This window comes from Triticum urartu, chromosome 1 (assembly GCF_003073215.2).
Source record: "Triticum urartu cultivar G1812 chromosome 1, Tu2.1, whole genome shotgun sequence".
Classification (NCBI taxonomy): Eukaryota; Viridiplantae; Streptophyta; class Magnoliopsida; order Poales; family Poaceae; genus Triticum; species Triticum urartu.
In genome coordinates this window covers 540,207,117-540,277,982 of record NC_053022.1, presented here as the reverse complement: position 1 = coordinate 540,277,982, position 70,866 = coordinate 540,207,117, and the positions used below count along the sequence as shown (strand labels likewise).

The 70,866-nt window shown below is 45.3% G+C and overlaps 5 protein-coding genes and 1 pseudogene across 8 annotated transcripts in view; 1 reads left to right on the top strand and 5 right to left on the bottom strand.

The window, feature by feature from the left end:
• Positions 1–2,652, top strand: part of LOC125527765 — a 4,511-nt gene extending 1,859 nt beyond the window's left edge. The window contains exons 3-5 of one of the 2 annotated variants that reach the window (XM_048692291.1): positions 1–1,413; positions 1,549–1,669; positions 1,898–2,652. The exon at positions 1–1,413 is cut by the window's left edge and continues 339 nt beyond it. In XM_048692291.1, the coding sequence (XP_048548248.1) occupies positions 1–1,413; positions 1,549–1,669; positions 1,898–2,574 (2,211 nt within the window). In that variant the 3' untranslated portion in view covers positions 2,575–2,652. Of the gene's footprint in view, positions 1,414–1,524; positions 1,670–1,897 lie in introns of both variants that reach the window. The other variant, XM_048692285.1, reaches the window with a different exon arrangement.
• A 6,134-nt stretch (positions 2,653–8,786) lies between these two features.
• On the bottom strand, positions 8,787–20,436 carry LOC125527749 (zinc finger protein BRUTUS-like). Of its 2 annotated transcripts, none has more exons than XM_048692269.1 (14): positions 20,047–20,436; positions 19,032–19,241; positions 17,861–18,055; positions 17,434–17,780; positions 13,937–14,189; positions 13,661–13,829; positions 12,342–13,577; positions 11,418–11,583; positions 11,068–11,289; positions 10,439–10,576; positions 9,538–9,772; positions 9,401–9,460; positions 9,133–9,204; positions 8,787–9,050 (listed from the first exon to the last, which is right to left on the bottom strand). In XM_048692269.1, the coding sequence occupies exons 1-14, from the start codon at positions 20,359–20,361 to the stop codon at positions 8,916–8,918; spliced, it is 3,753 nt and encodes a 1,250-aa protein (XP_048548226.1). In that variant the 5' UTR covers positions 20,362–20,436; the 3' UTR covers positions 8,787–8,915. The 2 variants fall into 2 exon arrangements, with proteins under 2 accessions (XP_048548226.1, XP_048548236.1); XM_048692279.1 differs by having other exon boundaries at positions 13,937–14,162; positions 20,047–20,435.
• A 25,562-nt stretch (positions 20,437–45,998) lies between these two features.
• Positions 45,999–46,534, bottom strand: LOC125533079 (60S ribosomal protein L35a-1-like). The gene is made up of 3 exons (XM_048696861.1): positions 46,467–46,534; positions 46,137–46,365; positions 45,999–46,040 (listed from the first exon to the last, which is right to left on the bottom strand). Exons 1-3 carry the CDS (start codon positions 46,532–46,534, stop codon positions 45,999–46,001), a joined length of 339 nt encoding a protein of 112 aa, XP_048552818.1.
• A 5,696-nt stretch (positions 46,535–52,230) lies between these two features.
• LOC125527738 (LEAF RUST 10 DISEASE-RESISTANCE LOCUS RECEPTOR-LIKE PROTEIN KINASE-like 1.2) lies at positions 52,231–56,962 on the bottom strand. 2 transcript variants are annotated; one of them, XM_048692262.1, is made up of 4 exons: positions 56,263–56,962; positions 54,563–55,359; positions 53,790–53,828; positions 52,231–53,671 (listed from the first exon to the last, which is right to left on the bottom strand). In XM_048692262.1, exons 1-4 carry the CDS (start codon positions 56,808–56,810, stop codon positions 52,491–52,493), a joined length of 2,565 nt encoding a protein of 854 aa, XP_048548219.1. In that variant the 5' UTR covers positions 56,811–56,962; the 3' UTR covers positions 52,231–52,490. The 2 variants fall into 2 exon arrangements, with proteins under 2 accessions (XP_048548219.1, XP_048548211.1); XM_048692254.1 differs by lacking the exon at positions 54,563–55,359 and having other exon boundaries at positions 55,967–56,962.
• Positions 56,963–60,328: 3,366 nt separating this feature from the next.
• On the bottom strand, positions 60,329–63,145 carry LOC125538182 (annotated as a pseudogene).
• Positions 63,146–69,269: 6,124 nt separating this feature from the next.
• LOC125538173 (non-specific lipid-transfer protein 2-like) lies at positions 69,270–69,971 on the bottom strand. Its single transcript, XM_048701459.1, has one exon. The coding sequence runs from the start codon at positions 69,885–69,887 to the stop codon at positions 69,594–69,596; it is 294 nt and encodes a 97-aa protein (XP_048557416.1). The 5' UTR covers positions 69,888–69,971; the 3' UTR covers positions 69,270–69,593.
• Between the last annotated feature and the right edge of the window lie 895 nt (positions 69,972–70,866).

The following is a 70,866-nucleotide window of genomic DNA, read 5'->3' as shown; positions in this document are numbered from 1 at the left end:
GGAAGGCACCACAATCACAAGGTTGCTTCACCTCTGAAGAGCCCAAGGTCAATTTCAAGCAGGAACAAGGCCCGGTTGATCGAAGCAGCAGTCAGGGTTCTCGAACCCGGTCTGCAGTCCAGAAATCGCCACCGACAGCGACATGCACGCTTGGAGTATCCATGTAACGGCGATGGTGTGGCGACTACTTCTGCTCCTGCTGCTGCCATACATAATTCGCCGGATCAATTCTCAAGGGAAATGGGGAATGTTGGTGCATCAATGTCTGGTGCTGGCAACGTAGGAGCTGCCTCTCTGCACAATCCTGCTCCCAGACAGTGGTCTGAAGAGAACTGCAAGAAGGTTGCTGCTGATAGGAAGCCAAACCAGCATGTACCATGGCAAGGGCAACCTGGAGGAAACATTAAGGCTTTGCCTGTAAGCAACTCGAGTGAGAAGGCTAGGTTTAAGGAAAGTGATGCGATGATCCTCAATGCTGCCGCTGATACATATCAAGATGTCCGAAAAGTTCAGCCGAGGAGCGCATCCCGTGGGAATGTTGCTTCTGGCCCTCTCAAGCAGAACAACCTGAAGCAGAACGCATTGCCTACAGCTTCTAGAACAGAAGATCCACATCATATGATTCAGAGGCAGAAGCATAGAAATGGGGAGCAATATGTGGCGAGCACAGGGAAGGATTTTGTTTCTTTGAACAAAAGTGTGAACAGCAGTACATCTTTGAGGTCCAAAGGAAAAGTAATGGATGAAATTCGCCTGCCACGTAGCAATGCGCAGAACAAGAACCTGAGCACAAAAGGCCATCGAACCGGTGGCCTAAGGAGCGATAGCTCTAACAAACCGAAGCCAAGGACTGCATCACCAAAAACTATGGAGAAAGATATGATAATTGCAAAAGGCGCAGGGTTGGTTAGCGAGAAGCCGAAGACTGCCAGCCCAAACTATGTTAGGAATGACTTGCTGAGACCGGTAGAGCCGCGGAATGCTTCCAGGTGTAACGACTCGGACATTGTTTCTTTCACTTTCAGCTCACCGATGAAGGCTACCCCTGCTTCTATGCTCGGCAAAAACACTAGTGCTGTTCTGGGATCTGCAAATGGTCCTAAAAGAAACTCTCATAGGGACTGTCAAAATATTTCTTCAGAAAGGGAATTGGTTTTCAGGGAAAAATTACGAGGCACATCAAGCATGGACGATGCAGAATCAGTCTGGTTTAATCGAGATGAGTTGAAGAACAGAGATATTCCTGGAAGCAGAGTAAGAGTAACCTCTTCATGGTCTGAGGAGGCTAGTGATGTGCCCGTCCTTCGAAGATCGTCAAGCGAGGAACTTCTGCGGGAGCTAGACAGTCTGATGCATGTCTTCGGGGAGCTTCCTAATTCCGTCGAGTTGTGTGAAACTCATAAAAAGCTTGAGGTTGGTAAATTTTGCTCTTCCCTGTCCTCCACCATGTATGTTAATATTGCTGAGATTACTGTTCCTATATAGATCACCATAACATCAAGCACTCTGTTTATCTGATGACAGCTCCTTGGCCGCTGCCATCTGCAGGCCAACGGGAAAGCTAATGATACATCTCGATCTGTGCCTGGAGGCAACCGACAACGAGGAAGACTCCGGCCTACATATGCAGATGAGAACTGCACTTCTGGGAACTCAAACTACACTAAAGGTAATCAACACAAGTTATTATTTTGAGCATGTTCTAGTTTCTTTCTGCACTTCGTTTGTACAGTTTGGGCCAACTGACAAATTTTTTGGCCAACAAACTGTAAACCTACTATCTTACTCCCTCTGTCAGCATATTTTCGGAAAATGCATAGTTCAAATAGTAGACTGAGTAGCACTATCTTGGCTTGCATGCTGACTCTTTTCATTCATGTTCCCACCCATTGAACAGAGGCTCAACTCGAAGACAGACGCCTGTCAGAGACTTGTGCGCCGCCATCTAGCGCGCGAGACGCGGCCACCGAGAGAAACGCCAGGCGAGCCGAGCCTAACTCTGGCCAGCATGGCGCGTGCCATCTTGCGCCAGCGGTGCAGGGCAGCAAGTCGGCGCGCCTTGGGCATGCCGAGGTCACATCGACCGTCGATCTGCTGCTAGCAAACGTCTGCTCCTCCGGCCTACACCATTCCAAGGGGACCTTCCTCCTGAGAACATCCGAGTCTGTGCTCGCCACCCTGACCCCGAGAGGCTCCACCACCACCAACAGCAGACCCAAGGCCTCGGGAGCGAGCCCGCTGCGGAGCCTCGCGTCCGACCTGGTCACGGAGTGCCTGGACTCGATGTGCGCCGAGCTCTGCGACTCTGGCTACACGCCGTTCGCGAGGCTCGCCGCGATGGTCCGCTCAGAGCAGCGGCTGGCCGCAGAGGTGCGGAAGGAGGCGGCTAGGCACGGTGACATGGCGGGGCAGGACCTGGGCGACCTCGCCGCCGGCGACGTGGAGCGCGCGGTAGCGGCCGGCGTGGCGCGCGAGGCGTTCCGGATCGGCGCGCTGATCGAGCGGGACCTGGTGCAGGAGCTGGCGCACGAGCTCGGGCTCGACATGCTCAGAGCGGCGGCCGTAAACTTGTAACAGAGAAGGAATGTTCTTTCGTGGTAGTGGTATTGGTACGGGTATAGGAGGAGTTGTGATGAAGAGGTTTCGTTTCGATGTTTGCGGTGACATTTGCAGAGGTGGCCGGCGCTCTGCCACCGCCGGCGACTCTGCCGGCGGCGACGCAGGCGGGTTTAGGAATCCGGACCCTAATACGCTTCCATTAAAGGAAAGGAATCCAGTTCCAGCCCCTCTACCCGTCTTAATCGGAGTCCCCCGAATCCTTTTTTTCTGCTGAAATAAATTGAACCCAGCCCCGTCCGGTGCGTGCATAGCATAGATCCGTCCGCCTCTCCTCGACTCGATTGCCGATCCATCTCCGTCTTTTGCGATGCCGAGGCGTATGATGATGCCGTCGATACTTTCGGTGCTGAGGACCGCCGGCTTCATCGGTGTCGTCACGACCGTGTACGTGGCCACCAAGTATCAGCTGCGCGAGATGGCGGAGGAAGGCCAGAGGCGCCACCTGCAGATGCTGGAGGATAGGAAGAAGGAGCGGGAGATGCAGCAGTTGCAAGCCGCCGCCGCCGAGGACCACGAGACCTAGACATTGTTAATTTCTTTTTTTGTTCTTTCTCAAACGTGTATTCTTAGTTTTCTAGATTGTCCGATCAGCTATGTTTTGTGAATTGTGATACTTATATTTTGTTTTCAGTTTGCCTAATTCACATCTAGATGTTTTTTTAAGGATATTACATCTAAGCTCTCACAAATACACAACAACAAGGAATTAAAGAAAAACTGGGACAAGAAAAAAATATACCACAAACATAGTCCCTTTTGTTTTTTTAAAGGATACTTATATTTTGTTGGACAGAGAAACTTTCACAACAATAAACTAGCGTGATCAGGAGACTGCAATTATCAGGAAACTGTGTGTGTCTAGGGCACATCTAGATATGCTCTAGTTATTGCATATATAAGTGGGTGAATCAAGTATAAAGAAAAAAAGAAAATATCCACACGAATCTCAACATAAGATCAATGACATAGGACTTAAATATGCAATACTTATGGTACATCTAGATATGCTTTAGCAAAACTGTTACTCTAAATTATTGAACAGTATGCATGCAACTTTCATATTTGTAAGAGACATAAATTTAGATGCTTTTTGTTTGGTTTGATCAGAAAATAAATTGTGTTATCTAGACCTTGTAGCTTGAGTGCAACACTTGATACTCTTAATTAATGACATATTACTTAGATGAGCACGGATGTGCTTTAGCAAAACCGTTTTTTTATATAATAACATAGAAGACTTGATAGACACCCTGACACACCAAAAACCCTCTCCTAGGCTCCCCCTTCTCTGCCTCAGCATCTTCTTCGGCCACCGCCTAAACATTGCCGGATATCTACAACCCCCACCCACGCGCCAACCTGCCTTGGAATACGCCGCCGCTGTACCACTCCACCGTCGCCCAGGCATTGCCATACATCCGCAGCCCCCACTCACATGCATGCCCGCCTTGGCCTACGTTGTCGTCCACCCCGGATCCGTCCGCATCTACGTACCCTCCGCCCCTTGCTGATGTCGTCCATGGCAGACAGCACACCCGGCAGGTGTTCGATCAAATGACATTGAGTTTTTTTTCCACCTTCTCGTTGTTTCCTAGAGTTAGCATGATAACAGGGTACTCGGTGATGAACGATGAGTTGTTGTGCGATGCATGCATGAAAGGTCATATCTGCAGACTTTGTATGCATAAACCAAGGGGCATGACCTTTTGCAAATTGTGCATGCTTCATTTCATGAGCAAAAACACTCACGCCCTATGACTTGCACGTGATCCATGAGTGCAATGTGAACTCGCTAGCCCATCGGTGGTACACCATCTCCAACTCCATCATGAAGTATTGCGGTGTGATTGCACAAGTTGAGAGAATGTGGCCGCCGGTCTCGTAAACCACGGAGATCGCAAGTTTTGCTTCTTGTTACTCTTTCAGGTTGGTTATTTCATTTGGTTCACTCAATGTTGAAACTTGATAATCATCACGTTGTATAGCCCAGGCACGCTACCGTGCTGTCCCACTGAACTGAGGGCAGGGTATTTACGTTCGAACATTGTTGGATAAAGCTTAAACGGACACAAGTGCGTGGGACGACACCATTTAATTCTTACTAAAACGTGCCGGCGTTTTGCAGGCTGCCGAGCGGTAGACATACACCATTGGGTTGATACTTTGTTTGGTTGATGAAGAAGTGCCTCTGCAGTGTGGAGCTAGGCAAGAAGAGGCGTTGCCGTTGGTGGTGCGTTGGGGAACTGGCCGCGTGCCGACCCGTGAATTGCTCCCCGGCCGGGGATGGAAGCGGAGGCGCCAGCGGCCATAGCGCGCCCAGCGAGGATGTGACACGGTGCCGTGCCCGATGATGGCGTGTGGATCACCGGCTACCGGAGCGCTCGACCCGATGCACACGTTGCATACTATTAGTGGTCTGGCACTGGCAGTGCGGAAGGAGTGTGACCTATCGAGATTCCTCCTAGCCGAGGACGCTCCGAAGATACACCGCTCCAGATGCGACCATCGAGAGAAATGCCAGGCGTGCCGTGCCGTGCCTAACTCTGGCGTCTAGCCAGCATGGCGTGCACCGAGCAGCAAGCCGGCGCACCCGGGGCGCGAACCCGTTGCGACTTGCGACGCCTCGCGCTCGACCTGGCCACGGAGTGCATGGACTCGATGTGCGCACAGCTCTATGACTCCGACTACAGGCCGTTCACGAGGCTGGCCGCAGAGGTACGGAAGGACGCGGCGCGGCGCGGCGCCGTGGCGGGGTAGGCCCTGGACGACCTCGCCGCCGGCGACGTGGAGCGCAGCGGTGGCGTTCCGGATCGGCGCGCTGATCAAACGTGACCTGGTCTAGGAGCTGGTGCACGAGGTCGGGCTAGACATGCTCTCCGTAAGCTTGTGACATCAAAGGTTCCTTCGTGGTAGTGGTATACGGTACCAGGAGTTGTGATGAACAGGTATGTTTCAACCTTGTCGGAATCCAGCACCTAATAGCTTTCACAAAAGGAACCCAAGCCAGTTTAAAAAAAGAGAAAAAAGAAAAGAAAAGGAATCCAAGCCCCTCTCCCCGTCCGAGTCGAGTCGGAATCCCCCAAACCCTTCTGCTTGAAGTAATAAATCGAAGCCACCGTGCATAGAGCCATAGATCTGGCTCTCGCTCTCGCTCTCGCCTCTCGACTATCGATCGATCGACCGATCTCTGGCTTGTTGCGATGGGGAGGCGTGCGATGATGACGTCGATACCTTCGCTGCTGAGGTTGGCATGCTTCTACACTGCCGCGATGACCTTGTATGTGGCAAACAAGATGCGAGAGGAAGAGGAGAGGAGCTGGAGGGAGCGCCAGATGCAGTGGCAAGCCGCCGCCGCCGCCGCTAGGGACCACAAGACCTAGATATTGCAATTACTCTCAAATCGGCATTTTTACTTTTCTAGATTCTGCAACCAGCTATGTTTTGTGATAGTATTACTTCGTTTGGCCAAAAATCCTATCTAATACACTTGCGAACTAACTTGTGATCAGACAGACAGATAGTGATATCTCAACCCACCTGTATTTTTCTGGATTTATTTCAGGCCTTTTGACAATACGCGTTTAATGGAAGCGGATATTCTCGTCGACTACGAAGACGTATGCGATGACTTCATTAATCTCAAGATGATATGATGACTCAGTCTCTCAGAAATGCTCATAAGGCTAAGGGTATCCGTACGTGCGTTCATAGGGGTGAGCATTCATTATAGTGCACTCAAACGGTTCTCCTTTTTTCTTTTGTCTCCGACAATCCACTAGCCCACCCTCTATGCACTCTATTAATTCTGGAGTGGTAATCTTATGTTAAATTCCTCTATATTTTGTTTGCATGATGCATTCCTTCTTCTATTAATTGCCGCCAATCTTACCTTCTTAAAAAGTTGATCCCAATTCTTTCAACATGCAAAGTGTCCACCTCAATCTCCCACTAAGCAATGTATTTAAGTCCCCTCTCCCATTAAGCCATGCAAAATCTGTCACATAAGCACCTCAACGTCCCACTAAGCAATGTATTTAAGTCTTCTCTTCCACTAAGCCATGCAAAATATGCCACATAAGCGACTCATGCATTTAACTTATAAATTATAATTATTTTTCATTAGTCTATGCATGTAATGCTCCCACATCATATATTCATGTTAGTCATCCTTCACATTTTTGTTCGAAATGGCATTTTTACCTCAAAAGTTTTTATTCTATTTTAGACACTTCTTTTATTGATTTTCAAGCTTATACTTTCTTTTCATTAGATTTAGTGGTTTTTATTTTCTGCTACTGCAAAACATTCCTTATTTTTATTTTCTGCTGCAAACCATTTCTTATTTTTATTTTCTTACTCTTTTCCTCCTTACCGTATGCCCCTCTCTCTTTCAGTTTGTTTATTATACTACCATCCCGCTGCAACGCGCGGGGTGTCGTGGTTCTAAGTCTGACAGTAATGTAGGGGGGTAAGTATGGAGAGGCGAGGTCTTAGCTATGGAGAGGTTGTAAGGACACAAGGTTTACGAGTTCAGGCCCTTCTCGGAGGAAGTAAAAGCCCTACGTCTCGGAGCTCGGAGGCGGTCGACTGGATTATGTGTGTATGAGTTACAGAGGTGCGAACCCTTGTCCCTGTGGAGGGGGGTGGCTTATATAGAGTGCGCCAGGACCCCGGCCAGCCCACGTTACGAAGGGTTCAATGTACATTAAGGCTGGGCGTTACTGATAATGCTAGTAATAAAGTGCTATGATGACCATAAAAGCTACTTAATGACCGACCGTTAGCGTGCGGAGTGACTTTAGGTCTCCTGGCCGTCGAGTGGTTGGATCTTGATCGAGTAATTGCTTCTTGGTCGAGTGTCTTCGAGTCTGTCGAGTGAACACCTCCAAGTCGATTGAAAGGTGATTTATCCTAGAGGTGTCCTTGGGTTGGGCAGTTAGGACAGGTCCGTGGCCCTACCCTAGATACATAGCTTCATCACGGGGTATTGTCTAGTTGAATATGATTCCGTGACATAGTTTCGTTCTGCTTAACAATTTAGTAGAAATTTGAGCAAATTTCGGCCACTTTTCGTTCCAAATTTCAATATCCTTTTGTTTGTGGCTTTTCGTCTGGAACTTTCTAAGAAAAAAAAATCTGAAATGCTGAATTTTGCCCAGGTCCGGTAAAAACAAAAAACAAAATGGGTGCGCTCCATGACGAGATCGCCGGGGCTGCTGGATGTTTTGTTGGTAGTGTTGATGCCGCTGGCCGTGCTTCAGGGGGTGTTTGATTCAGGGACTTTTTAGATCCAGAGACTAAAAAAAGTCCCTAAAAAGTCCTTAGAAACCAAACGGGAGGGACTAGAAAAAGACTCTACTGGTGAGTCTTTTTTGATTAGTCCCTGGGACTAGAAAAAATCCTAGGACTTGTGAACCAAACACCTCCTAAATCTTGAGAAAACCATGGTCATCTGAATGACACGGTGACGTCATCGCTCAGTCGTGCATGCCGTGCTTCCTCCCGTGCACGCGTTAATGTCTGAAGGTCCATGTCTGTCCTCTAGTTGCAGCTGAGACCCAATCTGATCCAACCGTTGCTTCTCGTACACTAACGGTTGGATCAGTTCCTCCTTTCGAGTTCGGACCCTGAAATCTCAACAAAACTGGGATCTGCCTAACCTTTCTTTTAGGCTAAAATAAAAAACACACTCGCTTTATTGATTAATGACAAGGTTCAAAGGGATATATGACTAACATCAAGGGGCTGAAGAAGCCACAAATGGCGGCCTTTTGAGAGACCTAGAGGGTATTTATCGAGACCTCATTCACGTGGACGAGACGAGAGCCAGATGAGAGGATGTTGCCGTGCCGTGCCCGTGCCCGTACCGCGCGCGGCGTTCGGCTCGTCGCGAACTTTGCCGTGACAGGAGTGTGCGGCCCGGTGCACCCGTAGCACCCTGGCAGTGGCAGTGCCCCACGAGACGCAAAGCCGAAGTGGCCAGTTGGAGCGGAGAGGGGAACGTGGCAGTGGCAGGCGGCCACGGCTCTATTCACGCCGCCAGTTCACTGTCCCAACGCATTATCCTAGAGACGGGGCCGGGCGTATGTAACATAGAACTATTTAGCGTTTTGCTATAGTGAACTGACATCTTAGCCGCGTTGCTAACCAAAAGTGACCTCCATCCATGCTTCGAACTGACTTTATTAAGCATCACAGCTACACATATGCAATGTTCCTCTGTATCGAGATATATTACAGAGGCGAATTCCCAAAAGAATCGAGCAGAAGAAGAAAACAGAAAACGAACTCGCCTGTTAATTCGACGTGGAACAGTCGGGTGCCTCGGTCTTGATAACTCTGGTGTTGTACGAGCCGCAGGCGGCGCATTTATGATACAGCCAGTGGAACCGAGAAAGCCCTTTTCTGCCGCAGTCGTTACAGAGTATATCCTGGAGCAACCAGGCAGAGCGGCAGTGTAAATCCTTCAGTCAATGGAAAGAACAAACAATCGGAATGAGAGAAATGGTGTACCTGGCACCGGTTCCGGTATTCCTCAGGAAGCTCTTCTGCAGCCAGCAAGCCGTCGAGCATTCCAAAGTACACCTGCAGAGAAACAGAGGATATATATGGACTTCATGTTAATTCGTTCGCTTTGCTTTTAAAAGAAATGTGGCGTTAATACAGAGGAAATCGTTAACTCGAAAACATTAGTTTCTGAAATTTCTAAATTTCATGAGATAGAACACAGTCATCAGAGGGAAATGCAGAAACAGTTTCGGTATCAAGTGGTGCAACTTACCGTCATATCTCCCAAGGATTTGCTGCAGATTGGACAGGTATAGTGACTGCAAGTATATGCCTGGAGTTGACGACATTGTCAGAGTAGACTCACAGAGTACATAAAAAATGCATCAGGTTGCAACTAGGCTATCATACCTGAAAGCATGCTGAATGCATGAAATGCCCACATGGAAGACCTCTAACTGCTGCACTTGACGTGAATAGGAAGTCGCAACAGATTGGACAATTCATCTCAAGCATCTTTTCCCGACATTTGTGTTCTTTCAGTTTCAAGCCGAGGCAACAGTTGCATTTCATGCAGTGGAAGAAGTCAGTGCCCAATCCTTCCCCAAGACGACACAAATTGCAAAAAGGGCAATGATACACACTCCTGTAAAGTTCACGTAGTTAGACATCTGCAATATATTATGGAGATGGAAAACACATTACACAAAACACAAAACGTAACCTACTACCAACTGGCCTGTACTTTTGCACATAATAGAAATTTAAAAAGAGGTATGCACAGGCGGACTGCAGTCATGAGCCACATGATGCATTAATCATAGCATAAATGCACCTACATTACAGAGATGGTGTATTATTCGAAGCAACTTAACGGACTGGTAAGTATTCTTGGATGCAGATGAGCACGCATTTGAGGACTGGCAATTAAAGTTCAGCCACCGTCCACCAGTAAGGTATCCTACATTTTGGCTTTAGTAAGTGGTAGGAAACAAGGAAATAGAAGAGAGGTGGTAGAAGTGTTCTTTTGTAATTAGAGAACCCTCTGGGGGTTAGCTAGTTCCCACAATGACAATAGATGCCTCAGCCTGTTAACTAATATCATGTTGATATATTTATGTCCAATCTGATGTTCATGGTTGAGTGCAAAGTTTGGTTTCATATGTGAGGATAGAGATAGCCATCCAAACCAAAAGACTACACAAATCATGGAGCAAACATTCATTTATGTGCACACACACACACACACACACAAGGGAAAAACTATTACTGCAAGAGAAACTGAAACCTAGCAAGCAAGTTCAGGTTTTACCTTTCATCATCAAAAAACTTGCATATACTGCAATAATATTTTGCCATTGATAGCCCATTGCAAGAAGGACTTTGGCAATTTGGACCAACTGGCTTAACTTTCATACATAACATGCACATCATCTCCAAAGTTGCTTTCCTAAAAATTGTAATACCACAATGTGAGCAATATCAGTTTAGCTTATTATCTCACAACATATCTCTAACAACCAATGGTACTACAGAAAAGATCATGTATTTTTATATACTACTACCACACGGCTAAGGCAAAGCAATTAAAAGCTACAAATGGGGAAGATAAGAAGTTCACAAGGCCTATGTTAGCCCATTTAAAGCTTTTAAGCCAATTATTTCCAAGTGAATTTAACTTCCGGAACACATGGATGAAGGAGAAAGAAGAAAAAACAATCCAAGAGCCATGATGAGTAAGCGCCTAAAATAATCATGTCGCCTTGCTGCTTTACATGAGAGCAAATTAACCACTAGGTTATCCAATTCTCATTTTTTTTTCAGCAATATTTGGATCATGTGTTCAGAAGGGAACGTTGACCATTCTCTGCTACTGTGAGAATTATAGAATGCTAAGCAGTCAGCACAGAAGACAGATGACATTGGTAGTACTAAGTTTACCTCTCCATTGTATGATCACTAACTTTATCATGACAGAACCTGCATGTGAACAGCTTATTGCAGCAGGCAGCAACAAGCTTGCAGTTTCTTTTGTAATGCTCACAACCCAATATTTGTTTCTCTGGATCTCGATAAGAAGGAAAACATCCAGGTATTACAGTAGATCCATTGTGATCTTCTGATCTTGGTTGTGGTGATTTCTGCTGAGCAGCTATCCAGCGGCTGAAATTCGTGTAATTAACAATATGAAATATGCAACCAGTCATTCCAATTAAATATACAAAATCTTTGGGGTGAAACAGCAGCAATAGCCCCTACAATTTATTTGCTGTAACTTTAAAATGACAAACCTCGTCATGAGATTTTGGATTAGATATGCTTTCCTCCTTGGATCAAGAGTAGAATCTTGAGAAACCTTTCGTATCTCGGCCTCGAGCTCACTTTGATTCATTCGGAAAATGTCCTTCCAACCAGGCTTAAACATCTGATCACTCTGGTCAAGGTTTTCTTGGCTTTCTACAGGGCAAAAGAAAAGAAAGACTCGGTGAAATAAAAATCTGAACCTCAAAACTGCAACATGCTATACTTCAACAGTAGAGGTGTAGAAGATTATTTCCTTGTTCATCATAAATGTACGCCCCAATCCCACTATTTTAGTATCTGACGTATTTTTGTAGCCAGTTGCTCTTACGTATGATATTGTCCAACTTCATTCTCCTTGACTGTTCCCCTTTATCACAAATTTACATGACCAAGGATTGTATCATGTCAACATTTGATCATTGAAATAACCCAGAGAAACCAGGTAGTCCATATTGTCAGTTTTAGTTGTTGCAAAGAAATGCATTGATATAGTTTTGCTGTCTTCTTTGCCCTAAACTGGAACCTTCTCTAATATTTCCCTTTGTCCAAGCAAACTATCAAACATCATGCTTGCAACTTTATATTCAACCGGGTCACCACTATTTATGCCAAAATAGTTGTCATGTCTTACTTAAGTAACACAGCATTTAACTTTGAGTAAGAATTTCATATGATGCTCATTGCAAGTTATATCCTCCTCTTTAGAAATAACCCAGTGTAAGTGGTGATTCTCGTATTCGTATCTGCTTTAGCAAACAGTGTGGGTCTCAATTAAGGTTTTCCTATGGATAAAACATTTGACTTGTAAAATATACTACCAAGTGGAGAGAGTATATACATATGTAAAATAGTGAACAAAAACATGGTGGAAGAGTTTGAAGAGGAGAGTCTAGAAAAAAAACAGAGCAGACCTTCTGAAAGGGAGGAGGAGGCCTCATTTGAGGGGCCAGATGAAGTTGGTGAACTCTTCCACCATTCGTTTAGCCATTCATCAAACATTGTATTCTTCGTTGCCTGCTTCCATGTATCCATCATCTTGTTCTGTTCATCTAGACTAAGTGCCGATGTAACCCAAGGTATCATTGACTGCAGAACCTCAGCTCCTGTAGATCCAATTATACGACCTACAATCTTATCTTGGTCATCCACGGAGAAATGTTTATCAAACAGTGGCCACAACTCAAGTTCTTCTCTATGCACGTGATTAGACAAGGTAAACCGGATAGACTTGCACATTCCTTGAAGCTTTGTTAAAAGTTCATTATGCTTTCTGGACCAATCAATCTCACTGTATGAACAAATATGGCCTTTTCCAGCTTCATCAATTTCATCAATGGGGTGAGCCGAATCATCACGTAAATGTGAAAGCTTAAGCAGTATGGTGGATATATCTTTAAATAATTCTTCTTCCTGTTTGTGATCAAGGGTGTATGAGTGACTGACATTATGTAGTGCATCTTTCGATTCAAGAGCAGGGAAGACAATGTCATCTTCCGCATTGCTATGTGCTCTGTAAAGACCCCACAGTAGGCGAAATCTTCCGACGAACTGGCGAAGGCAAGATTCATCTCCATCAATGAGATTTCCAGATTCAACATCTAAGTACTCTAAATCTTTGCGAATTGCCTTATGAAATTTGAATATTGCATCAATTGGCCTAGAGATGCTATCTGGGCTGGAAAATGTCGTGTCTGTCTCCCATGAAAAAAGACTTGAGTGTAAAGAAGGTGCAGAATAACTGGAAGACAGTGAGCGAAAAGAGTTTACAGAAGTAAATAAATCAGCACCAAAGTTGCTACTTTCCACTCTTAACCCAGGAATGTGGCAAGGTTTCTTGCTACATCGAGACTCTTCAATGTCAGTAGTTTGTAAGCAGTGATTTCTGTTCGTAATAGATTCTGCATGATTCCCTCGCTTGACTGGCCTTGAACCGTTTTCTGTCTGCAAAGGTACTGAAAAAGTTCCGTTGCTGGCCAATGAACATGGGCAGAATGACTGACAACTTTTTAACTCATCTCCAACCAACGGGCAGCCCTCTGCTCCTGATGGCAAGCATATGAATTTTCCCGAATTGGATATATCCTTCAAACGACCTTTGCATGCCCAGCCGGAGAGAAGAGTAACCAGTGCAGTTTCAGAGGAAGGTGCTGTTTCATGCAAATTTGAAGATGTTTTATACAGCTAGTGCAGTTTAGAGGCATAGAACAAACTATTAAATTGAAAAACGTACCTGCCAAGAACATATTCTGAAGAAAAGACTGTCCATTTGCATCATCCAGCTTTAATACAAACCATGGTAAAACCTGCTCCAGTAACTTCAGCGGCATGACACAGAGACTCCTATATAGGAGTTCTCTTTGTTTCTCTGGTGAGAAATTTATCCTAGCTTGAGGAAGTACCTAGATAAGAAGGTGAACTATAGATGAGACCCCGCTTATCACATTGAGAGGGAAATGGTTCCAGCTTCTTAACTACTAGGCTAGCTTTTGTTTCTTAAAAAGGTCACCTTTGTTTCCTCATTGTTGAAGTGCTTCTCCATTTCCTCCATTATCTGATCAGCCTGTGAACATAACTCAGAGTAAAAATCCACCGCAGTTGATCTGGCTCCAGCTGTTTGGATTTCTTCAATTAAACATCTAAATTTGTTAAACCGCTGTTCTTGTTCAGCATGCTCCTGCTCAAAGGACACTTCACCATCAACTGCAGGAAATATAACTTGATCTTCGGCAATACTGAAGATGAACAAAAGAGAAACACAACTGATCAAACAAAGGATACGGGATTAGGCCACTTCACAGGATAAAATAAAAACTTAGGACTGCGATCTATAAAGACCCAGCTCTTTTGAGGAAAACCATACAAACCCAAAGCAAAGAAAGTAACATATTCACAATACTGGTAATACTACTCATTCACTGTGCTTGATGGTATCTCGGTTTTTCACAACTCCATGGTTATTCACATGAGTTGCGCACCTGAAGCACCACTGGACGTCAAGGCATTTTATTGGATGCATCTATGTTCATATGTAATGATGAATATACACTAAACTTGTTCATATACAAGTATTGTGTTGTCAAATTATGTGTAAGCAATGATGTATAACATTCACCTGGATGACCATTTTTGGTCTGAAGAGGAACGGGTAACTGAAGCTGAGAATGAGATATTAGAAAGGCCTTTTTCAGAAGAAGAAATTAAGGAAGCCATTATGGGCTCATATGCCAGTGGAGCCCCCCTGGGCCTGATGGTCTGTCCTTTATATTTTACCAACATTTCTGGGAAATTATTAAAGGAGACTTTATGGCACTTGTGAGGGATTTTGAGAGAGGATCTCTGGATATCCAGAGGCTAAATTACTCTATAGTCACTCTCATTCCTAAAGAACCAGATGCCAAGAATATGAAAAAATTTAGACCTATTTGTTTAAGCAACTGCTCTGTGAAGATTTTTAGCAAAGCCATGACAAATAGGGTTTCCCCTATAGGCCATAGGCTGCTGGCCCCTTGCCAGTCTGCTTTTGTGAGAGGTAGATTTATACTGGAAAGTGTAGTGACTGCCCATGAGGCTATCCATGAAGTTCATAAATCTAAAGAACCTGGGATTGTTCTCAAGTTAGATTATGAAAAAGCGTATGATCGTGTCAACTGGGATTTCCTGGTGGAGATGTTAACTTCCAGGGGCTTTGGCCCTAAGTGGATTAGGTGGAACTTGTCAATTCTAAAACAAAGCTCTTTCAGTGTTAAAATTAACGATGTTCTAGGTCCTTATTTTGTGGGGGGTGGGGGGGGGGGGGGGGGGGGGGGGAAGGGCTGAAACAAGGAGACCCTAGTTCCCCTATGCTATTCAATTTGGTGGCAGATGTATTCTCCCGAATGCTGATGAAGGTTTGGTGGCAGATGTATTCTCCCGAATGCTGATGAAGGCCGTCAATAGCAATATTATATCTGGGATTGTTCCCCATATTATCCCACGTGGTCTTATCTGCTTGCAATATGCAGATGACACGGTATTGTTTCTTAACCCTAAAACTGAGTATGTAAAAAACTTAAAGTGGTTGCTTGCTTGTTTTGAAAACCTTTCTGGGTTGAGAATTAACTATGATAAATGTGAAGTAGTGCCAATAAATATGAATGCTGATGAGGCCAAACTGTTATCCCAAATTTTTTGCTGTAAGATGGGAGATTTCCCTCTCAAATACTTGGGGGTTCCACTTCACTACCTTAACCTAAGAAGGGAGGATATCCAATACATTATAGATAAAATCATTAAAAGGATTTGTGGTTGGAAGGGGAGGTTACTCAGTTATGAGGCAAAACTTGTACTGCTTAAAGCCTGTATCACTAGCATTCCAATGTATTTGATGTCTGTGATAAAATTTCCTAAATGGGCTATAAATGCCATCACATCTCAGATGGCTCACTTCTTCTGGGGTGACCAGGGAGATGAGCACAAATATCATCTTGCTAAATGGGGGATGATTTCTCAGAAAAAGGAGTTTGGGGGCCTGGGGGTTCCCAACTTGAGAGAGTTCAACATGGCCTTGCTAGCTTCTTGGGCAAAAAGATACTTCACAAACCATGACAATGATTGGGGTAGACTAATTGATCATAAATATAGAACTGATAAACCCAATTTGCTTTGGGCCAAACAAGGTGTAGGGTCGCCCTTTTGGGAAGGGGTTACCTGGGCTTTTGAGGGTATTAGACCTTTTTTCAGATGGAATTTGGGCAAAGGGGACAAAATCAGTTTCTGGGACGACGCTTGGGCTGGGGATTCTTCCCTGAAAACTCAATTTTGGGAGGTCTATGAAATTTGTCAACAACAGAAATGTGCAGTAGCTGAGGTATGGGATGGTACTAATTTGAAACTCACATTTAATAGATGTGTGGATGCTGGTTTTATGGGTAGATGGCATGACCTGATTCGGGTAATTTCTACTAAGACCCTAACTGATGAGGAGGACCAGCCTGTCTGGCTTTTGGAGTCATCTGGAATTTATTCTGTTAAATCTTTCTACAACATGATAAACTGGGGAGGGGTTTCTACCCCGACTTGGAAAAATTTCTGGAAAATTGTTGTTCCCAACAGATACTTGGTCTTTTTGTGGTTAGCATATAATAACAAAATTCTTACCAGAGACAACTTAAGCAAAAGAAGGGTGGTTGATAACTTGTGTTGTTTGTTTTGTAATGAGAATGAAACTGTTCATCATTTATTCTTTGATTGTGTAGTGGCTAAGCAAATTTGGCTAGATGTAGCTGATACTTTTAGTTTTAATATTCCAAAAGATATGGCTGAACTATCTTCCTTTTGGAAGCTGAACAACAAAAGATCTGTGGTCAACATTGCTTGTGTTGCCTCCATCTGGGGGATTTGGACTATGCGTAACGATATGTGTTTCGAGGGGATACCATGGACAAGTACCCGAGCGGTGTTGGGGCGGATCAGCTCATCTCTACACCAATGGAAGATCCTGTGCAAGGGCGACCAATCGGTGCTGCTCTGACGCTGCCTCCTACTCCTGGACCGACGAAGAGGCGAGCTACTCAGGACCGCCTGGGCTGGGGGCTGAGAGCGTGCTCAAAAAGGCCCCGGGGCGGGGGTGTGCTGAAGGCCCATTCGGGGTGATGCTGATGGATCATCCTGTCCTCCCGTGTGTGCGCTGATGAACTTCTAGAGTGTGTGGGTTTTGAACTGCCCTGCGTGCCGCTGAATGAGGTCTACTGTTATGGTTTGCGGTGTAGGTGTTGCATAATAATGTCTGGTTTGCCGCTCCTGGTGAACCCGAATGCTTGTTAACAGTCTGGGTCTATGCTGTGCCCCGCCTTTAATAAAAAGTGGGGTGGGGGGAAACCCCTTTCGATCAAAATAAATTATAAACATGTATGCCATAATAGAGATAATTCATTAGTTGTCATGATGCACATGTTGTACAAGAAATTGGTTATTCATCAAGATTGAAACAAAGGTGCACATGAGTCGACATTCAAAGCCACATACCTGTGGAAGATGCACACATCTGCAATAAACTGAAGCCTCACATTGAAGGCTGATACATTGGAGAAGTCTCCAGACTGCTGGATCTTTCTTGTCTCCTCTGCTATATCACTCAATTCTTTCCGGATAGCATCGTGCCAATACAATATCTCATCTATAGGATGTGTTTCAAGCTGACTATGATTAGATTCTGCGTACTTCCTCTTTCCAATTTTAGAATTCTCGTGTGAGCATATTTGCTTGTCTATTTGGTGAGAGATATCCTCACATCTATAACTGCCTTTTGAACAAGAATTGTAAAAATCGTGTGCCACAGTTGCTGCTTTCCCTCCTATCCATGCAAATACAACCTAGACGAATTCTGAGATTAAAATCAAATAACATAACAAAAATTGTTGTTAGGAGAAGATGCATCATAATTAATCCGGACCTGTTGGAGAAGTTTCTCTTGAGGAACTATTTTATGTAAGCAGTTAAGAATATCTTGGTGCTCATCAGGTGAAACAGAAGATGAAAGCCATGGAAGAAAATCTGCCATCATGTTAACAGGGATGTTGCATATGAACTGCCAGACTAAATCAGCTTGCTCGTCATATGAAAACTTTGTGATAAGCAACGGGAAGACCTGAGACATCCACGGATGATTAGACGCCAAAACTGTATGCACTGAAAGGAACAAATAATGACAGAGGAGGACACTAATATAGACATAACACAAAGTGACAACTTGTCATCAAATATATAATAAAAAGTTTTTATGCATCATTTATAAGAGTCCAAGAGAAACTTCTCATTGTGAACTTTCATTTTCACAGTTAGGTTCACCATTGAGTTCTCTGAGATGTAAAAATCAGTTTAATCAAAGCTTCTGTGCTTTACCAGCACATGTCTTAACACTGTTATGCAGTAAGGTATTGAATAATAAGCATGCATAGGGAGCACAGAATGCAAAAAATATATCTCAAATACAGGGCACAACTAGTGAGCATGCCAATAAAGACATTCTAGAGATACTATAGTACTCAAATAGGTGGCTTCCTGATCATATAGTCTTTTCAGCAGACCACAAGTTGCATACAAACTTGGAATCAGCGTTTAGGTTTTGTATACCAGCATACTACGTACCCCAGTGACGTGACATGACCCTTATATTAGAGCATAACGTTGGATACAGAGGAGATTATCAATCGGCGGGAAGACGGTGCTTAGAAACATCTTCCAACATGTGCCTAACCTTCTACCGCTTTGTACGAAATGGTGTTACTTCATTAACTGACCAGCAGCTGTATCTAGATCTGTATGTTATCGCTTATACTCTTACATAACATCTTCTCAGTGTTAAAGACCTTGAGGCAAAAGTACATCCCAAGGTCCCACTACCCAGCATATGATTTTAATTACTTTCATTACAACTTCTTAGTTTGATTAGACAACTCAAAACTTCCTAATATGAAGCTTCATACCACATCCATTTAGGCAATTACAACTATGACAACATATCTCGTACTGCTGCCTGACAGGGAAATGAAATCGCCTTTGAGTGTCATTTCAACAAACAGCATACAAACAGCAGAACATACTAATCAGGGAAATGGAAAAACCTGTTCTTCTTCCTTGAACATATGTTGAGTTATAAATGTTCGAATTGCTCCAGCACAGGATGCAATCTCCCTCCGGACACCATCATCGCTATGTACATCAAGCTGTAATAGAGAGAACAGGTGGGCAAAGAGATCATTTTCCCTTTTGTGCTCAAGGGAATACGTCCCTGCTACATTCTTGACTCGAATATCGAGTGCTGGAAATATAACCTGCAATCATCAAAGGCAAATATTAGCTCCAAATTTTCCCTAGTGTGAACGTATACGTAATTAAAGTTGGCTTACAAAATTTCACAAATACATCAATATAAGATAGGAAGTCAGTCTAGAGTAAATGATACCAGGCCGTAAAGCTCATGCTCTGAACAATGAACATATCACAGGCACACCACTTCCCCGTAAAATATGTGTTGAACAATTAACGTATCACAGGCACATCCCATACCAAGTGAAGCAAATGCCAGGAAAGTTCATTTTCAGTTAGAGCACCCATACCCATACCAAGTGAACAATTTATTAAACACAGAACCTTTTCTTTTGCAAACGGCAAATGTAAAGAGAGATTATGTACTCTGCGATGGACCCTGTGATTAGATGCTCAAGGGCCATGGTTTAACAGTTCAGTTAAGACATGCCTAGGCGTTTGCAACAAAATGCTAGTAAAATCCAGGAAATGCATTAAAAGGATAATGTAGAATGCAGGGAATAGTTCGCTATCACGCGGTGAAGTATATGCAAGATCGTAAGCGTGCCCCATACTATTTGAGCATATCACCATGACACCATACCTACAAACTCTGTCCATTTTCAGATCACGGCAGTGTTACGCCTCACTCTGAACCCCGAATCAAACCCAAATCCCCGGAACTTATCCCACAATTCAGCGGACCTAAACGCCAGCACAGTCACAATTCCGCATTCCAACACATCGTAGCCCAATTATCCGTCGCAAATTCACCGATAAAGCTAATCCGAACTCAGAGGCTCCGGGTGCGCCATGAATAAACAACCGTACCGCGTCCTCGGCGTCGCAGTGGTGCCTGTACACGGAGAAGAGGAAGCGGCACCGCGTGTCGAGCGCCGCGACGTCGCCGTCCCCTCCGCGCTCCGTGGCGAGCCGCACCGCCGCGGCGTGCAGCCTGTCCAGCTCCGCGCGGATCGCCTTGTGGAAGTAGACGAATATCAGCACGGGCGCCTCGGCCGCCGACCCCGCCGCGGCGCCGGAGCCGGAGCCGGAGGCCGCCGCCTCGGCCGAGGCGGACGGCGGGGGAGGGGTGCGCGGGGCCACCGCGGCGATCGGGCCGTCCCCGGCCATCGGCGTCGGCGCCATTCTCTGCTCGGTGCACGCGGCGTCTGGCTCTGGCTCTGGCTTGGGTGGGTTTCTCTCTTTCTCTCTCCTGCAGCTTCGTGTTGTTTTCTGGGCTTTTTCTGTGTGGTGGTGGCCAATCACAGGTGGAACGGCGCCAGTGTCCGTTGTGGGCTCGTGGGCTTGTGTGGTCCCACCAGCCAGTGAGATTGCATTTTTTAAGGTAAAAAAAGTGCACTGGTTGTCTTTGACCCTTCTACCCCCATTTCCATGTTTTTTTTATTTACCATCTCCATGTTAACTCATGCACGCAATAGACTTTATATTTCGACTGTATACAAGAGTTAAACACAAAAGGCAGTTCCGTACAAAAACAAGATGTTTAACTGCGCATCTTCATGTCTTCTATATAAGGATGTCTGTGATTCATTAAAAAACTCTAGTGCTCCCTCCGATCCATATTAATTTTTGATCATAGGGAGAGCACTGGTCTTTTTTTGCAAGGAACCAAATCTTGGCGTACGTAAATGCCACATTTTCTAACTTTTCACCAACATTAATCAAACCTAAAAATCCAGTGCAAACTGTAGGTTCCCTCAGGTTACACATCCACTCAGTCGCGCGATAGTCATGCCTTGATCGAGAACATGAGCAAACAAAACCTTTGTGAGGCAAAGTACAAGTTGATCGTTCCGGATCAGCCATATTGGAACACCAATTATGCACTACGAATGGAACCTTACCTGTTGCAACAAAGATGGGTGTGAAGGAAGCAATCCCCATGGCCTATTGGTACATTTGTTTGCAGTAAAAAAAACAGTTCAAAGAGGATGGTGTTATGAAAATATCAACGTCACATGGGTCAACGGCGACTCTATACTGTCGAATGGCCCGATAGTGTTAAGAAAGCATGTATTAAGCCTCTTTTGGGTGGTTACACCAGAAAATGACTCAGCTTGGGGACAAATTCATGCACACCGCCATGGCTCCTTGGATCATCATAGTAGTAGAAAAAGGAAGGCGTGTGTCGTGCCGCCGAGCAGATCTAGCCAGCGCACGATCTATATCGGCCCAGGATATATAATCCCATGGATGGCAAGAACCGGATCTAGGTACACGGCGACGATATAGTAATCAAGCATTTCTCACATCAATCACGCAAGAAAATTGAGATAAACAACTATACGTCGTTCCTCGTCGGATCCCATGAATAGAAAAGCAACGTCCCCTGTTTGCCTCCTCGGCTCCTCCGCGAGCCCAAAGGGTGCTTAGCTTAATTAGCTTATTGAAATGATCATTGAGCTGATGGCAGGTGCGACTGCTAATTAGTCGGGCCAGATAGTGGGAGAGATAGATATAGGTTACCGATAACTATTCTTGGTATTGGGTACGGCGTTTGCTGTCCTAACCGAGGCCTGGATATGTATATGTAAACCCATTGCAGGCAGAAAGGCTATACTAGCTAGTCTGGCAAAAAAATACGTACTAGCTAGTCCGGCAAGGGCTCCACGTGCTAGTGCATGCTCTACGTTGTACAGTAGCTGCATGTGCCCTGGATTTGATCATTAACCTGGGTGGTGGTTAGGTCACGGAATGGACGTACGTGCATGTATTCATGCTGCCCTCAACGTGCTAGCCCTCTAAAGTGCAACCCAGGATGACCTTTTTAGGTTGGGTGCGTCTTATACTAAGTGGAAATGGCTTCAAGATATAATAGACTATTCTTATAATGTCTAGCCACTAAAGCTGGCCAGCAATGTCGTTCGCAAAAAATAAAAATAAAAGCAATGTCGTCCATCTTACTGGAAGAGGGTCACGGAGCAAGATATTAGCCAGCATGCTCTTTCATGCATGCGTGGGCTAACGTCGCGCGTGTCGTGCGAGCTGATAATCAATCCAGTAACCCACATTGATGCAATCGTCAATGATGCGTATATTTTTCTATTTTATTGTTGACAGCAGGGAGGGCCAATCGGGCCAACCATTTTATATCATCAAGTACAATTTACAGCCAGGATTTGACAATCGGTTACATTCAGATTACCTAGCCAATGATGCGTGTAGGAACAGTATGCATGGCCCGATGGCCGTATGGCCACGGTTGCTGCGATATAGTGCTACTTAACCCAATCAGTCATTTTCAGATGCAAGAAATCCGGATCAAGGCGAACATTCAACGGTGACGGTGACAACAGTGCTAGCTACTCGCAGTAATTTAAGCAGCTTGTCATTTTTTTTAATCTAAGCAGCTTGTCATTACTTTGTATAAAACCCTGTTGCTTTTCACCGTGCATGCATGACGGCGATAGCTAGCAGGATCTTGGATTACTTAAATTAATTTATATTGGGCTACCAGTCAAATTAGCAATGCACATGGGGCCAAAAGGAAATACTAATATGGTAGGTATCCCTTACGTTAGAGCATATGCGCTTCCCTGAAATAGACCTGACGGTCGACGTGGAAGGTCCCTGTCGACCACCGATGGTGTGGCTCCATCAGGGGCCGGCAAACGAACAAAAATCCGTGTGGACGTGGCTGCTCGGTTACATAATAAAAGACAACGGTAGGTACCAGCATTGTAAACATGAACCTGATGACCTGTTTGGGTGTACCATTTTTTTTAGATGTTAAAATTCGGACGTGCAGTTTTTAGCTCTAAAAATCTGAAGATCAAAATTGTAATGCAAAAATAGATAAAATTAGTATTACTTTTTTGAGAGAATGCATATTATGTACCGTATTTTTATAGAAGATAGAATGTATTAATTAGTACAAGAGAACCTATCGACACTACGAACAGTGCCGTAGGTGCACACCACACCGAATACGAGAAGACTACTCTTTCACAAAAGTGATAAAATTGTCATACTTATGTATAAGGATTTATTAAAGTTCTACAGTGAAATTTGTCATATGGCACAAAAATCAACAGAAAAATTGGCATGCATTCGATCAGGATCCAACACATTTGAAGGCATCAGATTTTAAACCTAAAAAATCTAACGTCGGATTCATATTGAAGTGCTAACTTTTTTTAATATATGTTCTACGTGGAGCCCTGAATCATGCAGCCAATCGATGCGCACACTGCCGGAGAAAACTTACGAACCACCTTATAAAAATACAAGAGGAATATATAATATCTGGGTAATGGGTTTACGAAGATTTGTGGATTAATTGGTGAGCGTCCACCATATCAACCTTTTCATACCGGTTTTACGGAGTACTACAGAAACTTGTAGCCGTTACGAGCTGATGATCGATCAGCCAATCTACTTGACGGAGCTAAATGCAACAGATATTGGTAGGTGGTCCTGAGCTGATGATCCTGGCACAATGATAACATGTTAAAGAAGGAATACAGTATCTTCTATATCTAAATAGCTAGCCCCCATTAACATATTTCTCTCAACATGCAAGCATGCCACATCATCAAGCAACATGCATGGCAAAAGGCCCACCACAACATGCATTCATGCACATGAAAATGTCCACCTCAACATGCAAACATATATTAAATATTTTACAATACATTAATCAAACACAATAAAGCGTATGGATTTGCAATTTTAGTTTACGTAGTATCACTATTCACGTTCCATAGAAATCACATATCATCGAAATGTATTGCAAATATTCCCGCAACAACGTGCGGAGTATCATCTAGTTTACCTAGGTTCAGGCCCCCTCGAAGAGGTAAAATCCTATGTTCTGCTTGTATTTTTATTGATTGTGGCTGGGGTACATAGGTAAAACTCTACGCCCTCTCGAGATTGTATGTGTGAATGATTCTGCCTCTATGGTCTAAACCCCTCAGTTTATATAGACACCAAAGATACCTAGGGTTACATCTAGGTCGGTGGCACCGAGGATTACATTATGTTTTGAAGTGTGCGTCAAGTTTTCGAAAGATTCCATATTGAATACGTCATGGGGCCTGACAAGTGTGGCCCATTGGTTGGTTCTTTGGGGGTCCTCGGTCCAGCCCATCATGGGGAGCCGATGTGGTTAGCATTCCCTATATAGGACACCATCACTACTGATGATTGGTCATGGTCGTTGGGCTATTAGTTAAAGGACTGACCAGTCGCAAGTCATCTGCAAACTTGAATTAGGCCGATCGGTTTGCCAGGATCAATTTGAGTTGTTAGATAAAAAATGAACGGTTCAGGGTCTTCTTCCTCCTATCGTTCTTCTTCCCGAGAAAATAGATCCATGCTCATTCTTCATCCCACCGCCTGTTGGCTCCACCCCCCCCTCCTCTCAGCCCCCCCCCCCCCCCCCTCCCCGGTCATCCCTCTAAACCTCGCCAGCCTTCAGTTCAAGTGCCGGCAGCAACTGCACCCCTAAGATAGACATTGAGACATTCAATTCAGATTTTCAGGCGACTTATATTAAATTAAACTGATTAATTAAACGGAACCAGTCAGCCATTGAAATTCGGGCTACGACGGACGTGGCAACGGTAACGGTGACAACTAATGCTAGCTGAAGTTTGGACACACGCTATGACTACTAGTAATGTAAGCAGCAGTTGATTGATTACTTTGGACTACTTATTAGCTTTTTCACCGACCACACTTAGCTTTTTCACCATACATGACTGCGGTGGCAGGATCTTTGGACGTTGTCTGAAAACCCAAACCATAGTCACTGTATACTAATCAATTTGTTTTTTTAAACACAATACAAACGCAGACGCACGTACGCTCACGCCTATAAATTTCTTTTTCTTTTGAGAAACCGAGATTTTCTTTGATTCGTTTGAGCCGTCGTATTTGCACGCAGGAGTACGTACGTATGCTCTAGCACGTGCGTCCGAAAAGAAACAATACTACTCCCACGTAGAGCATACACACACATATAAAAATAACTACTTGCCCGAATCGACCTGATATAGAAAGTTCTTTTTCAGTCGCCACGGCTCAGCTAGAGAAAATATGGGTCCATGTGGATTGCGGATGCTGGGTGCCGTAAAACGCGGGCACTCGACGGTGGGTACTCCGGCAGATTCCACGCCGCAAAGAGAAAATGAAATGATCCGCCTTGATGGAAACACGACCCAGCGTGTGGTGCGCGGGAGCTGGGCACGCGCGGGGACGAGGACGGCACGAGGCGCTCGTGCGCTTTGCCATACCAGCCGCGCGCACGGCTCACCGTATGCTAAAGGGAGAAAGGGCTTCGAGATTAGGCCACTGTCATATACTCTCTCTGCTTTTAAATATTTGTTTTTCTAAAAAATTTAACAAGTAACTACATACGAAGCAAAATGAGTGAATCTATATTTTAGAATATATTTATATACATCCGTATGTCCATTCGAAATCTTTAAAAAGACAAATATTCAGAAACAAAAGGGGTAGTTAGTTTTCTTTAGACAAACCATCATAGAAGGATGACCTGTTTTCAGGCGAAGCCCTGCAACCTTACCCATTGCAGGCAGAAAGCACGTCATTTCGGCTCTTAATGTTTTTATATAATAGACGGAGGGAGTACTGGCTAGCCCGGCTAGGCTCCACACGCTAGTGCATGCTCTAGGGGTGATCTGTATTTCCGTTATTCCGTACGTTGTAGCTGCATGTGGAGTGGATTTGATAATTAACCTGCGTGGTGGTTAGGTCATGAAATGGACGTATGTGCATGTATTCATGCTGCCCTCAACGTGCTAGCCCTCTAAAGTGCAGCCCAAGATAATCTTTTTAGGTCGGGTGCGTCTTATACTATGTGGAAAGGGCTTCAAGATTAGGCTATTGTTAGTAGTAGTAGTAGTAGTATATTTGACCACTCAAGCTAACTAAGCAAGGCACGCAGCACAGTATGGTCTATCTTCTTGGAGAGGAAGTCTGATATTATTGTACAACACACCCTGTCGTCAATTGACGCTAGTACTAGCTACTAGGTGTACCACATTATAGTTTCCTATAATTTTGGAAGAAATATTTGGCTGTACCGAAAGCTTTCTCGTGCATATCTGTAAGCAAATTACTACTGTATGTGTTAGCAAATGTCGCATAAGGTATGGGCGTATGGCCACGGTTGCTATGGTATTAGTTAAACCGAATCACTCATTTTCAGATGTAACAAATTGGGATTAAGACGAACATGTCAACGGTGACGGTGGCAATGACAATAGTGAGGTAGCTTGCTAGATCTTTGTTCTATAGTACTACGTAGTAATTTAAGGAGCTTCACAATACTCTGGACAAAACTCGGTTCCTTTTCACCATATGCATGGATGACGGCGATAGCAAGATCTTGGATAGCTTATACGTTTGAAAATCTATTGTCAGTCAACGTTCCAAAAAGAAAAACTATGGTCAGTCACGGATACTACTCCAACATGGAGTACTTAATTTATATCGGACTGGCCAGTCAAATTTTCATGCAAATAAATAAAGGGATAAAATATGTCAAATTTTCATGCAAATCAAACGTGTGTACATTTGACCAATATTATAGAATAAAATATTGACATCTATAATACAAAACAAATAAAATATAAAAATACTTTTCGTGATAGATCTAAGGGCATCTCCAACCCTCAATCCGCCCATGTACGTCTGGACCATTGAGCCATCCAACATGGGTATGTATCGGTTCACCGAGTGGTCCGGTGCACTTTTCCCCGCAAAGTGGAAGCAAAGTTTTTTTTTGGGGGGGGGGGGGGGGGTTGCCGGAGTCTGGAGAACAGCTACGTAGGACTCCAACACCCCCGACACACTAAACCCCCCTCCCGGTCCTTTTTTTCAATCTGCCCCTTCTCTCCCCCTTACTTTGCATCCGCACCCTCCTCCTCCTTTGCCGCCGCCGCTGTACCTCTCCACAACCAGCACCGACGCACATGCATTGTCAGACCTCCGTAACCAGCACCGACGCGCCCGCTCGCATTTTACGATGACATCGTCCACCCAGGACCCGTTCATAGGCAGGTACACCCCTCCCTGTTGACGTCGTCCATGGAGGATATCACGTCTGGTAGGTGTTCGATCAAATGCCATTGAGCTTATTTTTGAACGCCATGTCGTCTTTTAGAGTACGGAGGATGGCGGGGTACTCGACCATGGAGGATGAATTGTTGTGTGATGTATGGTTGGCTGTATCCACGAATTTCGCAAGGGGGGCAGGGGAGGCTTCTGCCAGCATGTGCATGATTCGTTTCACGCGCGGAAGTACATTGCACTGTACGACATGCACATCATCCATGATCGCAATGTGAAGTCCTTATCATAACGATGATATGCTATCCAGACCACCGTCACAAGTTTTGTGGCGAGATTGATATGTTGGAGGCAAGACGACCATTGCGCGTGGCGACCGAGAAGATTGTAAGTTTTGCTTCTTCTTGCTCAATTTGTTTATTCATTCAATGTTGCTCTACACATTGTGTAGCCCGTACGCGCTGTCGTGATGTACCACAAGATAGAGGGCGACCATTTTGAAGGGATAGTATGTGTCGGATGACATGATCTGTTCATGAAGAACTTGTTGAACATCCGGTTAATCTTATTGAATTTGAACTATTGTTGTACTAGACTTATTTGCATGCTATGTATGGATGATTTGTGCTATTTTTTATCCAAGCCTTGATGAAATCCGTCGTGTTTGCATGAATTTTGTGAAATCTGGTTTGAAATGTATGCAGACAATGTTGCATGACCGCCTCCCGCATGCGTGTCCGCAGACTGGTCCCTTATCTGCGGATGGATATTGAAGCAAATTTGCGGGTCATCGTTGGAGGTGTCTTAAACAAATTTGGTACTTTAGATATCGCTATTTTTTCTTCTAAAATCGTGATCAAACATGACTTAAAAAGGCCCTAACACATCTTTCATTTTGAAACGGATGGACAACTCTGCACGCTGCAGCTGAGGCCAAATTAAAAGAAACAGTATTCCCTTACATGGAGCACACACGCTTCCCTGAATAGACCTTACGTGGAAGGTCCGTGTCGAGTGTGACTGAATACTCACGGCTCAATCCTGGGCCAGCAAAAGAACAAAAAGTCCGCGTGGACGTGGCTGCTCGGTTCCACAAACGACAACGGTGGGTACCAGCATTTGACTTGAGGACATGAAACATGAATACCTGATGACCTGTTTAGGCGCCTGATTTTTTAAGATCTGTTCTAGGCGGAGCCCTGAGTCATGCAGCCCATTGGTGCGCGCGCTCCAGGAGGAAACTCTCGAAAGAGCTGGTGATAATACAAGTGGAAGTGGAACAATCTCTGCACAAGCTGGCTTGTGGATGATGGGTAAGATTTGTGGATTCATCTGCACGCGTGTGAGGTAATGCCGCGTGCCGCTGCGAGCTGGTGATCGGTCAACCAATTTACTACCGGTTAATCAGTCATTTTTAGATGTAGGAAATCCGGGCAAAGACGAACATGGCAACGGTGACGGTGACAGCTAAGCTAGATTTCATCGATCGAGTTAGCTGAAGTTTGGACACACGCCACGACTTACTAGTGATGTATAAACAACAGTTGATTGATTACTTTGTACTAAGACCACACTTTTCTGTTCAGTACACATCATGCATGCCTGCGACATAGTCACTCTTTTCATTTTTTTGCATCGAATTTAGGACTTTATTCAGAATAACAAAAGTCGGTTACAGTCTGCTCATAGGCTAGCACGTAGGAAATCTAGGCTAACATCTAGCCAACTATCTGTCCCATCAAGCGTAGAGGCACGCTGAGCACAGAGATGGGCCGGCACATTCAAGTTCCTACCGACATGTCGAACCGAAAAGGAAATAAAGTGTGGTACAATGTCCAATAATTCTCTAAAGATAGGCGATGCAATCGATCTAGAATTGCCTCGCGAGTTCCAGAGATCAACCAAGTGAAGACAGTCAACCTCCATTATCACATGCGAGTAACCTCGGAGCTAAGCAAAGATTACCCCCTCCCTGAAAGCCAATAGCTCGGCGATGAAAGGGTCCGAGACGCCCGGCAGAGGCTTGCACCAAGCGCCTTGGAAAGCCAGATGGGAACGTGCAACTCCCCCCGCCCCTCCGTTGGCCCGGTCGTCGAACACTGACCCGTCAGTGTTAATGGTGATCCATCCCGCTTCGGGGGGGGGGGGGGCAGAGCACTGGCCAGCCGTCCGAGCATGTCGGCCTGGTATGTCAAGAATAGACAGCGTCTCCTGCACCCACTTCATGGCCATCGTAGGATCGAACCCCTGTTGTTCATGTGTCCACTTGTTCCTCGAAGTCCAAATGGAGTGCATGATGGTAATAATCTTGCACCGTGCATCATCAGAGAGCATCTTATCTAGTGTGATGTCGTGAGCCCAAGTGTCTTGGTGCAGCCGCGGTAGCTGTAAGTCGAAGCGGTCTCTAGCTGCCGCCCAGAACATGCTTGCATGCGTGCAAGTCATCAATGCATGCTTCAGATGTCACAACGGCCCGTCGTTTTGATGTGCTGATGATGTAGAGTCGCAGAGTCTGGTAGGATCCCGCGTAGAGCTCTCCACCAGAACACTCTGATCTTTGGTAGCACATTGAGCTTCCAAAGTGCAGTCCACAACTGTTTGTTGTTCGGTGATGCCTCTGTTACCGTCCCTTTCTCTAAAGAACTAAGCTCGTTACGAGTCATGAGAGATCGATACGCCGATTTGACAGGATAGTGTCCTGACCTTTCCAAAGCCCATGCCAAAGTGTCCTCACCGCCCGCCACCCGAGAAACCCAGATTTTTCTTTGATTCGTTTGACCGGTCGTATTTGTACGCAGGAGTACGTACGTATGCTCTAGCACCTTCATCCCGAAAGAAACAATATTCCTCTCACGTAGAGCATACACATATACTCCTACAGTATGTATTAAAAGAAAACCTTGCCCGAGTCGACCTGATATAGAAAGGTCCTTTTTCAGGTGCCACGGCTCAGCTAGAGAGAGTGTGGGTCCATGTGGCCGCTGGGTCGCGTAAAAGCCGACGGGCGGTGCTCCGGCAGATTCGACGCCGCAAAGAGGGAATGAAATGATCCGCCTTGATGGAAACGCGACCCGGCGTGTGGTGCGCGGGGACGAGGCGGGGACGAGGCCGGCACGAGGCGCTCGTGTGCGCGCGCTTTGCCATGCCAGCCGCGCGCACGGCGCACCGTCCGTATGCTAAAGGGAGAAAGCCAGAAAGGGCTTCAAGATTGGGCCACGACCATAGTAAGAGTCTCGCTAAATGCCAACTGATCACCGAAGTTGGCACGGCAAAGCAGACGGCCGGTACCGCCGCCGGCGCTGATTCGAGAATGATGGCCTGTTTTCGCGCGAAATCTTGGAGCCACCCAGCGCGCACGCTCCACGGGGAAGATTTTTCTTCCTTTCCTTGAACACATTACGGTTTTTTTCTGGTTGCGTGGATTCCGGTTGATTCCACGTCGCAGAAAGGAATCGGGCGTACCCTCAAAAAAAAGAGAAAGGAATCGGGCGCGTGCGGCACGGCCGAGGGGACGGGGGCGGCACGAGGCGCTCGCGCGCGGATCCTGACTCACCGGAACAAGCTTGGCTTGGTGGCACAGTACATTCTTTTTTTGAGAAACTGGTGGTACAATGCGATGGAGGATCTCTATCGAGCCCTCGCCCAGCATTTTCATCCTGGCGCACAGCCAGCTCCAGCCTGGGCCGGCCCATGTAGCGATCCTGTCATGAGCCAGCTTATATTGTAGCAACTCCATGCTGTAGCGGTTCGTTTTTTTCATTATTTTAGAAAAAAAACCCGAAAAAATGTTCAAGAAATAGTGAACATTTTTGAAAAAACATGCCGATTTATTTACGTGTCTTGAAATGTTAATTGAAAACACGATTTTTTTTTGGAATTTTTGAAGATTAATTTCAAAGCAACCATTTTCAGAAGTTCCGAACAAACTTTTAATTTCTGAAAATTCTTAAAAAATGAAAAAAAAATCCAAATTTTATGATTTAAAAAAATCTAAACAACGTTGAACATTTTTAAAAAGAAAAAAACCGAAAAAACTATGTATAAAGAAAAAATAGGTTAGGAATCTTCTATAAGGTTGACAAAACCTGCGAGGAAATGTTCCAAAAACTGGGTGGTCAGTACATTTGCTCCTGAATGGGCCGCCGCAATAGATTTCACTATGTGAGTCACTATGCGTTTCATCGACAATTCGACGCAGAGAGCGTCAAATAGGAAATCACCCTTAGCTCTTAACACGTCGTTTGGGGAACCAACACTCACACGTATAGCTAGGCGGTCCGTGGATCATTAACTGTTCTCGCTAGCCATTCGACTGGTGCTAGCTCGCTTGCCACCCCAGCAAGTACCGGTTCACAGGAATAAACCAAAAATCAGCTTGGTCTTTGTTTGGATACATGTGTAAATTTTGGACATAGCTTCTTACCAACTCTAGACTTTAATCTAAATCGAAGTTAGAGAACCCATTGGCACATGCAACTTTTGACTAGCTAAAGTTTTAGTAGGGTAATCGCGGGTTCCAACCAAATAGTATGTTCTTGCAATTCCATCCATTGGCTCTTTCTTCTCTTCAAATCGCCTTTCGAGTATGGGCAAGAAGGTCATTTAATGCATGTTGAGTTGAATGAGGCTAGTTTAAGATCAACTACAAACTATATGTGGGATGCCATAAGATTATTCAACCCAATAACATGAAAGATATATTTTGCCCATGAAAGAAATGAACAACCAACACAATAGTTCTAAGAAACCCCCCTTTTGTTTACTTCCACGCAATATTGACAATTATTGATTCTAGAAACCTCGATCAACTAATTTATAGCTCTCTATCATACTAGTATTTAAGAAAACTGAAATCGACAAAAATGCCTAGATATATTTACAATTTATATGTGGCATCAATATCTGTAAATACTTGTAATTTTGTTGCTTTTTCATTTTTCTCTAATCTAGAAATTTTATATTAAACCAAAAAGGTTATGTCTCGAAAAGTAAGCAACTATATGACTCGTATATTATATGTATGATTAAGAAAAATAAAAATTGCATTTCCACAACAAATGTTTGAATTAATTATGTAATAATTATTTCTAGTCGTACCATTACAAAGTTGCTAAATTTAATTAAAAAAATACTAATTAAGACCATATCTCAAGAGCATAAGTTAGGACTAAAACAAGTAAAAGAGTTTAATATAAATAAAAGATTTGCAAACAAAAAAAGACAAAAACCTCAGTAACTTCACACATGCACATGCACAAGATGCATGGAGACACTACAGCAAAATAACGACGTAGAGACGACAAAAAGAGACATAAGTGATCGGTTATCTAATCAATTGAAAGTAATTTTACCCGCAATCATTGCCCCGAACCAAAGTTCTTTCATCTCCAGATCGTTCACGGATAACATTTTGCTGGCCTATGAGGTTACCCATTTCATGCAAAACAAGAGAAGTGGGTCTGTTGGATGTGCAGCGCTGGAATTGGACATGAGCAAAACAAGAGAGTGACAATTTTTGGAAGTGATCATGAGGAAGATGGGTTTGCTGAAAGTTGGGTCAATTCTATCATGAAGTGTGTCACCACGGTCAAGTACATGTTCAAGCTTAATTGTAGATTCACCGTGGTAACTATTTCAGGTAGAGGGCTAAGACAAGGTGATCTGATTTCTCGTTATTTGTTTCTTTATTTGTGTCGAAGACTTTCCGGGTTTGTTGAATAATGCTAAAGCTAGTGGTGATTTGGAGACTTCTTATCCTGTTACATTATGACGTTATTACAACTTTGCTATACCATAGTGCCTTTACCATTGACCTATGCCAAAATCATTTGGATGCATTTTTTCTGTTTCTCTCCTACCTCGGTTGTGAGATAATGTTGTCAGTACTACGACACACTAGCATTTTGTTCATTTTGCCTTTATATAGTTAGATTAATTATGATGCGGTACCTAGCAATTTTTCATAGATTTAGAATTTTTGGGAGAAATATGAGGAAAACTAGTTTTATTTAGTGTTTTTGGTAACATACATTCATGCAATACTTAGTTTGGATCAAGAAACCACATTTGCAAAACTCTGTTTGGGTTAAATCCTTTGAAGAACCACTTTATTAGAGCATCCACAGTGTGATGTTTTGCTGCCTCTAAGGCAGCCTCTAAGACCATAGAGGCAGACGCTATACATTGTGAGAACAGCCTCTAAGCCAAATTTGCTTAGCATCGACGCTATGCTTGGAGGCAGCATCCAATTATGTCCATGCAATAAAATAATTTACTGGCCCCACATGTCATAGAAAAAGAGTATGCATGTGTCATGTCAAGAGGATGAAAAGGAGCTCCTTTGGTAATTAGTATATTATACCTAGTGGGGATACCTTTGAGGCTGGTAACATTTGTTATACACTACGGAATTGTGAGCTGACTATAACAGCAGGATGTGGGTCCCAGCTTGGAGGCAAGCCAGCCTCTAAATGTTGTGGATGCCCTTAGACGCCTGACCCTCACTCAAGGTATGGGCATCGGCATGGTTCTATCTGCCGTGGTCAAGCTGAGTGTCGGGCGCTGCACATCGCCTCCATGTCGTGCAACATAATGTCGCTACAGTTGGTGTTCTGGCTAGTGTCGCGAGCTGTGGCGTTGCACCTCTCGAAGGCATTCAATCAGCTGAGCCAAAAGGTGTTCTGGTACAAATTGTTCCCGTAGAACATGCCCAATGTTGCCGGCTCACTATTGTTCTGCGGCTAGGCGTTGTCAAAACTACGAAAGCGGGCTCCTGTGTACTGGCTTTTTTTGTTTGATGAAACAGAGGCAAAAGCTTTGCCTCATCATATTAATAAAAAGGCAGAAGAGAGTTGCTCGGTTAATAAACGAAAAATCGGACGAAAACTGTCACAAACCGTAGAGCGGCACACACATAATGCCACACACACCTCACATAGAGGGTCTCGTCAACATCACACACCGGTGTCATCGTCATCACTTCTCCCCAACGGGCGTCATTGCCGTCCCTAATCTTAGAGCAAGCGACTCCGACTTCTCCGAAGACAAATGTCGACCCAACTTGCACCGTAGAGGCTGTGTGAAACATAAGAAGCCCCGCGCCAAACTCAGCCACCCGCACCAAGGACATCACAACTCCGACTCTGAAAGATAGCTCCGAAGGAGAACTATGCAAGGTTGGCGCCGCGGAAGACCACCGAACAGGCCACCTGCTGCCTGTCATCGTCGGCATAGGGGCCCCGCCGCCGCAGCTCCGACTTCACCGCAACAAAACAACTCGAGGTAATCCCACGAACACGCCGGAGAAGAGCCGACCATCGCAACCATTGCCGCGTCTCCGACATCGCACACACCCATCATCGTTGCCACAAAAGCCACACAAGAAGTCACGCAAACATCCACATCGCCTGATGAACACCAGCCTACCGCAATCACTACAAGAAATATGTCAACTTGTGACCTTGACTATTGGTCACTGAAAGGTCATTGTTTTTCATTTGCGACCTTTTTGTGACCAAAAACAGAAGGTCAAAAGCTGGCAGTCGTAAACTGAAATTAACGACCTTCTCTGTGAGAAGGTCGTAGACGTTTACGACCAAAATATGCCTATTGTTTTGTTTTGGTCACTAGCAGCCTCCCCAGGCCACGTAGGCATCCGACGTGGCAATCTGATGTGGCACAAGAATCAGCCCGGTCCAATTCGATTTTCTACATGGGCCTAGCCCAACAATTCGGCCTTTTAATGTATTTTTTCCTGTGCTTTTATTAGCTACATGGGTCTGACCTAGTAATTCGGCCCATGTATTTTTTTTAGGCAAGCCCTTTTAATATCTGTATTTTATGTTAATTTCAGTTAGCTACATGGGCCTGGCTTACAATTTGGCCTTTTTATTTTCTAGCGCACAACATTTTGCAGTCAATTTATTTTTTATTTCCAGCTTTTTTTCCCAGCTCCAGTTTACAGATGGGTCTGCTACCTCTTGAGCTTGCGTTGGTTTTCCCCGAAGAGAAAGGAATGATGCAGCAAAGTAGCGTAAGTATTTTCCTCAGTTTTTGAGAAACCAAGGTATCAATCCAGTAGGAGGCCATGCTCAAGTCCCTCGTACCTGCACAAAACGATAGCTACTCGCAACCAACGCGATTAGGGGTTGTCAATCCCTTCACGGTCACTTACGAGAGTGAGATCTGATAGATATAATATTTTTGGTATAAAGATGCAAAGTGAAAAGTAAAGGCAAAGTAAAAAAGCAAAACAAGATTAAAGTGATGGAGATTGATATGATGAGAATAGACCCGGGGGCCATAGGTTTCACTAGTGGCTTCTCTCAAGAGCATAAGTATTCTACGGTGGGTGAACAAATTACTGTTGAGCAATTGACAGAATTGAGCATAGTTATGAGAATATCTAGGCATGATCATGTATATAGGCATCACGTCCGTGACAAGTAGACCGAAACGGTTCTGCATCTACTACTATTACTCCACTCATCGACCGCTATCCAGCATGCATCTAGAGTATTAAGTTAAAACAGAGTAACACTTTAAGCAAGATGACCTGATGTAGAGAGATAAATTCATGCAATATGAAATAAACCCCATCTTGTTATCCTCGATGGCAACGATACAATACGTGTCTTGCTGCCCCTTCTGTCACTGGGAAAGGACACCGCATGATCGAACCCAAAGCTAAGCACTTCTCCCATGGCAGGAACTACCAATCTAGTTGGCCAAACCAAACGGATAATTCGAAGAGACTTGCAAAGATAACCAATCATAAATAAAAGAATTCAGAGAAGATTCAATTATTATTCATAGATAGACTTGATCATAAACCCACAATTCATCGGTCTCAACAAACACACCGCAACAAGAAGATTACATCGAATAGATCTCCACAAGAGAGGGGGAGAACTTTGTATTGAAATCCAAAAAGAGAGAAGAAGCCATCTAGCTACTAACTATGGACCCGAAGGTCTGAGGTAAACTACTCACACTTCATCGGAGAGGCTATGATGATGTAGAAGCCCTCCATGATGACGGCCCTCTCCGGCGGAGCTCTGGAACATGCCCCAAGATGGGATCTCGTGGATACAGAAAGTTGTGGCGGTGGAATTAGGTTTTTGGCTCCCTGTTCTGATCGTTTGGGGGTACATATGTATATATAGGAGGAAGAAGTACGTCGGTGGAGCTCCGAGGGGCCCACGAGGCAGGGGGCGTGCCCTAGGAGGGGGGGCGCCCTCACCCTCGTGACCGCCTCTCTGATGCCTTGGCGTAGGGTCCAAGTCTCCTGGATCACGTTCGGTGAGAAAATCACGTTCCCGAAGGTTTCATTCCATTTGGACTCCGTTTGATATTCCGTTTTTTCGAAACACTGAAATAGGCAAAAAACAACAATTCTGGGCTGGGCCTCCGGTTAATAGGTTAGTCCCAAAAATAATATAAAAGTGGAAATTAAAGCCCAATATAGTCCAAAACAGTAGATAATATAGCATGAGCAATAAAAAATTATAGATACGTTGGAGACGTATCAGGCATCCCCAAGCTTAATTCCTACTCGTCCTCGAGTAGGTAAATGATAAAAAAGAATTTTTGATGCGGAGTGCTACTTGGTATAATTTGAATGCAAATCTTCTTAATTGTGATATGAATATTCAGATTCGAAAGATTCAAGACAAAAGTTTATATTGACATAAAAATAATAATACTTCAAGCATACTAACAAAGCAATTATGTCTTCTCAAAATAACATGGCCAAAGAAAGTTATCCCTACAAAATCATATAGTCTGGCTATGCTCTATCTTCACCACACAAAGTATTTAAATCATGCACAACCCAGATGACAAGCCAAGCAATTGTTTCATACTCTAACTTTTTCAAACCTTTTTCAATCTTCACGCAATACATGAGCGTGAGCCATGGATATAGCACTATAGGTGGAATAGAATGGTGGTTGTGGAGAAGACAAAAATGAGAAGATAGTCTCACATCAACTAGGCGTATCAAAGGGCTATGGAGATGCCCATTAATATATATCAATGTGAGTGAGCAGGGATTACCATGCAACGGATGCACTAGAGCTATACGTATATGAAAGCTCAAAAAGAAACTAAGTGGGTGTGCATCCAACTTGCTTCCTCATGAAGACCTAGGGAAAATTGAGGAAGCCCGTCATTGGAATATACAAGCCAGGTTCTATAATGTAAAATTCCCACTAGTATATGAAAGTGATAACATGAGAGACTCTCTACTATGAAGATCATGGTGCTCTTTGAAGCACAAGTGTGGTAAGAGGATAGTAACATTGTCCCTTCTCTCTTTTTCTCTCATTTTTTTTATTTGGGCCTTTTCTCTTTTTGTTTTTATGGCCTCTTTTTATTTGGGCTTCTTTGGCCTCTTTTTTTATTTATTTTATTTTTCTTCCGGAGTCTCATCCCGACTTATGGGGGAATCATAGTCACCATCATTCTTTCCTCACTTGGGATAATGCTCTAATAATGATGATCATCACACTTTTATTTTTCTTACAACTCAACAATTACAACTCGATACTTAGAACAAAATATGACTCTATATGAATGCCTCCGGCGGTGTACCGGGATATGCAATATGACAATGATGGAGTGTGTCATAATAAACGGAATGGTGGAAAGTTGCATGGCAATATATCTCGGAATGGCTATGGAAATGTCATAATAGGTAGGTATGGTGGATGTTTTGAGGAAGTTATATGGTAGGTGTATGATACCGGCGAAAGGTGCGCGGTATTAGAGAGGCTAGCAAAGGTGGAAGGGTGAGAGTGCGTATAATCCATGGACTCAACATTAGTCCTAAAGAACTCATATACTTATTGCAAAAATCTAGAAGTTATCAAAGCAAAGTATTACGCGCATGCTCCTAGAGGGATAGATTGGTAGGAAAAGACCATCGCTCGTCCCCGACCGCAACTCATAAGGAAGACAATCAATAAATAAATCATGCTCCGATTTCATCACATAACGGTTCACCATACGTGCATGCTACGGGAATCACAAACTTTAACACAAGTATTCTTTAAATTCACAACTACTCAACTAGCATGACTTTAATATTATCACCTACATATCTCAAAACAATTATCATGTTTCAATCTTTTCTTAGTATTCAACACACTCAAAAGAAAGTTTCACAAATCTTGAATACCAAGCATATTATTATTAAGCAAATTACCATGCTATTAAGACTCTCAAAATGATTTAAGTGAAGCATGAGAGATCAATAGTTTCTTTAAAACAAGTCCACCACCGTGCTCTAAAAGATCTAAGTGAAGCACATAGAGCAAAATTATAGCGCTCAAAAGATATAAGTGAAGCACATAGAGCAAAACTACTTAGTTCAAAAGATATAAGTGAAGCACATAGAGTATTCTATCAAATTTTAATTCATGTATGGCTCTCTCAAAAGGTGTGTACAGCAAGGATGATTGTGGCATACTAAAACACAAAGACAAAAATAATACAAGACGCTCCAAGCAAAACACATATCATGTTGGTGAATAAAAATATAGCTCCAAGTAAATTACTGATGGAAGTGGATGAAAGAGGGGATGCCTTCCGTGGCATCCCCAAGCTTTTACTTTTTGGTGTCCTTGGATTATATTGGGGGTACCATGGGCATCCCCAAGCTTAGGCTCTTGCCACTCCTTGTTCCATAATCCATCACAAGAATTCACCCAAAACTTGAAAACTTCACAACACAAAACTTAAAGTAGAAAACTCGTGAGCTCCGTTAGCGAAAGAAAACAAAAGACCACTTCAAGGTACTGTAATGAACTCATTCTTTATTTATATTGGTGTTAAACCTACTGTATTCCAACTTCTATATGGATTATAAACTATTTTACTAACCATAGATTCATCAAAATAAGCAAACAACACACGAAAAACAGAATCTCTCAACAACAGAATAGTCTGTAGTAATCTGTAGCTAGCGCAAGATCTAGAACCCCAAAAATTCTAAAATAAATTGCTGGACTTGAGGAATTTATCTATTAATCATCTTCAAAAATAATTAACTAAATAGCACTCTTCAAATAAAAATTAAAGCAGTTCTTGTGAGCGCTAAAATTTCTGTTTTTTACAGCAAGTTCAACAAGACTTTCCCCAAGTCTTCCCAACGGTTCTACTTGGCACAAACACTAGTTAAACACAAAAAACACAACCAAAACAGAGGCTAAATTATTTATTTATTACTAAGCAGGAGCAAAAAGCAAGGAATAAAAATAAAATTAGGTTGCCTCCCAACAAGCGCTATCGTTTAACGCCCCTAGCTAGGCATAAAAGCGAGGATAGATCTAGGTATTGCCATCTTTGGTAGGAAATCCATAAGTGGCTCTCATGATAGTTTCATATGGTAATTTTATTTTCTTTCTTGGAAAGTGTTCCATGCCCTTTTTTAATGGAAATTGAAATCTAATATTCCCTTCCTTCATATCAATAATCGCACCAACCGTTCTAAGGAAAGGTCTACCAAGAATAATAGGGCAAGAACGATTGCAATCTATATCGAGAACAATGAAATCTACGGGCACATAATTTCTATTTGCAACAATAAGAACATCATTAATCCTTCCCATAGGTTTCTTAATAGTAGAATCCGCGAGATGCAAGTTTAGAGAGCAATCATCAAAATTGCGGAAATCTAGCAAATCACACAAAGTTTTGGGGATAGTGGAGACACTAGCACCCAAATCACACAAAGCATAAAACTCATGATCTTTAATTTTAATTTTAATAGTTCGTTCCCACTCATCATAGAGTTTCCTAGGGATAGAAACTTTCAACTCAAGTTTTTCTTCATAAGATTGCATCATGGCATCAACAATATGTTCGGTGAGGGCTTTATGTTGACTATAAGCATGTGGAGAATTTAGCACGGATTGCAACAAGGAAATACAATCAATTAAAGAGCAACTTTCATAATTAAATTCCTTGAAATCCAATATAGTGGGTTTAGCAACATCTAGATTTTTATTTCTTTCAATCCCACTTTCATCAATTTCATCATAAAGATCTAAATACTCCGAATTTTTGAACGCCTTCTAGGTAAAGGAAGATCATATTCAGTTTCATCAAGATTCATATTGCAAAACAAAGATTTAATAGGGGACACATCAATTACTTTTAGATCTTCATCTTGATTTTCATAGGAATTGGAAGAACACGCTTTAATAAAGGCATCTTTAGAAGCACGCATCCTAGCGGTTCTTTCCTTGCACTCATCAATGGAAATTCTCATTGCTTTGAGAGACTCATTGATATCATGCTTAGGAGGAATAGATCTAATCTTTAAAGAATCAATCTCAAGAGAAATTCTATCAACGTTTCTAGCCAAATCATCAACTTTAAGCAATTTCTCTTCAAGCAAAGCATTAAAATTCTTTTGTGAATTCATAAACTCTTTAACACTATTCTCAAATTCAGAGGGCATCTTATTATAATTTCATAAGAGTTGTTGTAGGAATTCCCATAATTATTAGAAGGATTACTAGGATATGGCCTAGGGTTAAAATTCCCTCTATAAGCGTTGTTACCAAAATTATTCCTACCAACAAAATTCACACCCATAGATTCATTGTTATTCTCAATCAAAGTAGACAAAGGCATATCATTAGGATCAGAAGAAACACTCTTAGTAGCAAATAATTTCATAAGTTCATCCATCTTTCTACTCAAAACATTGATTTCTTCTATCGCATGCACTTTTTTTATTAGAAGATCTTTCAGTATGCCATTGAGTATAATTAACCATAATATTATCTAGGAGTTTAGTAGCATCTCCTAAAGTGATTTCCATAAAAGTGCCTCCCGCGGCCGAATCTAAAAGATTTCTAGAAGCAAAATTCAATTTGGCATAAAATTTTTGTATAATCATCGACAAATTCAAACCATGAGTAGGGCAATTACGTATCATTAATTTCATTCTCTCCCAAGCTTGTGCAACATGTTCATGATCAAGTTGCTTAAAGTTCATAATATCGTTTCTAAGAGAGATGATCTTAGTAGGAGGGAAATACTTAGAGATAAAAGCATCTTTGCACTTGTTCCAAGAATCAATACTATTTTTAGGCAAAGATGAAAACCAAGCTTTAGCACGATCTCTAAGAGAAAAAGGAAATAGCTTCAATTTAACGACATCATTATCGACATCCTTTTGCTTTTGCATATCACATAAATCAACGAAGCTATTCAGATGAGTAGCGGCATCTTCACTAGGAAGGCCAGCGAATTGATCTTTCATAACAAGATTCAACAAAGCAGTATTAATTTCACAAGATTCAGCATCGGTAAGAGGAGCAATTGGAGTGCTAATAAAATCATTGTTGTTGGTATTGGTGAAGTCACACAATTTAGTATTATCTTGAGCCATCGCGACAAACAAGCAAACTAGCACATGAGAAGACAAGGGCAAATGGGCAAAAGAGGCAAATAGAGAGGGAGGATAGAGAGAGAGGGCAAATAAAACGGCAAGGGTGAAGTGGGGGAGAGGAAAACGAGAGGCAAATGACAAATAATGTAATGCGAGAGATAGGGATTGTGATGGGTACTTGGTATGTTGACTTTTTGCGTAGACTCCCCGACAACGGCGCCAGAAATCCTTCTTGCTACCTCTTGAGCTTGCGTTGGTTTTCCCCGAAGAGGAAGGGATGATGCAGCAAAGTAGCGTAAGTATTTCCCTCAGTTTTTGAGAAACCAAGGTATCAATCCAGTAGGAGGCCACGCTCAAGTCCCTCGTACCTGCACAAAACGATAGCTACTCGCAACCAACGCGATTAGGGGTTGTCAATCCCTTCACGGTCACTTACGAGAGTGAGATCTGATAGATATAATATTTTTGGTATTTTTGGTATAAAGATGCAAAGTGAAAAGTAAAGGCAAAGTAAAAAAACAAAACAAGATTAAAGTGATGGAGATTGATATGATGAGAATAGACCCGGGGGCCATAGGTTTCACTAGTGGCTTCTCTCAAGAGCATAAGTATTCTACGGTGGGTGAACAAATTACTGTTGAGCAATTGACAGAATTGAGCATAGTTATGAGAATATCTAGGCATGATCATGTATATAGGCATCACGTCCGTGACAAGTAGACCGAAACGGTTCTGCATCTACTACTATTACTCCACTCATCGACCGCTATCCAGCATGCATCTAGAGTATTAAGTTAAAACAGAGTAACACTTTAAGCAAGATGACATGATGTAGAGAGATAAATTCATGCAATATGAAATAAACCCCATCTTGTTATCCTCGATGGCAACGATACAATATGTGCCTTGCTGCCCCTTCTGTCACTGGGAAAGCACACCGCAAGATCGAACCCAAAGATAAGCACTTCTCCCATGGCAAGAACTACCAATCTAGTTGGCCAAACCAAACGGATAATTCGAAGAGACTTGCAAAGATAACCAATCATAAATAAAAGAATTCAGAGAAGATTCAAATATTATTCATAGATAGACTTGATCATAAACCCACAATTCATCGGTCTTAACAAACACACTGCAAAAAGAAGATTACATCGAATAGATCTCCACAAGAGAGGGGGAGAACTTTGTATGAGATCCAAAAAGAGAGAAGAAGCCATCTAGTTACTAACTATGGACCCAAAGGTCTGAGGTAAACTACTCACACTTCATCGGAGAGGCTATGATGATGTAGAAGCCCTCGTGATGACGGCCCTCTCCGGCGGAGCTCCGGAACAGGCCCCAAGATGGGTTCTCGTGGATACAGAAAGTTGTGGCGGTGGAATTAGGTTTTTGGATCCCTGTTCTGATCGTTTGGGGGTACGTATGTATATATAGGAGGAAGAAGTACGTCGGTGGAGCTCCGAGGGGCCCACGAGGCAGGGGGGCGCGCCCTAGGAGGGTGCGCCCCGACCCTCGTGACCACCTCTCTGATGCCTTGCATAGGGTCCAAGTCTCCTGGATCACGTTCGGTGAGAAAGTCACGTTTCCGAAGGTTTCATTCCGTTTGGACTCCGTTTGATATTCCGTTTCTTTGAAACACTGAAATAGGCAAAAAACAGCAATTCTGGGCTGGGCCTCCGGTTAATAGGTTAGTCCCAAAAATAATATAAAAGTGGAAAATAAAGCCCAATATAGTCCAAAACAGTAGATAACATAGCATGGAGCAATCAAAAATTATAGATACGTTGGAGACGTATCAGGGTCCCAAATGTCAGATTTTTCACAGCTTATTAATAAGCAATATATATGTATATATCAAACAGACAGAAGAGAGAAAGCATATGAAAATCTTCAAATAATAGCTAAAATAAGTTTATTACAATATGCTATACAGAACAGAACACATGAAACTACATACACTCATTCACATCACAACAGCCAGTTTCCATACACTCATTCACATCACATCAACCAGTTTAACCACCGAATCTTGCATACCCAGGAACTTCCGCTTATGTGCAGACCTACAGGTAGGGCATCTCTCCAGCATCATCTCTCTCCAGCATTCACTGCTTCACACTTGGCTTCATGGCTTCACACTCAGAAAAATTAGGACTGGAGCTCCTGTAAAAGAGTGAACATAAAGGACAAAAATTAGGCTTGGAGCTCCTGAAAAAGAGTGAACGCATAAAGGAAAACAAGTAAGAAAACTATACAGGAAAACAAGTAGAGTGTATTGAGCATATATATGTTGTCCCTGGAAGGCGATGAAACCAGATTATCATACGTCACGGTTTAAACATCAAACCAGATTTACAAGTGAGCATGGCTAGAGTTCACATAAACGATCCAAATCCAAAACTTAGGGGTGGCTGGGAGAACAGAGAGGGGATGCACCGCTCTAGCAGAGGGCGGCGCCGAGGACTGAGTCGCCGTCAATGCTTCTGGTGCGCTCCAGTCGCCTACATGTCAGGAGTTTTGTGACTCGTGAAGATACATCTATGCACCAAAGCATCAGTTAATTTACCAAAAGAAAATAACAGTTCAAGCATCATGGTACCAACACCAATTTATCGACAGCTCAACACCAAAAAAAGTTAGTTAAATTGAAAATGCCATACTCTGACCATTTCATCCTCAATACACGTAATGTGTTATGCACTCTACACATAACAAGCAGGCTACTAGAAATTACTACAAGGAGAACACACCTCATATACAGAATTCACACTTGACAATTACAAATAGGCACTGCGCATATATGGAGAGGTGTTTAAAAGTAAAACTCAGGATTTAGGCATGCACTGGGCATGTATGGATACTAATTGCTCAACTACACGAGGGTAGCCAGTTCGCTGTCACATACAGAAAAGCATGATTCAGATCAACACCATAACAGAGATTGCTAAACCTCAACAGTGGCGTACTTATATACAAACAAAGATGATAGCGACACCGTACTACTACTACTTGAAAGATTGGCAGTGAGGCTTACCCACTGGCGAAATAGTTAGATGAGGACAGCTCATTGTATTTCATGAGCATGCCTGGGGGCCAAACAGGAATATCAAAGAAATTGCATCTAGATTCTCTCTTCTGCGAATCACAATAAACTCCAGTCACATTGTGTAGTATCAAATATAAGCAACAATGCAGCAGCTGAAACCACTACCTTACTAATTTGTAGAAAACCTCATGATGTAATCAAATATTTAGTTAAGGACTGGGTTATTGATTACAAGCTAAGTAAAATGCAAACATACTCATATTGTAGTGATGGATCCCAACTCATTTAAATTAGAGTAGTTCGTCATTAGCTCATTCGCATTGTAGAAGTAAAAGCATCTGGCAGACACATGATGAAATGAAATGAAAAAAAGAATGCTTCAGTTTATTTGAAAAAAAAAATGTGTGTGACACAGTTCTTTTGGGTTGAGCTGACCCAGCAAAAACAAAATTCAATTCTGAAGCTCACTCACCATGTGCACGTGAGGCTTGGCCATGTCAATGTGTGCTCGTGAACATGTGTATGTGAACAGGAACAAGTTAAAAGGGATTCCTTCATATTTTTACCAGGAACAGGATGCGGCAGTGGAGCTTCAAGAAAAATATTTAGGGGCCAAAACTAAGAGGAAAACACCAATTGTTCACATTGAAGATTGAACACATATGTCATTCTGGCATATCCTTGAAGGAACAATTCTCATAACAGGAACACAAGAGAGGGTTGTTGATTTTGATGAGAACTAAATCAGAGCACTACTAATGCTATTCTGTTATAATTCAAATGGTACATAAAACTAACCACCAATCCAGTGCAAAAAATTGCATGTACAGATCCAAAAAAATTGTATCATCTATTCAGCTGTGAATGTACAGGTTTGTGTTTTAAGAAAATAGGTTTGTGTTTTAAGATAATAGTGTATATACAGATCCAACCCAAATAAACTTTAAACAATTTTGTTATTTCCTATGAATTTACAATACTGCCTAGCATGCATCTTTTAGGGATTAAAATGGCAAGATCACGGAATCCTACATCAACCAGATTGAATGACCCAAACTAAACCATCATCAATCTCTCGATGGACACACTACACAAGTCCATATACTTTAGGCATGTTATATATTGCGACTACACTTGGAATTCTATAACATAAATCCTAGTCATTCTCAAGGCGCACGACAAAATGCAACACACATACTAGAGTAAAATCACACAGAGCAAAGCAACAACCTTAAACAAACATCATCAGCGATAGTGCAGCAGATTCTAACTTTAGATGCTGCTCGGGTACATGAACACTCTGACCTTGCGCCCCTGCACACAACGCAAAGCAACAAACAACCTCAGCAAAAAAAGCACCATCAATAAAGCAAGCAGTGGATCAAAAACTAAGGGCGGGCAGGCACTGACCATGGACTCGGCGGGGAGGTTGGACTTGAATTGGGCGCGGACGACGCCGGAGTTACCATGCGAGCGGGTGATCTTGCCCCAGAGGCAGCGGTAGTGGGTGCCGTTGCTCTTTGTCTTGGCCTTGTACACGTACGCCAGGCGCTTCCCGGCGTACCACGCCATGTCCTCCTTGGTGTTCACCCCCTCGACCTGCGCCAGCGACGTGCTCTCGTACTGGTTCGACTTCGACCTGCAGATCAACCCCCACATCGCCATCAGCGCGCCGCCCAATCTCACCATGAAATGAATTGCCAGATCCGGCGAGAGCATGGCCAAGAACGGGTTGCTCACCTCTTGAAGCCGAGGATGGTGCCCCGGACGTAGAGCCTAACGCGCTGCCCCGTGCGTCCCTTCACCATGGCGGCTGCCGCCGCTTAGGGTTTTGATGGGATGGGGACACGGGAGGGGAGGGGAGGGGGGAGAATGTCAGGCGGGGGGGGTGCGGGAGGCAATGGGCGGTGCGGCGGCGAGGGGAGGCGAGGCGGCGAGGGAAGAGGGAGAGGGAAGGCGAGGCGGGGAGGGGAGAGGGAGAGGGGTGGCGAATCTGGATCTGGAGAGGGGTTGGGAGACGACGCTAGGGTTCACGTGCGGGAGGGAGTTTCCTTTTTTTCAGACAAAGAGGGGGGTGAGGGAGAAAGGGCTGCCGTCGGATCTGGATCTGGAGAGGAGCATCCGACGGCGCTGAAGGCACGATCCGCGATGCTCATGGACCAATCAGAGCCCAGTACACGTTATGACCATCTAAATTGGTCTTAATCAATTAAAAATAAGATGTTGAATCATGTAAACAGATTTATGACATGAGAATTCAAAAAAATAAAAACATTCTCATTGTGTCAGAAAATGTGACCTAGTTTTTTTAGGAAAACTAACAAACTTGAAATTGGAATAAGACAAATATCTTTAAAAAGGTGTTATGAGAAATGAGTTTTTAGGGGAAAAACATTTTCTATTTTCGGAGTGACAAAATTCTTTTTTTGTGAAGAATATACCAAATTTTTCTTTCAAAATGGCACCACACCATTTTCCAAAACTATAAGACAACATTTTATGTACACTTGACCAAATCTTAAAATGTAAAATGCTTTTGATTCACCTCTCATCAAAAAGACAATTTATGTTTCAAAAAGGAATCCCTGAGCATTCTTTTTTTCTACTTTTTCACATGAAAAATTCAAAAAATGATCTCATATTGCGTAAAAGGGTGCATTTGGAATAGCAAACAATGTTGCCTAAGGAAGTTTTCATTTTCTTTGGATGAAAAAATCATTTTCCATTTTTTGAGTGCCCAAAATGAGGTTTTTTTAAGGACCTACCAAATAATTGTTGCAAAATTGGACCAAATCAATTTTATAAAATATTAGGCCATGTTTAATGCACAATTTACCAAATGGTTGGGTGTAAAAAGTTTTGATCCACCTCTGGTGAAAAAGACAAACTTCCACCGATTCAGCTGGAAGTGGGTCAAATTTGAACTGTAGATGCCTTGTAGTTTGCTCTTTATTTTTTCCAAAAATCATTTCTAGGTACATAAGTATCTATTTAATCAGAGAAACACCAAAAAAAATCCAAGATTCAACCACTAGCTAGGAACGGTCATTCCCGCCGTTTTGACCGCATTTTGAAACGGGCATAAAAATTCAAAAAAAACAAAAAATTGGAAAACCTTCGCATTGTGTCATTATATATGACCAAGTTACCAGGAAAAATAATAAACTTGTAATACGATAATTCTTTTAAAAAAGTGTTATCAGAAATGAGCTATCATGCGTGAAGATTCATGGCTTTCAAGCCAAATGATCAATCCTATGGCCACATTCATGGCATAGTTGGTTCAAATGATCTCATATTGTGCACAAGGGTGCATATTGGAATGGCAAACAATGTTGCCTAAGGAAGTTTTCATTTTCTTTGGACAAAAAAACATTTTCCATTTTTCGAGTGCCCAAAAGGAGGTTTTTTGTGAAGGACCTCCCAAATAATTGTTGCAAAATTGGACCAAATCAATTTTATAAAATACTAGGCCATATTTAACGCATAATTGACCAAATGGTTGGGTGTAAAAAGTTTTGATCCACCTCTGGTGAAAAAGACCATCTTCCGCCGATTCAGTTGGAAGTGGGTTAAATTTGTACTGTAGCTGCCTTGTAGTTTGCTCTTTATTTTTTCTAAAAATCATTTCTAGGTACATAAGTATCTATTCAATCAGAGAAACACCAAAAAAATTCCAAGATTCAACCACTAGCTAGCAACAGTCATTCCCGCTGTTTTGACCGCATTTTGAAACGGGCATAAAAATTCAAAAAAATCAAAAAATTGGAAAACCTTCGCATTGTGTCATTATATATGACCAAGTTACCAGGAAAAATAATAAACTTGTAATACGGCAATTCTTTAAAAAAATGTTATCAGAAATGAGCTATCATGCGTGAAGATTGATGGCTTCAAGCCAAATGATCAATCCTATGACCACATTCATGGCATATTTTGTTCAAATGATCTCATATTGTGCACAAGGGTGCATACTGGAATGGCAAACAATGTTGCCTAAGAAAGTTTTCATTTTTTTTGGACAAAAAAACGTTTTCCATTTTTCGAGTGCCCAAAATGAGGTTTTTTTGTGAAGGACCTCCCAAATAATTGTTGCAAAATTGGACCAAATCAATTTTATAAAATACTAGGCCATATTTAATGCACAATTGACCAAATGGTAGGGTGTAAAAGGTTTTGATCCACCTCTGGTGAAAAAGACAAACTTCCGCCGATTTAGCTGGAAGTGGGTCAAATTTGAACTGTAGTTGCCTTGTAGTTTGCTCTTTATTTTTTTCGAAAATCATTTATAGGTACATAAGTATCTATTTAATCAGAGAAACACCAAAAAAAATCCAAGATTCAACCACTAGCTAGGAACGGTCATTCCGTCGTTTTGACCGCATTTTGAAACGGGCATAAAAATTTCAAAAAAAACAAAAAAATTGGAAAACCTACGCATTGTGTAATTTTAATCAGAGAAACACCAAAAAAATCCAAGATTCAACCACTAGCTAGGAACGGTCATTCCGTCGTTTTGACCGCATTTTGAAACGGGCATAAAAATTTCAAAAAAAACCAAAAAATTGGAAAACCTACGCATTGTGTCATTATATATGACCAAGTTACCAGGAACAATAATAAACTTGTAATACAGCAATTCTTTTTAAAAAAAGTGTTATCAGAAATGAGTTATCATGCGTGAAGATTCATGGCTTTCAAGCCAAATGATCAATCCTATGGCCACATTCAAGGCATAGTTTGTTCAAATGATCTCATATTGTGCACAAGGGTGCATCTTGGAATGGCAAACAATATTGCATAAGGAAGTTTTCATTTTCTTGAGACGAAAAAACCATTTTCCATTTTTCGAGTGCCCAAAAGGAGGTTTTTTTGTGAAGGACCTCGCAAATAATTGTTGCAAAATTGGACCAAATCAATTTTCTAAAATACTAGGACATATTTAATGCACAATTGATAAAATGGTTGTGTGTAAAAAGTTTTGATCCACCTCTCGTGAAAAAGACAAATTTCCGCCGATTCAGTTGAAAGCGGGTCAAATTTGAACTGCAGCTGCCTCATAGTTTGCTATTTATTTTTTCCAAAAATCATTTCTAGTTACATAATTACCTATTTAATCATAAATACATGGTTTGGTGGCGATACGTCGAGGTTTGGGCGGTGGCCGATGGCCGCAACTCTAGAGCGCGTAAACTCGCATGCCCGCCGCGTGGTCACCGCGTGGCCGTGGCGTTGCCATGTGTTCTGGGCGGCCTAGGCATGTCTAGTGAGTTGGGCACTCCCCAGGTAGGTGCTAGGAAGAAAATTACAACATAAGATTCTCACGAGGAGACCGATCGATGCTCAAACATGAATTAGCAGTCAAGTGTTTGATTAGTGGTACGGGAAATGTACGTGGCTAATGGGCCTGAGTTTTGGCTAAGGATGATCAGTTACTAAGAAGACCGTCTTCACAAATTTTCAGCTCAAAAGGAGGAGCCTAGGTGGTACTTGCTTTGCAAAGTACCACACTGGACATAAATACGAATGTTGAAGCTGGGCTCAAAATAATGAATGGATTGAGCTGGCATTTGGTGTAGGATGGTTATTTGGACATAGGAAAGCACTGTAGAAAATGTATACTATTTGGACATGCCAAAGTGGTACTTTCTTCACAAAGTGCTGCTTTGAACAGAATAGGAAAATGAATATTGTTGAATTATTTTTGAACTAGGAAAGGAAGGTTTTTGACATATTTGATGAAGTTATGATCCAATCAATTTATGAGAATTTTTTGGGAATTTTTGGAATAACAGAAATATAGGTTGCTTCACAACCTAGGGCAAAAATTGACATATGGACATGACACATAGGCAAAACTGATGAGATGGCGCCTAGTCATCGCAACCCACCACAATTTACAAGGCTATGACCATCTATATTGGTCATTAACAACTAGAAATAAGACAGCGGACTAGCACTGTTTGCTTTATGACCATTTCGTGTAAGGAAATTACGACCTTTCTGATCAAAATGGTCGCAATGGTTTAGGGTTTGGAGCCTCCCGAACAGCTTTTGACCAATTGGTCTCAAATGGTCATAGATCTATGACCAATTCTTTTAGGGTCACTGACAGAAGGTCACTAGTTGACATATTTCTTGTAGTGAATGTCGCGAGCGTCCAGCCCATGGAGCACGCAAATGGGATCCAAAACTCTTCAAGGCAACACCCCCAAGGGGGAAGCGACAATGACGAAGCCGTCACCTGACCCAGCCGGGCCTTAGGCTTTCACCCAAAGAGCAAGGTCCGAGGGTGGCGGACACGAGGCTCCACGACGGCGCCTCCAAGAAGGTGAAACGACGCCCACGGACGCCGATGCCGCCGGCCGGCAAGAACCTGGCAAAATTTCGCTTGGAGCACCCATCACCACCGACACCCCCACGCATAGCACCTCCACTGGCTCACCCATCTCCATGAAGATACCACGCCAGCAACATCGTAGAGAAACCACAAACCACTCCTCACCGGCAGCCAGAGCAGCACCGGCAAGCCAGATTTGGCCGCCTGCCAGATCCGAATTCCCCCATCTCAGGCAGCCAAAGGGCAGCAACCAGCATGCAGCTACCACGCAGACGAGAGCACCTCACCCACGAGCAGGGGCAGGACGACCGCCACCCCTCCGCACCCGCGCCGGCCGGATCCGAAAGCGCGAGACTGCGTCGAGAGCCGGCGCCGTTGCACACTGGGAGCTGCCGTCGCTGCACATGGGGCGTCCGCGGAGAAGCCAACCACCGGGACGCCACAGCCGCAGGGCCGCCGGAGCCGTTGGGACATCGAGGCCGCCACGACGCCCACGATCAGGGGTAGGAGGGCCGCCACCCCTCCTCACCCGCCTTGGCCTGCCGGAAGCTTGAGCGTGAGATCCGCGTAGGATGCCGCTGCGGCTGCGCCGCCGAGCCGGGGAAAACGAGAGCCTCCCACCACCGATGAACACGCTGCTGCGCAGCGAAACGCCCCGCCGCCGCCGTCCGCCGCATGGACTTAGTCTGACGACCTCCTCCGGCGACGGCGAGGGGAGGTAGGAGACGGGGGAGGCCTGATGTCAGTTGGATCTAGGGCTCCGCCCGTGTCGCCCCTGGAGGCGATGCGCGGGACGGGTCGAGGAGTTGGGCAAGGAAACTGAAGATGCAATAACCATCTGTGCACTGGCTTGGTTTACTTGTATTTTGGTTTATCTTCTTTTGCTTTGTAGTTCGAACAAAAAACTCTGAATGTATAATTTAACTATGAGAGAGATGAAGGTGGATTATGTGGACCCTAAATAAAAAATCCATTGACAAGGGTCCCAAGATGATATCGTTGGAAGGCGATGCAACCAGAAAACGAGTTCAAAAGCCAGTGGCAATACACGGACATTTTACTAGTTAGTGTTGGACCTGAGTGCTTAACGAGCCGGGGTGTGCTCAACGTCGTTGGTGTTTAACATTGAAAGGTTTTGAACCTTTAGATTTTGTAATCAGACGGTTCAGGTGATGATTTTGATCTGCCTTGTGCTTTTATAGGGGACAAATGCAAACTGAAACAACACACTAGGACGAGTTACAAGTTTTCGCTCCTAGTATAACACAACCGATATTTCTATTTACATTCATCTTTGCTGAGGAGGGGAGGTGACATTTTGAAGATCCGTCCATACGCGCTACAGGCTAACGCTCGGCGTAGTGCTCATGCTGTCCCAAGGAGCGTGCACGGTGTGAAGCTCCGACCATTGATTCCAACGTACACTACTGGCTGATGCTCGGGGTGGTGCTCATGCTATCCCAAGGAGCGTGCACGGTGTTCGGGGAGCGGGGGATGACGACGACGTCGTATTTCGTCTCCTTGGTGCCGCCCTCTTGTATGCCCCTGAGACCGTCGAGCACCTCCCTGATCGGCGGCCGCATCTCGCTGTTCTGCTGCAGGCACCGGAACGCCAGCTCCGCCACCATCGTCACCGCCCTCGTCGTGGCCTCGTCAGAGCCATACCCAAGCTCGGCGTCCACCAGCTGGTCCAACTCCGACCGCTGGATCATGCCCACGGCCATGGCGGCCAGGTTGATCTCGTCGCGATCCCGGGTGACGTCGACGGCGGGCTTGGACGAGATGAGCTCGGCGAGCACGACGCCGAAGCTGTACACGTCGCTGCGGTCGGTGAGCTGGTAGCACTGGTGGTACTCCGGGTCCACGTACCCCGGGGTGCCCTGCGGCGCCGTGGACACGTGCGTGGCGCCGTCGAGCGGGAAGAGGCGGGAGAGGCCGAAGTCGGCGACCTTGACGTGGAAGTCGGCGTCGAGGAGGATGTTGGTGGTCTTGACGTCGCGGTGCACCACGGGCGGGTCGATGGCGTGGAGGTAGGCGAGCGCGGCGGCGGCCTCGACGGCGACGTTGAGGCGGAGCGGCCACGGCAGCGCCCGTTCCACGGCGCGGTGGCCCTGCAGGTGGTCGGCCACGGTGCCGTTGGGCACGTACTCGTACACCAGCAGCAGCTCCCGGCTGCGGCTGGACGTGCAGCCGTAGAAGGTGACGAGGTTCGGGTGGCGTAGCCGCGACAGGATGGCCGCCTCGTTCAGGAACTGCTCCACGTGCCGGGAGCCGTTGTTGTACAGCCGCTTCACCGCCACCACGCGCCCGTCCCGGAGTTGGCCTTTGTATACGGTGCCGAAGCCGCCGTCGCCGAGCTCGCGGGTGTCGCTGAAGCCGCCGGTGGCCTCCTCCAGCTCCTCGTAGGCGAAGTGGTGCGTCTGCAGGTTGTGGACGCTGCTGGACTCCAAGTCGCTGCCGCCTCTGGAGCGGGGTGTCCCGCCGGAGTTACTGTACTTGAGGAGCCTCGACGACGAGGTCATCTTGTACTGCCTCCTCTTGCGGATGTACAGGAACAACACCACTACCAGAAGCACGAACAGAACGAGAGCTGCTGCGGAGGATCCTGGGGTTGTAATTACAAATGGCGATTAGAACATGTAGATTGATGCTTGAATTTGTAATAACAGACGGAGGAAAAATATTTGAATTGGTCCGTGTGGATGATGGATTTTGGTACTTACCTACTGCTATTATTGTCTTTTTGCTCGCTTTCTTTGGCCCTGCAAGATCAAGAATCAATGTCAAAATTCATTCTATGACGGAAGGAAAGCAAGGAAGAAGGAACAGACTAGTTATAAGTTCTAACTCTAGTCAGGCACGGCTTAGATTTACCTAAATGAAAAGTGTCACACGTGTGTGGCACGAGGTAATCTGGTCCTGACGTTTTTACAATTAAAATTGTCACTAAAAAAGTTGAAAGTTGCCATCCGTTTTTTTGTCATTCTTAACAACTAAAGTTGCCATTATCGCGTCAGTGCGTCACTAAATTTGCCATAAAAAATGCTCGGAGTTGCCATGTGTTCGAACCACACATGTGACACTTATGAGGGTCCTAAATTTAAACAACGTGTGGATATTATGAAACCAAATTTTGACGAAACATATGAAGTAGAGAATATGCTAAATGTGGAGGATTTCAGGAAACGGTCTAGTTCATAGTACTACCTCGTTTGTGCCTATGTCATCATCCTACCTACTTCGTCCTGATTTACTATAGTCAAAGATTCATACATACTCCGTACTTGTGGATGAAGTGTCAGCGTCGAAGAAGAGAAGTCTTCCATGACCAGTAAACAGATTAGTCAGGAATTAGGACATCTTACGGTTGCTTAGACTTGCGCAAGTAATCGTAAACCAATACCACATGTCCCTGAATTTGGCTGACCAGAACATTTTGGATGAATAGAAGATCGTTGACCAACCAGTTATACTCCTCAGATCAATCACGAGGTACCTGAACCTGACGAAGGACACGACCCGATAGCCTGACCGCCGGGGCAGAAACACGTGTGATCGTCCTGCGCTCTGCTGTCGTGCCCGCAGCGCCCTCCAGAGGCCTGGCACTCGCCGCACCACCCGGCGCCGGCCTTCCACCGCACCGAGAACCCGCCCTGGACGGCATCCCCGAGGGTAGCGTTCCCGGCGGCCAGCGCATCCGCCATGGCCGAGTCGTACGGGACGACCAAAGTCGAGCTGCACACCACCCCCAGGCTCAGCACGTCCTCCGGCGCCGACGTGCCGTTATCCAGCCTGTAGTACGACCGCCCCCCGGCGACGCAGGCGAAGGCATCGTACACCGGCGGCAACGTCGAGCTTGCGCTGGTGCAGTTCACGTAGGCCGTCAGGAACCGGTCCCGGTCCGTGTACTCGAACATGGCGGCGTCGATTGTCGTGTCGCGGTACACGTGCGGGCACGCCGACTCGTGGGCCAGGCTCTGGTCGATCACGGTGAGCACCTGGTTGCCGAGGTCGATGCCCGTGACCTGGAATGACCCGCCGGAGTTCATGCTGATCGTCAGCGTGCTGTTCACGCACAAGAGGCGGTGGCCCGGGGAGGAGCAGTAGTCCGGCCGGGCCACGCCGTCGACGGCGAATGGGTAGTTGACATCGAACGCGAGTGGCGCGCACTGGTATGGCGTCGGCGTGCAGTTGGTATACCGGAAGTAGGCACCGGGGTCGGGCGGTGGCTGCGGCACGGCTCGCGGCGCCGACGGGAGGATCAGCAGGCCGACGAGGAGCCGCACGGAATGCAGGCAACGCATTTGGTCGACTGCTTCCCGCGCTAGACGCAACATGACGAGCAATGTGTGTGCACAAACGGAATGTAGTATGTGCCAGCAGAGTTTGTAGTGTTCTGGTGCTTAAGATGGCCATGCATTCCTCTGCAACGGTCATGGTCCATTGGTCCATGGTGACAGGTCAAGGGAGGACGGCCGAGTACAGTGACTGGTGTTCTGGAAACAAGGACGTGGCGTTGTCGGGGGTCAGCAGGACGGGGTATTTTACGGGCCGGTTCGTCTTCCTCCCGCCTTGACGGCTCGACCAGACGAAATTCATGGCGGAGCCGAGGTTGAAGTCAAACGTTTCGGGCGCATCTCGTGGAGGCAGCGGACTGGTTCGCCCGGCGTCACCCGTCGGAATCCAGTTTTGGTCCCGTGGCACGCGTCAAGACTGGGTCTAGAAGGGAAAGAAACTGGTGACGGCCACCGCCCGCCAACGATGACCGGCGGTCAGCTCCGCCGCCGGAGGGGTTGTGTTCCATTCCACCAGATAGTACCGAAATGCAAGCAGATTGCTCTGCTGCTGAAAGTAACCATGACTCGTGCAGACCAAAAACACAGAGGGTTCTGAATCTTACCGCAGTCCATGTTGCGCACGCGGCCGTCGGAGCAGAGGCAGCCGAGGAACCCGCCGGGCTGGTCGTAGCTGCACCGCCCACCGGACAGCTCGCACTTGAAGCACGGCCCGGCGCTGGGGTCCCAGCTGAGCCGGAACCCGCGACGCAGCACGTCGCCGTACCCGCCGCTCCCGAGCCGCCCGCGGTACTCCGGGCTCGTCAGCCACTCGCCGGTCTGCACGGGCGCCACGTACACCTCTTTGCACGCCCGTGCCCAGTTCCCGTCCGGCGCGCCGAGCTGCGTGGCGAGGAACGACGACCCGCGCCCTCGCTCGAAGCCGGTACAGTTGATCGGGACGAGCTCAGGCGGCGGCAGAGGGGCGACGGTGACGTTTGTGGTGAAGTTGCAGTCGAGGAAGAAGGAGATGGTGCTGTTGCCGGTGGGCGTGAAGTTGAGCCAGGCCTCGCGAGGGATGTTGACGTTGTGGCGGACCATGGGGCAGACGCCGTTGGAGACGTCGGCGTCGGCGAGCGTGATGGTGTGGTTGTCGTAGTCGATGCCGAGGACGGTGTAGTTGGTGCCTCCGGCGAGCCGGAGCGTGGCGGTGGCGTTGGCGCGGCTGTCGTCGCAGCGCACGGCCATGCCGGGGTAGCCGCAGTAGGACTGGGACACGCCGTCGACGACCATGGACTCGTTGGAGAGGTAAAACGGGTAGTGGATGTTGAGCCCCCCGCACGCGAAGGACCCCTGGCACATGCTTGAGTTGTAGGCGCGGGCGTCGCCGGCGCCGGCCGTCGGGTAGCCGCGGGCGAGCTCGAGCCCGGCGGCCAGTAGCAGGACACAGAGGAGGATGAGGAGCGGCATGGCGATACCGATTGGTCGAGGAAGCTAGCAGCCTAGCAGCACGCTGGCACGGCACGCAGGTAGCGGTAGGTACACGCTCGATCGGCTGGATACATTTGTTCTGCTCTGTCGTTTGGATTGGTGGCGGCCGCTCGCGCGCGCGAGAGAGAGACTTTGACCTGCGGGGACGATGGGCTAGTTCGCCGAAGGTTGGTGGAGGCCGGGAAATGGTGGGCGGGCGCGTACGTGGCGAGGCTTGATTGGTTACATGGGGCGGGTGGGTCTCCGGTAGCCTTTTCTCGTCTAAAGTTGTTACGTATCACATTTTTAACATTGTCGAACACCTTTAATAAGCACGTTTTCCCTGTCTAATAATCAAAGAACAGAATGTTCTTTCTTTGTTCAGGGAGAGAAACAAAAATGAACACGTTGGATCGTCAGTGAAAACAAACAAAAGTTAACGCCATTTCCTTGCACACGTTTACATCCGGCATACGCCATCGCCCACGGATAGACGACGTGAACTTTGGAGTAGCTATTTAGTTAATTATTAAGCTGTCGATTCCACAACCACGAGAGTCCATTGTTAGTGTCTCAGGTTGTGCTCCTAGCTAAGGAAAACACAGGGGTTCGCGAGTTTCGGCCGGTCAAGTCCTAGAGTCCACGTCCTGGAGAAGCGCCAAATGAAACATCAACAAAGTAGGAAATAACCTGCATACTCCACCCTCATTTCTGAAAACTTGCAGGTGGAGTTCATTCACCTCTCTGATCCACACGGGGTGGAAGAAACGATCAACCGACCCATGACGTGAGTATTGTGACTTCACATGCACGCTCGTTGGAGAAAGAATGTGAGAAAAACTATAAATAGTAAAATATGAGAAAATATACGGTGAAAATCATGTTACCATGGTGACCAATGAAAATCAAGTGAAAGAACTGAGCTTAGTTGAGGTGGTTAGGTTTCTTGTGGTGGAACGAGCCCACCAGGGTTCAAGTCTTTTGCACCGGTGCTCGCAATTCTTTAAATTTATTTCAACGTTTTCAGTGATGCTCATTCATTGGGAGAAGACGTTCTCATCGACTATGAAGATGTCTATGGTGGTTTCGTCAATCTCAAGTTATTATGAAAATCATGCTAATATCAAATTTCATCTGCTTATATGACATCACGTTTTATAACAAAACATATTTTTGTGAGAAATTTTTAAAGCTCTTAAACGTGTTTTCCATGAACTTTTCATTATAAGTACTACAATATTTCTGAAGCCGGCGAGGTTTTGGAACCCCGCTTAGGTTGTCTCTGGAGTCTCTTTTCACCTTAACTTTAAGCAGGGTTGACTCTAAGTGTCTAGCTAGCGGTGGGAGTAATTGACGAAAACTATCACATTTCACGTTACCGTCCCGTAGAACTATCACATTTTGAAACTGACCAAAAACTGCAGATTAGTGCTGATTTCGTGACAAAAAACTACCGAATCGAGTTGAAGATAGATTTAACCGGTTTAAACGCCTTTCTGACAGAGCTGGCCCACTGGTCAGGACAGCGGCCGCGCTAACGGCTAACGGCGCTCGCCTGCCGCCCGTTAGCCGTCGGTCGGACCCGGTCGTACAAGTCGGCGGCGCACGCGGCCCGCCGGCTGTGGGGTGGGCGGACGAGTGGGCGCAGGCGTACCAGTACTACGAGGTGCCGCGCTTCGTCGCCGGCGGCGGCGACGGGGCCGTGAACCCGCTCTTCCGCAAGGCGGCGGCCTACGTGGCGTCGCTGCCGTCGCTCGAGGACGCGGACGCCGCCTGCGTGCTCTCCTCCGCCAGCAAGAGCAACGACTTCTCTCTCCAGCTCGGCCCGGGCCACACCACGCACGACGCCTTCCTCGGCGCGCGCCTCGTGTGGACCAACGGCGGGGAGCGCCTGGCCCTCCGTGTGCGCCGCCATGAGCGCACACGCGTGTTGCGCCCCTACCTGCAGCACATCAAGTCCATCGCCGATGAGATGGAGTTGCGCCGCCGCGAGCTGCGGCTCTACGCCAACACCAGCGCCTCGCGCCGCGCTGGCATCGACCCCCTTCACCCACCCGGCCACGCTTGACACGGTCGCCATGGACCCGGAGCTCAAGACCCGCCGACCTGGAGAGCTTCCTCAAGGGTCGCTCCTACTACCACCGCCTGGGCCGTGTCTAGCGCCGGAGCTACCTGCTCTACGGCCCGCCCGGCACGGGCAAGTCCACGTTCGTCGCTGCGATGGCGAGGTTCCTCGGGTACGACGTCTACGACATCGACCTCTCCCACACCGGCACCGACGACCTCCGCGCGCTGCTCCTGGACACCGCCCCGCGGTCGCTAACGGGCGGCAGGCGAGCGCCGTTAGCCGTTAGCGTGGTCGCCGTCCTGACCGGTGGGCCAAATCTGTTAGAATCGCGTTTAAACCGGTTAAATCTGTCTTTAACTCGACCTGGTAGTTTTTTTTTCACAAAATTAGTACTAATTTGGAGTTTTTGGTCAGTTTTCAAAATGTGGTAGTTTTGTGGGACAGTAACGTGAAATGTGGTAGTTTTTTGTCAATTACTCTAGCTGTGGTGAGACGATGACACCATCAACAACAAGGGTCATGTCCTCGTTCCTGGATCCTTTTTGACATTGGCACAAGGTGTGTGGAGGTTCAATTAGGATAAAATCTTGGGCCTCATTTTTGTCTAAGGTGATTGCTATCGCCCTATGGAGGGAATGATGTTGCGGCCTGTTTTTTTTCTTTGATTCCTTCTTCATCCGATGAAGCTCGACCAGATGGGGCTTCATCGGGAAACTTGCGAGGTTTGTGCCCCCGCTTCTGTTTGGCCATAGTTAGGTTTATCTTCTGGCCATCCTCGTTACCAACTCTTTAGGATAGCGATCTTTCTCGATCGTGACTGCCGACATCTTGTGGTCTACATTAACGACTTCTTGGCCACTGCTTTTTCAAGCTTATGGGTTGCAATAAAATTGCTGCGTTGAGATGGAAGCCTATAGACCAAACAAGCTTTACTAACGACGCACCACTAAGGAAAGAATCCCTGTCAGGTAGGCCCACGATGTCATATGACCCAATTAAAGGCCAAAGGTGACGGCTGCCTGTCCATGTCCATTTCCCTTTCGACAGTTGTTGACATCATCGAACGACTTTCATGGAAATACTAAGCACGTTTCCTCGTCTAATCTAAGAAGGGAAGACGATTCTTTTCTTTGCCAAGTGGAGCGGGACATTCAGATCCCCGGATCCTATGTGCAGATGATGCATATGGATCACCAGACTGACTTTGCCACCTATCGACTAGCTACGCCCGCGGATATTCGTCGGTGAACCTCGAGTAATTAAATTCACGAGTCCACGGTAGACCATCATTCTAGTGTTTCAGATCGTGCTCCTAGCTAAGGAAACACTGTAGATTCGCGAGTTTCGTCAGTGTTAAGCCCGAGAGTCCGAGTCTTGGAGAAGCGCCAAAACTAAAGTTCAACAAAGTAGGAGCAGGAAATAACCTGCATGGTTCACCTATACTAGCAGAAACAAGTAAATGCATCTGATTTAATTCTTTGCGACAATTTAACACTCAGTATCAAATGCATGTTCTCAGGAGTCACAAGTAAATGGCACTGCAGTTGAGAAAGGAGACTTCATACTAGTACTAGTTAAGGATATCATATGAATAACTGCATATATACAGCATTGCTCCTGGGCCATGGCAGGCATCACATGGTTCCAACACTAAGTGAGACTTAACTAATCAGGGAGGGAGCATCAGGAGCATGAATTCCATCAGATAACATCTAAACATGCAGGCGCATTCATACTGCTGGAGCGACAGAGCAAGCACTAGTTGTTTCCAATCTCCATGAGCAGCCAATCCTTTCTCATGTCCATCGGGAGTGCCATGAGAGACTCAAATCGGCGATCATCACGGGTAAGAGCACTGTAGGCTCTCAGAATATCGCTACGGGCTAAGTCAGGTATGTTTTTGAGTGCCTCGAAGATTATTTCAGGGGAACTTGAATTTGGCACTTGCACATGCACAGCTGGATTGCTTTCGCCTACTGGTGAGATAGGTGCATCGTTTGTTCTCGGCCTCTTAATGACCTTATTAACTTTCACTTCCAGGCCCAATTGACCGATTTGCGTGTTAGGACTACCTTCACCATCAGTTTCACCAACAACCTCTGCTGATACCTCTTGACAACTCTCACCATCAGTCTTTGCGCCTTCTTTTGTCGCGTTGTCACCGGAGCATGTGATGCTAATTGCATCCGAGTTCTGAACAACTTTAGTCTTGTAGCATGTGGCACCTTTGTTTTGTGGAACCCTGTTTTGGACAGCCCCCTTCATGTCCCTTAGAAGGAATGGGCGCAAAATGGCATGAAGCTTCGAAAGAAGGGCCCTTCTTTCCTCTTCAATTTGTTGTTCCTCACCTTCTTTCCCAGATTTATCAAACCTTTAAAGTAGGTGGTTGTCAGCCGAGGCCAAAAAAAGTAATACACAGAATATTTAACAAGTAGCTTAATTGTTAGAAATATATGAATCTTACTTGATTTGTAAGTATGTTTCTCAGCAAACATAACATAAAAATATATAATACAGTTAAACAAAATACAAAGTATTAAATATATGATAATATTTGATAGACAATTTAGTAGCAGCACTGTAGTTTTTACATACAACTGCAGAAGAATATGTTCCAAGAGTAGTATTTAAATAGAAAAATCACTGAATTATGAGCTTATGGCAGATAACTGATAGTAAGAAAATTTGTTTTCCCCTAGTTTAACAGATACGTTTACAATGTTCTGATGACATTATGTGCTTCTTAGGACCATTCTACCTTTACAAATCCTGATAGATGTTTGGGCTGGAACAACAATCGGCATGTCAATTCTATTAAATTCATATACCAATATAACAGTTATAAGGCCAATGCCATGCGCAGTAAACGATTCTGGAAGATAGGTAACATTCCATCAGAAAATTCAGGTAACTGTAAGTATAATCAAGAAATGCAGTTTAGCATCACAACAGCAATTTGGGCACAGGGAGTGCTTCTAGCTCATGAAGAACATGAATGAGATATAGAATAGCATATATAGACTGTTCATAACTTTGAAGGACTTTGAGTGTTAAATAGCAAATCATACCACGAATCAAATTCCTCACGAGATGAGAATGCATTAAGCAGAGCAAAGTTCAATAGCGACCACAGCTCTGCTAGGTTATTTTGGAAAGGCTCCCTTATCAAAAGGAGCTTATGATCCATTGGCTGGCGCTTTACCGCCTCCAATACTTCGTGTTCTCTTTTCTTGAGTTGATAGCCCTGGAAAAAGAAGCATGGAAATGACATGTAAATACAAAAGGGATAAGGGATAAAATGATTATTATTGATATAAGTGTTTTTCCATCACCTCGTCGACAACAACATATTTCCAGTCATACTGAGCAAGCCATTGCTTTTCTACCATGACCATATTATATGTGGTCAGTATGATCGGGAAATCAGGGCCAACAGCTTTCGCGCAAACTGTTTCCTCATTGTTGCGCGACCCTGTTGGTTTCCAAAGTACAGCAGTTCCTTCATAGATGGAAAAAGCCTGAAACCATGTAATCCCCATGTAAGATATGAACTAACAGTGAAATGCAGTGTAAACTTAGAAACTTTACCTTATCTGTCTCAACCAGTCTCCAATGCCGTTGTCCTTGTCCAGAGAAGAAACTATCAGGTATGGACCATGCTGGCCATTCTCTTTGAGACGGTCAAGAAACACAAGTGTTGGGATTACACCCCCAGCTCCCATTTGATCCCCTAGTATAACATTTAGCCGATGTGGCCACATCGATGTTAGCCACTCGAGACACTCGTCCCATATCTCTTCTTCTGTCAGGGTAGCGTAGTCAGCGGTAGATCTTGTAGGGATTTGCTCTGTCAGTGCCAGGATCCCATCCAACTTTCTGATTAGCCTCTTAGGATCAGAAGCAAGTGCTGCAGATTCTGCCATCTTCACAGACAAAAAGGGGATAAAAATTGTCAGAGGAATTCAAGAAGCTACAAAAATACAACAAATCGCACCAAGAAAAGGCGAAATAACCTCGTCCGTCTAGAGATCTAACCACGGGCCTTTTCCCCCCAATAAATCAGCTCATGAATCAGCGACCATCCCCATACCATACCACAGAAGAACTGAAGAAGGGCTAAAAATTGTATACCCGACGAGCACACTAGCAGATCTGAACACGTTGGGTACAGGAAAGGAAATCTAGCACAAATTGAACTGGATGGGCAAGGATCTACACATGGTTTCTTCAACAAAGATCCCGACGAAATTTCTGGTATCTATTCCGATAAATCCAGGCTGCGAAGACCATACCTTGAATTTTGATGTCCGTTTGCGGTGAGCGAAATAATCGCTGGAGAAACTACGAGACGGAAAAAAGAGGGGCGGCCGATGGGGAATCGGTGGGTGGTCGAAAAAAGAGAGGGAGTTTCAGGCGGGAGAACGAGAGAATTTGCGCGCCTTCCCCCCTCGCTCGCTCTCCAGCCAATGCTTTGGGCCTTTCCCATTAACTGGAGCATAGGCCCGTGCGTACTATAACTGACCCTTAAATTTGAGCCCATGACAGTCCATGAAAAAAACAAGTATTTTTTTTACAAGTCGTCCAGATGTGGTGCTTCAGTTGGACAATTCTATGTTTCCCCCTTAAGGGAGACCGAATTCTGTTTTCCCTTAGACTCTCCGAGTTTGAAGACACCGATCAAGGGAATTCCTCGATAAGAGCAACTCTAGCAGACCCTGTATAATGCCGACCCACATAACGCATTTATAGTTTGAGGAAGATCTATTTTGCGGGGCAAAATCGTGCGCTGCAGAATAGATCCCGTATATGAAATTGTATAATTTTAAAAAAGCTTTCGCGGGAGAAATTGTAACCACATTGATTATTCATAGTTCATCACAACATACTACATAGATCATACATACTACATATATACTACTCCCTCCGTCCCATAATATAAGAGCATTTTGTTTTACACTGGCGTAGTGTAAAAAACGCTGTTATATTGTGGGACAGAGGGAGTACATTCTACTACTAGAAGGGGGGGAGGGGTCTGCGGGCTCGCGGCGGCTACCAAAATGGACAAGCCCGCGGCGACGAGGCCGACGCAGTGGAGGGGCTCAGTCGTCGGCCAGTCCTCCTCGTCGGAGCTGACGAGGTCGATGTACTTCTTCTTCTGCTACTCGTGGCCGCGCCGCCACTCATCGTCCTTATCCTTCGCAAGCGAGCTCAGCTTATAAAATGCAATTTGAAGCGGCCGTGCCAGCTGGTATGAAATCTTTGATCTGGAAGGCTCTTGGGCGCCAGGTAAAATCAAAATTTCCACCTGGCTTTTGCACCATGAGCGGCTATGGTGCAATGACCGGCTTCAGAGGAGAGGTTCGCCCAATGGTTATTTCTGGTCAGCGTGCCTTGGAAACTTCTGAGTGCTCGATGCACTTGCTATGGAGCCATCCCTTCTCCTTGAGGATTTGGCAGGAGGTTGCGACCTGTATTGGCTGCTCTTCTCTGCTCCCATCTGGAAGGGATCACTCTAGCCCCACAAAAGCTTCGATATCCATTGTCAGAAGGGCCTCTCACTCGGACAATAAGGGCATCAGGACCATGATCCTGATGATCGCCTGGGAAATACGGAAGGAAAGAAATGAGTGTGTTTTCAGGGAAAAGATCCCAAACATGTTGGTTGTCATTTCAGCAATTAGAAGAAACATTGAGCAGTGGAAGCTCGCGGGTGCAAAGAACTTAGAGCCCCTTTTTGGGGATCTGCCTACGAGATAGAGGCTTAGTAGTTCCTTTTTTCTTTTCCTCTTTCATTTTTTCCATGTACTATCCATGATCACTTGATCATCACTTGTTTTCGGCATGCTTTCTGCTAAATCAGTGAAACCGGCAAAAGCTAGATCTTTCAAAAAACGACAAATAAAATCAGGTGAAATCCAAGTTACGATGGAGACCAACTAAAATCAAGTGAACAGTATGTTACCAAGAATATTAAAATTTTGGAAAAAAAAATACGGTATGTTGAAGAGATGGTGTTCTACAAACTTGTAAAGTTTCACGTTCAAAATCAAATTCGTTGGGAGGCATAAAAATGCAAATAAATATGGGTCTCAATATCAAATTTCACATATTTTATATAACCTCACGTCTCCAACATAACATATTTTTGTTAGAATTTTGAAAAACCTTCAAATGAGGTTTTCATCCTGTTTCATTAGTGCAGCAACATGCTACAAATTTCGCAAAAAAAGCCACAAGCTACAATATGTCAAAATAGCTCTTGCAAGGAGGGGCGTGTCAGGCGCGCGCGAGGCGCCACCGGCCTGATCTCCTCCCTCCGGCCTCGACTACCTCCATACAGCCTGGATCCGGAAGCCCCGCGGTGTCTTCTCTCCATCCCTCCCAACTGGACTCTCGATCGTTTCGAGTTTCTGCGAGGTTACCTCCGCTCATTCAGCCTCCCACGGCCGATGAGGTCCCCGGCGGTTCCTTGAGCAACCAATAGCAAGAGGATGTCCTCGCGCAGGTAAGCATGAGGCTCTCCTGACCTCGCAAGTGATGCGTGGGCGCTCACCGCCATCGCTCAGCTTCCCCCCCCCCCCCCCCCCCCCCAGCCCCCCCCCCCCCCCCCATACATTGCTGCCGCCATGCCGGCTGGAATGATCCTGTTGGGGAACGTAGGATGCAATTTCAAAAAATTTCCTAACTTCACACAAGATCTATCTAGGAGATGCATAGCAACGAGAGGGGAGAGTGTGTCCACGTACCCTCGTAGACCGAAAGCGGAAGCGTTAGGTTAACGCGGTTGATGTAGTCGAACGTCTTCATGATCCAACCGATCCAAGTACCGATCGTACGGCACCTCCGTGTTCAACACACCTTCAGCTCGATGACGTCCCTCGAACTCTTGATCCAGCAGAGGGTCGAGGAAGAGTTCCGTCAGCACGACGGCGTGGTGACAGAGTTGGTGATGTGATCCGCGCAGGGCTTCGCCTAAGCACTACGACGCTATGACCGGAGGAGTAAACTGTGGAGGGGGCACCGCACATGGCTAAGAGAACAATTGATGTGCCTTTGGGGTGCCCCCCGCCCCCGTATATAAAGGAGAGGGGGAGGAGGTGGCCAGCCAGGAGGAGGCGCACCAAGGGGGGGGGAGTCCTACTAGGACTCCATTCCTAGTAGGATTCGGCCCCTTCCTTCCAACGGAGAGGGGAAAGGGGAAAGAGGGGAGAGGGAGAAGGAAAGGGGGGCCGTGCCCCCACCCCTTTTCCAATTCGGATTGGGCAGGGGGAGGCATGCGCCACCTATTGTGGCCTTCCTCCGTCTCTCCACTATGGCCCATGAGGCCCATTAACTTTCCCGGGGGGTTCCGGTAACCTCCCGGTACTCCGAAAAATCCTCGAACCTCTTCGGAACCATTCCGGTGTCAGTATATAACCTTCCAATATATCAATCTTTACCTCTCGACCATTTTGAGACTCCTCGTCATGTCCGTGATCTCATCCGGAACTCCGAACAAACTTCAGTCACCAAAACACAACTCATAATACAAATCGTCATCGAACGTTAAGTGTGCGGACCCTACGGGTTTGAGAACTATGTAGACATGACCGAGACACATCTCCGTTCAATAACCAATAGCGGAACCTGGACGCTCATATTGGTTCCTACATATTCTACGAAGATCTTCATCGGTCAAACCGCATAACAACATACGTCATTCCCTTTGTCATCGGTATGTTACTTGCCCGAGATTCGATCGTCGGTATCATCATACCTAGTTCAATCTTGTTACTGGCAAGTCTCTTTACTCGTTCCGTAATGCATCATTCCGCAACTAACTCATTAGTCACATTGCTTGCAAGGCTTATAGTGATGTGCATTACTGAGAGGGCCCAGAGATACCTCTCCGTTACACGGAGTGACAAATCCTAATCTTGATCTATGCCAACTCAACAAACACCTTCAGAGACACGTGTAGAGCATCTTTATAATCACCCAGTTATGTTGTGACGTTTGATAGCACACAAGGTGTTCTTCCAGTATTCGGGAGTTACATAATCTCATAGTCAGAGGAATATGTATAAGTCATGAAGAAAGCAATAGCAATAAAACTAAACGATCATAATGCTAAGCTAACCAATGGGTCTTGTCCATCACATCATTCTCTAATGATGTGATCCCATTCATCAAATGACAACACATGTCTATGGTCAGGAAACTTAACCATCTTTGATTAACGAGCTAGTCAAGTAGAGGCATACTAGGGACACTCAGTTTTGTTTATGTATTCACACATGTACTAAGTTTCCGGTTAATACAATTGTAGCATGAATAATAAACATTTATCATGATATAAGGAAATATAAATAACAATTTTATTATTGCCTCTAGGGCATATTTCCTTCAGATCTTCCCCGCCCCGACATCTCCTGGTCTCCCTAGCTGTTGTCATGGACTCCTCTCCGACTTTGTCATCCCTTAATGTCATAGTTGTTCTTCTTGTCGAAGCCTCCTCAGGCTGGGTCCTCAAGCCGCGAGCATCGTCCGCCCGCGATTTGGCCCCCGTGGTCGTCACCCCGCCTCCCCATGCCCAGATCAGGATGGCGCCGCTTCCCCTTCGTCGATGGCTACCCTTTGGCTTGCGCTCACGGTGGGTCTGGGCTAGGGGCAGGATGAGTCATTGGCTTATGGGCCTCGCTCGCTGCCGACGGCATCAACGATGATGATGAAGTGGTGTTGGCCCCTATGATGCCGATTTTTGCCAAGGACTCGGCCCGGGCCTTCACTCAGCCGGGCATGGGGTGTTTGGCGGCGGCGAGTGGGGGTGGCAAGAGGTGTTGCCCCAGTGGGGTCCATGCCTCTCGACGTGGCTAGCCCCGACGATGGCTCCCTGGTCCCATCCCCTGCTTGGCTACACGGTACATGATGCAGATGCCTCACTCCTGGGCACCATGAGACTTACTAAGAGATTTGCTTCGATGCTCCCGTTGCTTGGAGAATGGTCACCGTGCGTGCGGTTGCCGCAATCCATGGCATCCTCCAAGAGCATTGGCATGCCTTGCCATGCCCGCAATGTCTCGCCTCGGTACCATGCATTATCCTGCTCTAGCTTCATGTGAGGGCCCGATGAAATATGGCGCTTATTGGTGCCTGCAATCCAAACGGGGTTATGTGGCACTTTCGTGGAAGTATCTCAATTAGTTATCGTCCCAACGAAGAGCAGATGAAAGTATTTATAGTGGCGCTTCTGTCATACACAAGGTGTCATAGTTCTTGTGTGAAGTAACTGCTTGAGCTTCTGTAAATATTGTTACTGTCCTAGTTTTTCAATAAAGTGTTACTGTCCTAGTAGACGAATAAACCAGAGTAACAAGGGTAAGAGGTTTACAGTAGCGAAGGTAAAAACTCTTATAAGTAAATGACGTAAACGAAATTGAGAGCGGTGTTTTCTGCAATGAAGAGATTAGGCGCAGAGAGAATTCAGTTCATGGTAAGAATATATCAAGTGTGCCAGTGCGATGGTATACCAGTTACCTTGCATTATACTCATAGTATTTGATATGTGTGTTCTGTAGGCGGATCACCCTAAGGTTATGAAACTCCTCTACGCGGGATTATATTTCATTCTATGGTCCTGCTTCACCGTTGCCACAGAGTGGTCGTTTCCATAATTAAGGTCCTTGGATCGGAACCAAGCATTAGGTGTAACGGATCACCGTCATCTCATATTGTCTTCGGTCCTCATAGATATCTCCACTTGTCACGTCGGAGATCACAGATTTCCCAAACAATATGTGTTACCTGGGCCCTTAAATTGAACACACATATAGGGTTCACCACAGTATAACAACATACTAAACAGATCATACTACTGCAAATACAAATGACGACATATAGAATAGGCATAGATGAATCTTACCACTCACCTACATCTCCCACGTCTATGGGGGATTACTCACGCATCATAAGAGAGAAATCAATCACTCCAGAGATAGAACCCTTGAAATCCATATAGACAATACCGTGAAGATCCACAAGAAAATGAAATGGACAATTCAAATAGTTTTGATATCCAGATGAGATTGAATAGAGTACAATTGTTCTCGCAACTTGAAATTCCTCTTACAAAGGTGAAGGGGGCGATGATGATGAAGATGAAATGATCAAAACTAAGAAGATCTCCGATGGTTCTTTGGATCCCTTCTTCTGTTCTGAACGTGGTGGTGGCTGCTAGGGTTCTCTTCCCCCTGGGTTTCTTCTGTTCTGGCCCGTGTTGCCCACACGAGCGACACGGGAGCATTATATTATCTGACAGCTCGATTTGTTCGTCACTCATTTTCTCCAGATTCATTTTTCATTTTGACGAAAACGACGACGAATGGATCGGCTGCCACCCAGCTTGGCTAAAGTATGCAAGACATTAGAACAGGATATTTATAGCTGGTACAACCATATGGTGCCACACAGAGTACATGATCGTCACACTCACACTGACATAACACAAGTCGAGGCAACTCGGTCCATACCACAGAGAGTACATGACCGATCGATCGATCAGCGTGATTTATTTCCACTCTCTCTTTATACGTAATATAACACTCTCGTACGATTTATTATTACCTCACGCCCTCAAGTGACATCACAAAGCCATGCCATGCCACACTCCCACACCGCACGTAGCGTACGTGCAAAACGAGATGGAGATGGATGCATGGAGCTCACGGGTCGATCGCTCAGCAGCTTGGCAGGCGCAGCTTGCACGCGGCGAAGACCTTCTTGCCGTTGGGGGAGTTGACGTAGCGCTGCAGGTTGGGGTCCTTCTTGTACTTGCACAGGCAGCTCGCCGGGTGCGCCTTGAGCTTCCCGCAGCACGCCGCGCTCGGCGCCGCGTTCCCGATGATGGCCGGCGCGCACGGGGTCAGCTGCGTCGGGCTGCACGTCGCCGCCTCCACCGCGCCCGGCGCCGCCAGCAGCGCTGCCGCGAGGGCCATGACCATGAAGCAGACGAGGGTCGCCTTGGCAGCCATACCTGCTTGGGTTCTTCAGAAGCAAAGAGGAAGCAGCTAGTAGATGACAGACTGAGCTCCTAGGATATGCAAAGTGTTCGTGCGAGTGTGCTGCGGAAAATGGAGAGCGATCGAAGGTGTATATATAGGCCCCGTGCAGCACGTAGTAGGTGAAGCGCGCGACACGGTGTGCGATGCGGGAGCGTCAAGCATGCGTGCTCTACGCCATGCGCGGCGCCGCGGACACACGGTTCCTTCCGGTAGCGATCGATGATCGAGACGGCGGGTGCCGGCCGGCGCATCCAACGGTACGAAAGGGCGACGTGTTGCGATTCGGACGTGTGAACGGGGGACAAGCCTTTTCTTTTTTCAAGATCTCAGTGGGTGATAGTAAGAGAAAGTCTCGGCTATGTGCAGGGATGAGTTACACGTAGTCGGCGCATGCGCGTCGGTGCTCCCGGTGATCATTTGGGGCGGCGATTAACCAGGAAAACTTTGGTGAGTCATGGAGGGTCATAGAGGCAGCATGGCTGGCGTGATATGGGTCATTATCTCTATTTCTAATGGATGAGTTGGTTGAATAGTCCCATCATTTTCGTCTGGTTTTTTTTCGTCTGGCTTTTTTTCGTCCAGTTTTACTTCGTCCCACCTTCTCTCATTGGTTTTTCTTCTTCCCATTAAAAAACCAAACCCCATTAAGGAGAGATCTTGTTTCATGGTTCCTTTGGTAGGTGTTGATTCAATTCAATTATGTAAACAATAAGTAATTCAGAATTCAGAAATTACACCATATATGTGGGATCACCTTCCTAAAATACAGACACGACATTTTCTCGATAATCTTCCATAATAAAATAATATATATTTCTTCATAACAAATCACTAATCACGCGTGCCATGCTTGACAATCACAAGTTTCATATGGAATCACCTTCCTAAAAACCCCACGCTTTGGATCCCCGCCTCCCATCGATCGAATGAAACCCCACCCCTTCGTCCG

Coding starts and splice junctions, on each gene's coding strand:
- LOC125527749 (XM_048692269.1), bottom strand. CDS start 20,361: ATGGCGCCGACGCCGATGGCCGGGGACGGCCCGATCGCCGCGGTGGCC. Junction 19,242..20,046: donor ACTGCGACGCCGAGGACGCG/GTACGGTTGTTT, acceptor TGATGATTGCAG/GTTATATTTCCAGCACTCGA. Junction 10,577..11,067: donor AGTGATCATACAATGGAGAG/GTAAACTTAGTA, acceptor TACAATTTTTAG/GAAAGCAACTTTGGAGATGA.
- LOC125533079 (XM_048696861.1), bottom strand. CDS start 46,534: ATGGTGAAGGGACGCACGGGGCAGCGCGTTAGGCTCTACGTCCGGGGC. Junction 46,366..46,466: donor ACCATCCTCGGCTTCAAGAG/GTGAGCAACCCG, acceptor GTTGATCTGCAG/GTCGAAGTCGAACCAGTACG. Junction 46,041..46,136: donor ACCTCCCCGCCGAGTCCATG/GTCAGTGCCTGC, acceptor CGTTGTGTGCAG/GGGCGCAAGGTCAGAGTGTT.
- LOC125527738 (XM_048692262.1), bottom strand. CDS start 56,810: ATGCCGCTCCTCATCCTCCTCTGTGTCCTGCTACTGGCCGCCGGGCTC. Junction 53,829..54,562: donor GTGTCCTTCGTCAGGTTCAG/GTACCTCGTGAT, acceptor TTGATCTTGCAG/GGCCAAAGAAAGCGAGCAAA. Junction 53,672..53,789: donor AAAGACAATAATAGCAGTAG/GTAAGTACCAAA, acceptor TTACAACCCCAG/GATCCTCCGCAGCAGCTCTC.
- LOC125538173 (XM_048701459.1), bottom strand. CDS start 69,887: ATGGCTGCCAAGGCGACCCTCGTCTGCTTCATGGTCATGGCCCTCGCG.